The 71,449-nt window shown below is 41.7% G+C and overlaps 3 protein-coding genes and 1 long non-coding RNA gene across 6 annotated transcripts in view; 1 reads left to right on the top strand and 3 right to left on the bottom strand.

The window, feature by feature from the left end:
- Positions 1-21,448, bottom strand: part of FBXO31 (F-box protein 31) — a 27,954-nt gene extending 6,506 nt beyond the window's left edge. Inside the window, exons 1-6 of one of the 2 annotated variants that reach the window (XM_083754560.1) lie at positions 21,027-21,437; positions 9,934-10,005; positions 9,163-9,249; positions 780-856; positions 505-672; positions 278-352 (exon numbers count right to left, since the gene is read on the bottom strand). In XM_083754560.1, coding sequence (XP_083610686.1) covers positions 278-352; positions 505-672; positions 780-856; positions 9,163-9,249; positions 9,934-10,005; positions 21,027-21,402 — 855 coding nt within the window. In that variant the 5' untranslated portion in view covers positions 21,403-21,437. Of the gene's footprint in view, positions 1-277; positions 353-504; positions 673-779; positions 857-9,162; positions 9,250-9,933; positions 10,006-21,026 lie in introns of both variants that reach the window. The other variant, XM_083754561.1, reaches the window with a different exon arrangement.
- A 4,865-nt stretch (positions 21,449-26,313) lies between these two features.
- On the bottom strand, positions 26,314-27,520 carry LOC310851940. The gene is made up of 2 exons (XR_014567919.1): positions 27,374-27,520; positions 26,314-26,626 (listed from the first exon to the last, which is right to left on the bottom strand). It is a non-coding gene; the product is annotated as an uncharacterized lncRNA (long non-coding RNA).
- A 195-nt stretch (positions 27,521-27,715) lies between these two features.
- Positions 27,716-33,007, top strand: MAP1LC3B (microtubule associated protein 1 light chain 3 beta). The gene is made up of 4 exons (XM_083754615.1): positions 27,716-27,976; positions 30,695-30,750; positions 31,350-31,456; positions 32,548-33,007. Exons 1-4 carry the CDS (start codon positions 27,937-27,939, stop codon positions 32,717-32,719), a joined length of 375 nt encoding a protein of 124 aa, XP_083610741.1. The 5' UTR covers positions 27,716-27,936; the 3' UTR covers positions 32,720-33,007.
- Positions 33,008-33,675: 668 nt separating this feature from the next.
- Positions 33,676-71,206, bottom strand: ZCCHC14 (zinc finger CCHC-type containing 14). Of its 2 annotated transcripts, XM_083754515.1 has the most exons (13): positions 69,242-71,200; positions 64,952-65,075; positions 49,240-49,313; positions 47,073-47,144; positions 46,820-46,929; positions 43,464-43,558; positions 43,313-43,367; positions 42,282-42,555; positions 41,040-41,131; positions 40,529-40,653; positions 40,090-40,230; positions 38,569-40,008; positions 33,676-38,050 (listed from the first exon to the last, which is right to left on the bottom strand). In XM_083754515.1, exons 1-13 carry the CDS (start codon positions 69,803-69,805, stop codon positions 37,995-37,997), a joined length of 3,222 nt encoding a protein of 1,073 aa, XP_083610641.1. In that variant the 5' UTR covers positions 69,806-71,200; the 3' UTR covers positions 33,676-37,994. The 2 variants fall into 2 exon arrangements, with proteins under 2 accessions (XP_083610641.1, XP_083610640.1); XM_083754514.1 differs by having other exon boundaries at positions 38,569-40,230; positions 69,242-71,206.
- Positions 71,207-71,449: the final 243 nt, after the last annotated feature.

Raw genomic sequence — 71,449 nt, 5'->3', positions numbered from 1 at the left:
GGCTAGCAATGCAAAGCATAGACCACACTGAATGGCACTGAAGCACCTGGACAGCAGCTGACAGTTGAATCGACAAGTGACCTTTGGCTTTCAGGTGGTGGGGGAAGAAATCTAAGTCATGGGAAGTTTACTCAAGAAACCCTGAATCCTACCCCTGCTGGGGCTAATGGGCATTAGAGTATACTATATGGGGGGGGGTGCACAACAAGTTGACAACCCCTGCTTCATCCAACAGGCTGAAAAGCAGCTCAGGGTATCTTCATTACACAGGGCCTACCTCTTGCCTTCCTCCTGACATTCGGTGGTGATCCGTCTGGTTGCACTTTGTTGAAAACTCATCCTTTTTCACAATCTGTACATATTAAACAACAGTATTAAGCATTACAGGGCATAAATCCTCAATAAAAACAGACCCACAAACAGGCTAAAAATTACCCTGGCACAGAAGACCTTAAAAAACAAGTGTTTATTTTGCATGTGCAGCAGAGTGGATAGGTAGCTCACCTGAATATGCCCACTGTGGGGTCCCTTGTGGCCATACATGCACTCCACTGTGGCACTCTTTCTTTCCATTAAGTGGATCCTGAAGAGCGGCTTGACTCTCATTGGATCATCCACATGAGGGTCATGTGGGGGTAAGTACATCCAGCCAATAATGAACAAGCCATCTACCTGTCACAGACAAAGTAAGGAGAGTCAAAACCTGCTTTCTTTTCAGTCACTGTAGCACCTTAAACAAACTCCTGCTCTATGCAACATGGCAGAGCCTCTATACTCACCACTACGTTCAACAGCCCCCCATACGGACCGATGTCTGGCTGCCAGAGTCCCAAGATGTGCCGGTATCTGTGGAGCACTGGAGAATTGAAGAAAAAGCAAGAGATAATCAAAAGGCACACAGAAAGCTAAAGGGAGGGGAAATACTGAAGCAAAGGGAGAGTTTCGGTGGTGTCAAAGAGCTCCCTGTACAGCAGGGCTGTGTGTACTTGGCAATAAATCCAGACACCAAGATTCTATGCCCTGGGTGTATCATACAAATTAAAGAACCCTTTGCACCTATTCTACTCATTTTGTACAATTTACTCTACTGCAAAACACAGGGAAGAGGAAGGACTGCAGGACAGTCAAGACCTCACTTCAATATTAATGGGAATCTCAGAGATAACAAAGGTGTATCTCTCAATTTAAAATGAGAACTGAGAAGCAGCTTGGGGAACAAACTGGATCAGAGCAGCAGAGTGTAGTGGTGGAGAAGAAGATTTCTTAAAGCCCATCCCTCTATGTCATTTCCCTGGTTAACCCTTCCCTCTGCTAATAATTTTGCTGGGTGTGTAAGAGACAAATACACAAATTTCTCTTCAGTATGGCAAATAGCAGTTGGGTGTGTGTGTTTGATCAGAGAACATCCCCTCCCACTGTGCTCCTGCCTTTACCTAACTGAGCCCCTTCCCCTACCACTGCTTTTAAGCTTTGAGAAAAGCCATCCAAAGATATGGTCCTGGATTTCCCAACTTCACACTTTTCTTTTTTAGCCCCTGCTTTGGCTTCTTCAGCTCTGGCAATGGGAGAGAAACATTGCACCAGGGAACCTTCCTGCTTTTCCCTCTCTTTGCCCCAAATTCACAGCTTGTAGCACTGCCCTCTTCAGTAGTGCTGACTGCTGCTCTTTCGCCCTCAGCCATGTCTGAGGCAGGGAGAAGGGGGCTGGCACTTGATCCTTGTCCAAATCATCTCTCGCCTGCCTGTCCTGCAAGCTGGGGGAGGCTCCACAGAGAGCCAACACTGAGAAGAGGAAATGGGCTCCTCCCCAAGGAGTTTAAAGGGCCTTCAAACTATGCTTCCATCCCCAAGGAAGAAATCTCACTAAAGTAAAAGTAAAAAGGGTAGAGAATGTTCTTTCACCACCACTGCAGTCATCAGAAACATATTTTGCATTAAAGAGGTCAGGGTGTTATCATTACACTACTCAAGGGAGACGCCAGTTAAAGCAGTGCCTTGGTCACAATAAGGGACACTTAATGCCACCATGCCTCTAGCAAGGGAGGCCTCTGCAAAGGAAAAGGCTTTCACCAAAGGGATGTTTATGAGCTGCTTTCTAAGAAAACTGACAATCCTCACAGAGAGGTTTGCTCAAGACAATACGTTAAGTCATGCAAACATACCACTGTGAGTATCAAAGTCCCCCTGAGCTTTTGAGACACTTCACTGAAACTCTCCCTCTCACAGCAGAATGGAGTTAAGAAGGAAGGGGTTATCTGGAGCTATTCTGCCTAAAGTTAGGGAGGAATGAGAGGCAGCTGAACACAGGACAGAACTCAGTTGTAGCTGTGGAAATCAGAAGCACAATTTCAAAATAAAAATATTAAAGTGAATGAGACAATGCATTATTTTGATGAGCACTCTGTTTCAATAGGTCAGCAACCATCTGGGCAAGGGCAAGGCACTTCTTTCTGTTTTTATTTGGGATTCCCAAGCTGGAAGAAGCAGCTGTCAAATACTAAAAGCTTTGCTTCTAGCATCTGTAATGCTCATTGGTCAAACAGAGGCAACTGCTGTAAAGCATCGACTTTGCATGCAAAAGATCCTAGGTTCATCTCCAGGTAGAGCTGGGAAACCCTGAAGAACCACTGCCAATTGGTGTAGACAGTAATAAGTGAGACTAATGATCTGATTTGGTATAAGGCAGCTTCCTATATTTCTGAATGGTGACTAGCCTCACTTTCCTTTTTTTTTTTTTTTTATAAAGATATTTATTAGGGTTTTTTATAAAAAATACAAAAATAATAAACAACATTCCTTTTGTCTTAACAAATTTTCAAACCTTTTTGGACTTCCTCACGTTTCCCGTTCACACTTACATTGTAAATACATTTTTCCAAGCAAATTATCATGTAATTTATAGTCGCTCTTTTAAATGATAAATAACAATTCTTCAGCAATTTTTGTTTTCTAAAATCTCACTTATCTTCCAATTCAAATCCAAATTAGTGATGGCCAATTTTTTGTAATCAAGCACCCTTCTTAACATTCCACCAAATTACAATATTTTTGTAAATAAATCTTAAATTTCCTCCAGTCTTCTTCAATCTTTTCTTCTCCCAAGTCTCGGATTCTGCCGGTCATTTCCGCCAATTGCATATAGTCCATCAGCTGCATCTGCCATTCTTCCAGTGTGGGTAAATCTTGAGTTTTCCAGTTCTTAGCGATAAGTATCCTTGCTGCCGTTGTAGCATACATAAAGAATGTTCGGTCCTTCTTTAACACCTTCTGGCCGACTATACCCAGGAGGAAGGCCTCTGGTTTCTTAGTGAAAGTATACTTGAATACTTTTTTCAGCTCGTTATATATCATTTCCCAGAAGGCCTTCACTTTCGGGCAAGTCCACCAGAGGTGAAAGAATGTTCCTTCATTTTCCTTACATTTCCAACATTTATTTTCGGACAAGTGGTATATTTTAGCAAGTTTAACAGGGGTCATGTACCATCTATATATCATTTTCATTACATTTTCCTTCAGAGCATTACATGCAGTGAAGTTCAGCCCAGTGGTCCACAACCTTTCCCAATCTTCAAACATAATATTATACCCAATGTCCTGTGCCCATCTTATCATAGCAGATTTAACCATTTCATCTTGTGTGTTCCATTTCAACAGCAAGTTATACATTCTTGATAATATCTTACTCTTTGGTTCTAACAGTTCTGTCTCTAACTTCGATTTTTCCACCTGGAATCCTAACTTTTTATCATTTTTAAAAACTTCTTTAATCTGAGCATAATGTAACCAGTCTAGCACTTTACCCTTCATTTTCTCCAAACTCTGCAATTTCCAATTGTCACCATCTTTTTCTAATATTTCCCAATACTTTGGCCAATTGGCCTCCATATTGGGTCTCTTCCGGGCCTTAGCCTCCAGAGGTGAAAGCCACCTTGGGGTTTTGTTTTCCAACAAGTCTTTGTATTTTGTCCAGACATTAAATACAGCTTTCCTGACAATATGGTTCTTAAAGGCCTTATTGGTCTTGACTTTATCATACCATAGATATGCATGCCAACCAAATGCATTGTTAAAACCTTCCAGATCCAACACATCCGTGTCATCAAGAAGTAGCCAGTCCTTGAGCCAGCAGAAGGCTGCTGCTTCATAGTACAGCTTTAAGTCCGGCAGGGCAAAGCCACCACTTTCTTTCGCATCAGTTAGTATCTTAAACTTAATTCTAGGCTTTTTGCCCTGCCAGACAAATTTAGAAATATCTCTCTGCCACTTCCTGAAGCACTCCGTCTTATCCACAATTTGTAATGTTTGAAACAAAAACAACATCTTTGGCAATACATTCATCTTAATAGCGGCAATTCGGCCTAGCAAAGAAAGTTTCAATTTGGTCCAACAGTCCAAGTCTCTCTTAATTTCAGACCAGCATTTTTCATAATTATCCTTAAATAGACTCAGATTTTTTGCTGTTATATTTACCCCTAGGTACTTAACTTTTTTCACCAATGTTAGTTCTGTTTCTTTCTGAAACCGTTCTGACTCTATGTCTGTCAAGTTTTTCCCTAATACTTTAGTTTTCTGTTTATTTAATTTAAATCCCGCCACCCGACCAAAGTCTTGAATCAATTCCAAAACTCTTTTTGTACTAGATTCTGGCTCCTGCAGGGTCAAAACTAGGTCATCTGCAAAAGCTTTAAGTTTATATTGTTTCGCTCCGACCTGAATCCCTTGCACCAACCGGTCCCCTCTGATAAGATTCAGGAGCACCTCCAGGACTGTAATAAACAACAGCGGGGAAATTGGGCAGCCTTGTCGTGTTCCTTTTTCAATTTTAAACCCTTCCGTAACCACATTGTTGACTATCAGTTTTGCCTTTTGTTCTGAATATATCGCATCAATCCCGTTTTCAAAACCCCTCCCCACTCCCATTTCTTTTAAATTTCCCTTCATAAACTTCCAAGAGATATTGTCGAATGCCTTCTCCGCATCTATAAAAACTAACACTGCTTTGGTATTAATTTCTGTTTGCAACAGCTCCAAAATGTCAATAATATTCCTTGTATTGGCAAACATGTGTCTGCCTGGGAGAAAGCCTGCTTGGTCCTTGTGTATTACTTCACTTAAAACTCTTTTAAGTCTGTTTGCCAAAACTTCAGCAAATATTTTGTAATCCACATTTAGAAGGGAGATGGGACGGTAGTTCTTAAGCTGTGTCTTTTCAGTTTTTGATTTTGGTATCAATGTGATAAAGGCTTCTTTCCACGATTCCGGCGCCTTCTTCCCCTCCATAATCTCATTGCTGACCTCCATCAGTGGTTGTATCAGATAGTCATTTAATGTCTTGTAATACTTGGAGGTCAAACCATCTGGCCCTGGAGATTTGCCCAGTTTCATGTTCTGAATGGCAAGTTCGATCTCTTGTCGAGTTATTTTGCTATTCAAGAGTGTTCTATTTTCCTGTGACAGTCTTTTGAGCCCATTTTTTTCCAAGAATTGTTTAATTTCCATCTCATTTTGCGGCCCTTGAGTGTATAGTTTTTTGAAATATTTCTGGAAACACTTTCTAATTTCCACGGGGTTCTGGATATTTCTTCCATCAATTTCCAAATTTGTTACTGTATTCAACTTTTGCCTCTTTTTCAACTGCCAAGCCAGCAGTTTCCCACATTTGTTTGCCGATTCAAACGTTTTTTGTCTCATCAACTTAATCTTCCATTCAATTTCCTGATTTATCAATTTAGAATATTGTGCCTGGTGGAGTTTAATTTCTCTCAAGATCGGCTGCGATTTTGGATTTGCTCTTAACTTCTTCTCTAGTTCTTTAATTTCCTCCAAAATCCTGTCTTTCTTTTCATTCTGTGTCCTTTTCTTTATAGAATTCTGTTGTATCACTAGCCTCACTTTCCAATTCCTTACAGGAAGTGCGACTGAAGAGTCACTGGAATGTGAGTCTACTCAGAGAAGACCCACTGAAACTAATGAACCTAAGTTAGTCATGTTTATTAACTTCAACTGGCCTATTCTCGGCAGAGTTACTACTGGATGCCACCGACTGAGTCAGCATAGTTCATATCCCCATACGACTGGGATCAGGGGGAACTAAGCAAGACTGAGCCTTAGCACTTTTAAAATCAAAACTACCCATGTAAATCAGCCACTAAGCCAGAGGAACACCAAAGGGAGTCTCCTGTAGCGCACCCAAGCTCATCCATCCCATTGTTTCTCAAGGCCCTCACAGGACAAGGTTGCCACAGGTTCCCAGTAAAGCCTACCTGCTTTACAGCCCAGTTCAGAGGCTATCATCAAGCTAAAAGAAGGGTCACCTCAGAAAACAGCATTCCAAATATGTTCCTGTCATCCACACAACAGTTTAGCTTATGTCATAAGGAAAAAAGCCCACTGTGCCATTGGAATGGCTCCCATTCATAGAAACATAGGAAGTTGCCTTATACCAGGTCAAACTGTTTTTCCATCTAGTTCACTGTTGTCCACTCTGACTGGCAGCTGCCTCTGGCAGAGGTCTTGCCCTCATCTGCTTTCCTAATATTTTTTTTTTTTACTGGATATGGCAGGGTTTGAACCTGGGCTCTTTGGCATGCAAAGATGGTACCCTGACACAAAGCTTTAGCTCAGCCAATGTCAGGAATATGCTTCACACAGAACTAATGCACTGAGCAACCCAAGTTTCAGATATACTTTTGCAATTATACCTATAGAGCCTTAAACAGCTCAGGACCGCAGTACCTCAAGGATCGCCTATTTCCATATGAACCTACCTGGACTCTGAGATCATCTTCTGAGGCCCTTCTTTGTGTGCCTCCTCCACAAGAGGTCCAGAGGGTGGCAGCACGAGAATGGGCCTTTTCTGCAGTTGCTTCTCATTTATGGAATTCTTTACCCATGGCGTCTTCATTATACACTTTTAGGCACCAGCCAAAAATGTTCCTCATTAACCAGGCCTTTAGCTGACTGACATCCAATGCCAGTTTAAAATGTGTTGCGGAGTAGGAGTATTATTGGGTTGTTTTTGTTTTTATTATATATTTTGTGTTTTTATATTGTGATTTCATGTTGTAACTGCCCTGAGACCTACGAGTATAGGGCAGCATACAAATTTAATAAATAAGGCAAGGCAAAATAAAATAAAATAATGTGGTCAGGGGGATAAATGGCAGAATAAAGGGTCAGGAGCTTGTGCACTTCTAAATGGGACCTTTTACAAGAGCACATCTGTCCCTCTGCACAGCTCTGATGCATTTCAATCTTACTGGCAATGTTTCTTTCTTTAAGAGGCAACAATTCCAGAGATGCAGCCTTTTCCAACATTGCATTTCCAATTTGGGGGCAGCTGTGTATGTTAAAGGGTGCCCGGCTTGCAGCTCTTCGTTACCCAAAGCAAAACCACAGACTATTCATCCTGAGGGTTAATTGGCATTTTGGGGAACCCATGACCTAGAAGCATGTGAGCATCACATGGATGGAGCAGTGTGAATATAATGTGGATTTCTGAGCAGCTGCCTAGGACAGAAGGACTTGTTTTCATAAAATAAAGTTTCTATTTCACAGTGTTTAAAATCTTCAGACTGTTTAGACTGTGCTTCTTTCCTTTCACTATTATTTTACAGAGCTGAATATGTAATAGGCAGCCTCAAGATCCATTTTGGACCAAAATGAATGTACCAGCAGTGACTCTCAAAAATCCACTGATTTATTTTCCAATCAAACTCATACAAGAACCAGATGACTCAATGAAGAACTCACTGAATGAAAGCAGCTTACCAAGGGCTAGGAATACAGAGTTGCTGCTCAATATTTTTTTCCTTCTGTTTTTTGGTTTTAAAAAAAGCTACATTATTTCCAATTTCAGAATTCCAGTTTATGTTTTAGGGACTGCTACCCTTGCTGAAATGGAAAAACAGCACACACTTACATGGGAAGACCATAGGTTTCTGGCTTCCCAGCATGGATGTCACAATTTCCCAGAGCTTTCTTTGCTGCTCTAGAGGATCCTGAGTTACTGATCTACATCCCCTTGAATCTCTTTTTGGGATGGCAGAGATGCTTTGTCAGAAAGGAACTGCTTTGGGATCCAATTCAAAAGGGTATCACGCTACAGGCAATGGCTCTTTCCTGTGAACTACAGTGGTACCTTGGGTTAAGAACTTAATTCGTTCTGGAGGTCCGTTCTTAACCTGAGGTACCACTTTAGCTAATGGGGCCTTCCACTGCTGCCGCGCCGCTGCTGCACGATTTCTGTTCTCATCCTGAAGCAAAGTTCTTAACCTGAGGTACTATTTCTGAAGCGTCTGTAACCCGAGGTACCACTGTATTGGAGACCTGATCAGAAGCAAGAAGTTTTCTCACTTGGCTTAAAGACAGCAGTATTCTTGCTACAGCCAGGAAGCAACTGGGAGGGACTTCCCAGTCAGGGGTCCTCGGATACTGGCTTAGCTTACTTAGGTAGGCTTTTACTTCTGGTCCCATCCCCTGGCAAGGAAAGGGGGTTTGGGAGACAGGCCAGGTCTTCTCTCAATTGTGCAAGGTAGGGGGAAGGTCAAAATCAGCAGCAAGACTCCTTTATCACTGCTCAGAAAAGGCTCCTACTATATCTTACCTGCTTGAAAAATGCAATGGAGTTAGGTCTCTGAGGTAGGGATCTACAGGATGTTAGGTGTCCACCTTGCCAGAGGGGTGGGCAACCTTGCCCCTCGTGAGTAGATTTGTGGATGCCTTTCCCTGCAATAACCTGGCATATAATTCTATCAAACAGCTCCTGACTTGATGCTTCAACTTTTCAGCAGTTTCTTTTGAGATGCCAACATTTCATCTTCCTGGGTCTCATCCCCTTCCCCTAGTGTTGATACAAAACTCTGTGAGTGGGACTACAAGGCTCTACCCAAACTCTAGCCACCCTCAAGACGGTGCCATCTGCTCCAGAGACCCACAGCTATTCCTACCTTATTTGTTTCTAGCACTGCTTACTCCTATACCTTGACACAGCAGTGGTGGTTAGCATTCTTTCTTAGTCTGCTGGATTTGGCACCCGCTGCTCTCAAAACATATCCGTCCCGCAAATGGCCCTGGGAAGCTTAGCTTGTCAATTAAGTGGTGAAGCAGGCACACTCCATGCTAACACAACGCAAAAAACATTTGCCAACGGAAGGTACATACGGCAGGTGTAAACATCTCTGTATTCCATGTGCTCGTAGTCGGGAAGGATTTTCATAAAACGCCCTGATTTCACTCGTGGATTTATACCTGAGCAGACACAGCAGGGTGAGTATGAGAACTCTGGTCCTCTTTTTACCACCTCTTCTTACCACCACACCACCAGATGTTTTCAAACTTGGCATACTATTGTAGAAATGGAGGGTGGAAGAGGCTAGTCTGAAATAAGGGGCATCAGGGATGATCTCTTGCAGAGGTTTTTTTTAAAAATGAAATAACAGGAAATACTTTTAAGGGATTCTCTTTAAATCAGCAAAATATGGCTTACAGGATTGACTCCTTCAGCTCATGTTGCCAGTTGAAGGGTTGGGGATATTCAAGGATCTATCTCCAGACAGTAAATTCAGTGTGTGTCCCTACAATAGAAGCACCAGACTTATACATCACTGGGGAATGGGGAGCTGCTAAGCCTGCTAATCATAAACACTCATGTATAAAAGAGTCACACAGAGTGCTGATGCCTTTTAAAAATGTATTTAAGTTTAGAGAGATGGGAAATAAGAGGTAATGCTGTTCTAAATCTTGACATTTCTGGAGTGCATGTAAGTGCTAAATGACCTAATCTCAATATGGATTTACAGATAAGAGAAACATTGCTATTGACACACAGCTCTGCTGCGGTCTAGACTATTGAGTTGCTCAAGTTAAAAATTCACTTACAAATTCACTTTCAACAATGAAACTCAAAAAGGATCCCAAGCGCTTGACACTTACGTTTGGCATACACATCTCGACAGGACACTCCTGTGATCTCCAGCTTTCGCAGGTTCTCGCAGACACCATATTCTGCAATTAAATAGGTCAGGTCATACCATCTGCTGTCCAGAGGTAAGGATGTCCAGCAGCCTTTTCCATTAGAATCCTTGGAGCTTCCACTTAAGAAAGCCCTAGCAAGCTTCCACCTTGATTTTTAATCACACTGGCACTATCAGCTCTAGAATACAGTCAAAAAGCAACAAAAAGCCCATCATCTCCATGTGTTTTTCAATCTCTGTCCTAGCAGTCATATTTGTTGTTTTAAGTCCAGAATATAAATTCAACTTTTAAAAATGTTTCCTAATAATTGCTGAAAGTGTAAACAGGTAGATGGATTTTTTTTTATATGTGATGCACTTGCAAGAAAGCGAGGGTAATTTGGGAAGTAATACATGACAAAATAAAAAAGATGTTTAAAATGAGTATATAAAAAAAGCCCGAAACATTTCTGTTAGGAATCATAGGGGCAGAAATCCCAAAAAATGTTAAAGTTGTTTATCAGCAGCTAGGATTCTATATGTGCAGAAACAGAAGATGTTCCAACCAAAGAAGAATGGATAAGTAAGATAATGGACTATGCAGAACCAGCAAAATTAACAGCAAAATTAAGAGAATCTAATGATGAGTGTTCTGTGGAAGAATGGATGCCTTTTTTGGACTATGTAAATAAATATTATACTATGATGAACTTGCGAGTAGGATTTGAGCTATGAGCAACAGAAGTAATTAGATTATAATATTGTGATTTAATACATAAAAGATAGGGTGCAGCAGAACGGGAGAAACAACAACTCCATGGAAAATGGGGTGGTGCAAATGCTGTGGAGACAACATGAATTGCAAAACAATATGGACCTGGACAGGAAATGGACACTGGCTTGGAGGAGTGTAGACTGGAAAAGTGAAGATGAATAATGACTGAAAGGTGATGGATGGTGGAGAAGATAGACATAGATGGCAGCACACACCAGATGAAAAGAAAGGAAAACAGCTTATCTTTGTTGTTATGAGAAAGTAAGGGTTCACAGGGGTTTTTTGAATCACATGTTGAGGAAATCACTATATGGTGTATGGGATAAATATGGGATAACCCTGGTGGTTATCTCCACTTGAAGCCTTCACAGGAAAGGAGGAAAAAACATGAATAAGAATTGGGCAACATACAAAGATTTATTAGAAGAGGATAAAAATCAGCTAAAACTGAAAAAATCTTACAGGTTAGTTACAATACCACCAATTGAAAATCTTTAAGGCTGATAAAAAATAGGTTTTGTGATGGAAATTTTGGAATTAGATTTATTAAAAAATAAAGAAAAACAACTTTCCAAAATGTACAGATTATTATTAGATTGGGAAGTAAAGGAAGAAGAGGTAAAATCAGTCATGGTTAAGTGGACGAAAGATTTGGTTACAATATTCAAATGGAGGAATGGGAATTCATGGCCCGTTCACTATAAAAGAAAATTTTATGAAGATGCTATACAGGTGGTACATCACCCCCAACAAACTGTCCAAAATGTACAGAACCAACTCAAATTTATGCTGGAGGTGCAGAGAGTTAGAGTGCATGATGTACCCCATGTGGTGGGGTTGCAAAAAAAATAAAGAGCTTTTGGGAACTTATATACAATATTTTTTTAAAAAAAACTGTTCAAAATAACATTCAGTAAGAAACCTGAAACCTTCCTATTAGGCATAATGGCATCAGACATCCCAAGGGAGAAAAGAAGGAATTTTTTTTAATGCAACAACGGTGGCAAGGATGCTGATTGCCAAGGGATGGAAAGGAGATAAAACTCCACCAAAGGAGGAGTGGCAAGTAAAAATGCTTGATTATATTAAACTAGCATACTGTATATGACAAAAAAGATTGGAGATCGATCAACCCAAAAGTTCAAAAGAGAATGGGAGATCTATAGACAATATTCAGAAGAACAGTGTCCCCATATAAAAACTTTAGAATGCTTTGAAAAACACTCAGAATTTATTAAGGTATAAAGAAGTCAAACAAGATTTAATAAAGACAAAGTTTATTGAAAAATAGAGGCAAGTAATTAGGAAAACAAAGAACCCATATCAAGGAAGTCGGAAGTTGATGGTCAGAACAATTTTGTGAATTTGTGATGTATTGTTCTACTGTTTTTTGTTTGTAAGAGATGTATCGTGTTGCTTTCGTTCATCTTATTTCCTTTTCCTTTTTTCAAGCTTTTGTTGTGTGTATGTTTTGATTTTAAACCAATAAAGTTTAATTTAAAAAAGAAAAAAAAGAAAAATTAATATAAAAGTAATAAGTAATGCTTTAAAGTGGATAACCTCTTTTGTTCTTTAAGGGAATATGTTATTGTTATGTAAATATATGAGCAGGAACTGATCAAATAATAATTAATAATTGTAAATTGAATATAATGTAATTTCAAGCAGCAATGGGGGCGGGGAAGAAGGACACACCTAGGACGAAGAGTGGGAAGTTAAGTTTTGGGGGAAATTGTATTAAATTTGATGTAATTTGGCACTGATTTATTTAAAATTGGGAAATCTAATAAGAAAAGGAAACGAAAAAGAAAAAGGGAAAGGAAAATGGGGTGGGATGTTGATAAAAAGAAAGAGAAAAGATGAAATTGCATCTTGATTTTATAGATTAAAAATATTGAAACTTAATAAAACTCATTGGGTCAAAAAGCTTTTAAAACTGGGTTATTCAGCTTCCATTTCCACTTCTATAAAATGACATTAATGGCATACCAGTGCATTTTGGAACAGACTCTGCCCGCCCGCCCGCCTACCCCGTCATGCTACTGACTCCACGTGTATATGACTTAATATGTCTTGTTTTACTATGGCTGCCAAGATTTGCAAAAAAACAAAACAAAAGCATGGCATGGCAAGGGATGAGAATGTTAGGCCACAACACATGGCTAGTGAGCTGCAGTTGACTTCTAAGGGAACAAATTGTGGCAGCTGCTTTTTACTGTAAATTTAAACAGGACTTGTTGGGGGGTGCGTGATCACATATCTATCCCCCAGCATCAAATTCTAAGCATTCAGCAGGATTGGTCCCTACCAATCCCATGTAATGAAGGATCCCTGAGTGTTTTGGAACATGGGCACAGTGCAGCCTGCTCCCTTGCCAATCAATGCCATGGCAATGGCACCCTCTCAGTTCATTGCACTGCGTATTGCTGGATGTTTCTAACTATAAACACACACAAATGGCTTTTGCTACATTTTGAAAAAGAAAAACAATTCACAGGAGTTAGGTCAATTTACAAAACTGCTACAACCACCATGGGGGAGGAAATAAATGACAAAACGGAAGGCACCCACAGCCACTACAGACCACATGCCCGTCTACCAGTACCAAGAGTCTATTTGTTCCAGGCCTTAGATGTACTAGTTAAAATCAGGCCAGCTTTCTAAAGTAGAAGATTTAAACTGCAGCTTTACACTTCTAGCACCTGCTGGACATCAGACACCAAAGATCTTCTGACACAAAGCTCATCCATAACTACAGCGGCTGAGGGTTTACCCATTTCTAAATTAGTGATCACAGCCTCTAACTTGCAGAAGCCATTTCAGGGTACACCATATGATGTGTTTATTTGCACATATGTCTAAGAAAGACTGTCACACACTATTTTAAAGAGAACCTGAGTTAGAAACTGTGATATGAAAGCTAAGAGCTAAATGGCACCTTAAACCTCCATTATGGGAGCAACAACGGAATGTCTAGGCGCACTTTTTTTATAACAATACCTGTAATACAAAGCTCAAAATGAATGAATTGCAGCTAAAATATTATGTCCATTTTTCACATGGTCTAGTCCTTCCCCTGCTCACCCCCTAATATTCTTAAGGGGGGTCTCTTCTCCAGTCTTCAGAGAGAAGCTGGAAGTGGGGAGGCAGAAAAAGGTCCTCCTTTCCTTCCACTCTGCAGTTTTAATCTAAAATCTTAGGTGCAGTATTGTGCCCAGAGCTCAGAAACTGCTTGCACTAATGAAATTCCCTGTCGCAAAATGTGCCTAGAACAATGGGAGTTCCAAACACTGAGCAGAACTATAACACAACTACAGGTTTCCAAGATAAGGGGCAAAAGACTTTTAGATCTGGGTGCAGGTTAAGACAAGCACTCTGGGCATTAGTGAGTAGGTCCCTTAGCAATGGCTGGAAAGAGGAACAATATGAAGTGGAAAAGGTCAATTTTTAAAAAATTGTACCAAGAAGCTGATCCAATCAAATATCTCTCAATAGGCTCAAATGCACACAGATCACCCTTATATCTGAAAAGTTACTCCTTTAACTCACACCAAATTTAAAAAACAAACAAAAAACAAAGCCTGTATTTATACAAGAGTGAGCTATCCAGTACCAAGACAACAGTCCTCAGGCTTTGCCAGTCTTGCTTTCTCATGATTCAAGTTGCTCTGATAATTCAATAGCTACAAGGGCCACCAGTATTGTTAACCCAGCCCTATTTTATTTTTAGAGTAGTCCGAAGTTTAACTGAGCAATGTGACTTCCAGCTGTGTGTACAGGATTGCAGACTTAATCAATGTACGGCACATAGCAGTTTTAAACATGTTAAAGCAGCCTTTTCCAATCTGGTGAACCATTACTGTTTTTCTACTATGCAGGATTGTTGTAAGGTTTTAGTGAGATAATGTATGTTAAGCGCTCTGAATACTGTAAAGCCAAGTATAATAGTCATTTATTCTGGATACCGGGGGTGGTGACTGGATACTGGGCTAAAAATCTCAGAGTATTTGACATAGGTACAGACATCTAGAAAAATCAATATCCTTTTTGCTTCTTACAATAGGCTGTTGCTTTTTTCTGTGATAAATACTGCACGGTTACCCTTAAGGCTATTAAAACACACAAACAACCACTCTCGCTGCTGCAAATCACCAGAGAAAATTAAATATTAAAGCTGTTCTATGCAGATAGAAATGTATACTCCTAGCAACAAACAGAAACCACATACTATAATCTGGACATCTTCCGGGGAGATTAGGGTTCAAATCCCCATTTTGCAAAGAAGATCACTGGGTGACCTTGGAGAGGAGAGAAATACCCGCTTCCTGAGCTCCTTGGATGACAAAAATCTGATTAAATTAACAAAATTAGAGAAAATAGCCATGCTTTAAGTCTGTACTAGCAGGAAAGGCTGAAAACACCATATAGTTTAACTCCCTGTTCAAAGGCAAGGTTACTCCTGCCACAGTCCGGACCCTCCTCTGCCACAAGCAGGTGCCCCACAGAGATACTTGCTCAACAAGTAGCTCCAGATAAGTCAAAGTGAACACTGCATACTCGGATGGGATGGGCAGAACACATCCAAAGTCACTGCTAGTCTGATCTGGAGTAAATTCCTTCTTGGTGTGAGGAAACACCTTTGCTTATCTACTCTACATGAGCCAAGGTCTAACTCACTAGGGCATGGGTAGGCAAACTAAGTCCCGGAGGCCAGATCCGGCCCAATCCCTTCTAAATCTGGTCCACGGATCGTCCGGGATTCAGCATGTTTTTATATGAGTAGAATGTGTGCTTTTATTTAAAATGCATCTCTGGATTATTTGTGGGGCATAGGAATTCGTTCATTATTTTTTTCAAAATATAGTCCGGTCCCCCACAAGATCTGAGGGACAGTGGACCGGCCCCCTGCTGAAAAAGTTTGCTGACCCCTGCACTAGGACTTTCCTATTAGCTATCAGGTGTGGGCCAGGCTTATTCCCTCCATTTCAATGAACAGCAAAGTGCTTGCGGTCAGGGTGGAACAGCTGGTTCAACTGCAGTCTAATCCTAATAGCTTCAGTCACCCTGTCTTGCATTCTAAAGCTACAGGAATCTGCAAAGCAAGTTGTCTGTTAGCCATTCATGCCCTCTGTTGAACTCAATCCACTATTCACTTTGCCAGGAGGGCTCACTGCCACACCCTGGACACTTTCTTTTAAAGACAAAGGTCAAATCACTTAGCATTTAAAAACAAACAAATGGAGCATGGAAACTGTTGATTAATCAAGGTAAACTGAGCTACAGGGAGGAGAGAGAGGTGCCAATTTGCTTCCACACCCGGGGAACAGTCAGTACCACCTATTTATAGCTTTGCCCGAAAAGTGAATTGAAATCCACAGCTCCACAAAAATCGCAGAATCTACTTACTCGCAAACTCCAAAAAAGTAAAAGGGAACAAACATACAGACAACACAAAGTAGGCAGTTACCAGCATGACCCACAAGTGTACTCCAAGCCGTCTGGAATTGCTGCATTGAGTGCCAACTGCCATGGTCTAGTTCAGGGGTCTGCAACCTTTAAAAGAGCCACTTGGACCCGTTTCCAAAGAAAAAAAACATGGGAGCCGCAAAACTCGTCATTATAAAAACAACTTTTTTGTCACTTTTTTATTATTTCTTTGTTTGACCCCTCAGAATTACTCCTCCTCATAGAAATAAATGTTAAATTAACAAGTTACCTTTTGTGTGTGTGTGTTCTTCACTCCCCTTCAAAACAGTGACCAGCGTACATGCCCCTTACAATGTAGCGGGCGGGCGGGCGGGAAGGTGACGTCGGGACGGTGCGTTACTAACGCACACACCGCCCCCATGCGACGTCACAGCCATTACAGCGCCCGCCACAGTGGGGAGTGTCGGGGTGCACAATGCGCCTCCTCCCCTCGCTAGTATCCGCCCGGAGCCGCGGCAAAGGTGTAAAAGAGCCACATGCGGCTCCGGAGCCGCGGGTTGCTGACCCCTGGTCTAGTTGCCCACATGTGCTATGAATCATCTAGTCCAATTCCCTGCAATGCAGGAATAGGTAGCTGTTCCATATGGGAATCAAACCTGCAACTTTGGTGTTATCAGCACCATACTCTAACCAACTGAGCTATTCAGGCTAAGTTGGACATGCTTGGGGAAATCTCTCTCTTCTTGATGAACTACAAGAGAGAAACAAAATTAAAAAATTCCTTCCAGTAGCACCTTAGAGACCAACTAAGTTTGTCATTGGTATGAACTTTCGTGTGCATGCACACTTCTTCAGATACTGTAACTAAAAGAGAGAAAGGCCATTAAAACAACTTGTAATTTCTGGCACATGGCAGAGCTTGGGTTTTTAAGGAGGGAAACCCTCTGAGGACAAAATAAGGCCATAATAAGATGCTGGCACATTTAATAGTGGGCGGTGGTGAAAAAGAAATAAACATTTCTGTCTTGGTGATGATTGCAAACCTGACTGCAAGGCAATTAGGGGGCTTCAGAGACAATGTTACCTGCATGAATGGGATTCTGTCATAAGAAGCAGAATTAGGCAGCATCTGCAACATGTGGCTTCTATATAAGCACTTATATTAGTGTCATATTACAGCAATACAAAATGCTGTATTGGATGGCTCTGAAGATGGTAAAATCACATTCTTTGTGGCTAAAATATTGAGTTTGATCATCTCACACTCAAATATGTGTTTCTAAATGGAAAATAAACAAATAAATAAACATGAACCACACTGGATGGTAACCATGTCTTATCTGACTCCAGCAGCTTGCATGCCAGTAACCCAAAACCTATTATCCCACTGTCTGGCATCTTAGCTCTGACGTCAACCCAAACCAGAAGTTAAAAACACCAACTCCACCACTACCAACAACTGTGCAATATCAAAACTCTCTAGATGTACCTGTGGTTTGGGTCTGCCAAGCATGGTCTGTTTATGTTTATTTGCTGCTTTCTTCATTATTTTCTACATTAGGAAAAACATACAACGATCCAAGCCTTTCTCATAAAAGAAAATGGCTGATTAGTTCCAAAAAAAGGGTATAAAATTATATCCAAGAACAGACAATCCATATTTAACCATAAATTAGGTTATGGTTTTTGTTATCTATTTTTTCCCTAGCTCAATACAAGCAGGTCATTAGATAATAATCTGTCTTGGCAGGGCAGACATTAAGACCCTTGAAGATTTAGATATTCTGTTTTATGGATGGGGGCTATATTAGATTTAGACAACCAGGAATATCCCTTCCAGCTATAGAAAAGGCTTAAGGAAAACAGAGCTTTGTACCCAATTTAGAAAACTGATGAGGCCTCTGTGTACAACTGCCATGACATTCAGTGGCACAAAGAAAGATGCCACCCCTTTATTTTCCCCAATAACTCTGATGGAACTAAGATGGCACTTGCCCAAAATCATGCCAGGCAAGAAAGAATGCAGCAAGCTGAGGCAACATGATGCAAAATCCATTTAAAGTGTGTTCCAAGCCTATCCACAAGGATGAGTCAATGTTGGCAAATAGCCTCAAATGAGGCTATCAAACAAATTAGAAATAAATTCTTGCAGCTGCAGACAGCATTCTTAATGTACCCAAGTCTCCGGCTCACCCAAATGCAGTTGCTGGCTGCACTCAGATGTCCAACCCCAAAGTTCTTCTTGGCAAGGCCAAAAAGCATGACTTCATAGCTGGCAACAGATACAGCTGGTGTGGGTCCTCACTAATGGGCCAGAGGGCATGAATCCATTTGCAATATGAAGAAGAGGAACGAAATGTGCATGGTAGGATGTGATCTTGCTGGGAAATGTTCAATAGAGCACCAATTGAAGCAGGCAAGCAATCCCCTTAAATGTATTGTGGTTGGGGTTCCCAAATTTAGCAATGCGGGTACCAGATGCATGAATGACACCTGCCATCAGTGTATCCTTCATACCACAGACTTCACCCTAGTCTTTGAACTCTCAATATCATCTTGGCCTTCATATTTCCTAGGTGAGCAAGGAAGCACTCTTCATCCCAAGTGTTGATTTGAGAAAACTGAGGAGCTACTAAGGGATACCTCCATGCCTGGGTTCATCACTCTCAATCCAATAGCAAGCTGAGATTGCTGGCTAATCATCTTATAAATAAAAGCTGATGGGATGGACCCTTTAACATGTAAAGTTGCCTCATGTTTTGCCAACTTGCAACTCACCAAGCCAAATGACTCCCATCCAGGGACAGCCCAGGACACTTTGCCACTAGAGGCAAAACAGAAAATGCTGCCACTGCATGCCTGTTGTGACCCACCTGAGTACCCACTGCCACCCTGTGCCACTGGGTGGGTGTGCAGCAGCAGGCACACAGGGAAGGAGGCAGCAGCTGGAGTTTGCCACCCTAAGAAAACTGCCTCATGGGCAGGTTGGCCCTGAAGCTACTGAAGGGTAGCTTCCTTGTGTTATTTGCCACCTATAATAAAATAAAATATAATTGGGGAGATGGCCAAGTACCCAACAGTTCACAGTACATAGTTGCTGGGCTGTTCTTAGCTTGCTGCAACACAGTTGTACAGGCCTAGTTTATGTCATTGGTTTGTGATTTACATGTATTCGTACCTCATAAGACTGAAGTGGAGTTCTATAAATGCCAGCATTTTACATTACTAGAGTAGTCTATAAAAGAGTTGATGTCAAAACTAGTCTCTACCTATTTTCGGGATAACTCAGTATTCTATAAGTATTTTTTTATCAGCAATTTTTCTTGTACCTCAGTTTATAAGCTAGATACAGCAGAGCCTTCCGCTGGTCTACTTCACTTTGTACTGAAGCCTAAGTTTCTAGACTAGTTTCTTTCCCAGTGGCTCATAGGATTTGAGATCCATGTTTTTGAGAAGAGCTTCTCCTGAACTTCCTGAATTCTGTCTTAACTGTACTTCCACTAAATCTTCCCAAATCCACCTATGTTTCCATTCCTGCTTTCTTCGCTCTCGTCTAATTTATGCTGCCCATTTTTAGGTATGTGCCATGCTGCTGATATGCTCAATCTCGAAACATAGATGTGAATGGTATTACAAGAATTACAGAATCACAGGATAGGGAAAGACCAGGAGGTCATAAATCAATCTACTATGTCAAGGCAGAATCCTCCATGCCTCAGCTCCATTATCCTTTTAAGTTTGTGTGTTGCACAGTTGTTATGCTGTAAGCTGTCTTGCAACCTTCTGTTGAAGGGGTGGAGTAAATAATTTCTAAATATCCCTTCACAAGTTTCAAGTTAGGCTACAAACAAACAAACAAACAAACAAACAAAAAAAGCTCTGGTACTTTAAAAGATAAAAGGTCACAGTGCAAGGCACTCCTATGCCTCAAGTCTTTTAAGCAAATTTCAGCTGCCCTGCTTCTAATTCAATTACCCTGATGTTTTTAAAGCTTTGACTTTATGGGTTTCCCAAGATACAGATAGTCCCTTTCTTTTAGAATGCAATTTTGTCTGGACAGTAAGAACTTCAGAAAAAGTAGCTCTGCCTGTTGTTTGCACTGCAAGAGGCAGTACTTTAAAAACTAACATTTACTGTGGCAGAAGCATTTGTGAGTATCAGCTTTTGATCTGATGAATTCACCTGTAGCCCATGAAAGCTTTTGCCACAATAAAAATCTGTTTGCCTTTAAGGTGCCACCAGCCAACCCTTTGCTGTTTTTTCCATCTGAACTACCAGCATTCATTTCCCAAACAAAAACACCAGTGTCACATGGTATCCTCTTCTGCTGGCATCATCTGACCTAGCCAGGCTGTGAACATACCATATATTTAAATCACATTCAAAGTTCCTCCCTCTAAGAATCCTGGGGACTGTTAAGGCCAGGTATTGATAATTGAAGATTAACTACACTTCTCAGGATTCTCTGGAGTGGTGCAATTTCCTTTAAAGGCACAGTGTGTATGCAGCCCATGATCCCCACCATTGTTTGGTGAGATTAATGAACTCACCAGATTTAAGGCTTCCAACTCTCTGCAACTTGAGCCTTATTTTCCTCTATTTTGAGCCTTTGCCTCCTTCCTTTAACCTGCACCCCTTCTGCAGCTCCTCCACCCAAATCAGCTCTCTTCATTACTGCTTCCTCCTCCCACCTTAAACTTCTCCAAGCCTTGCAGAGATCCAGGTCTGCGCATCTGTCTGTGGGCATGGACAAAGCTCCCCTTGTACTCCTGTGCTATATTGGGGGGGGGGGGGAGATGGGGAGCGAGGATTCGGCCGGGTCTCCTCAGAAATGGGAGCGGGTTGCTACGTACACACGGAGGGAAGCTCACCTTCCTTGCACCTCCGGCGCCAGATGGTGTCGGTGCGGAGGATGCGCCTAAAGGCGCTGCAGACGAGGGCCAGGTTGGGCAGGTCGGTGCCGGGCAACGAGCCGAATATTTGCACCAGCAGCTCCGGTGGGAGGTCGAGGAGCGAGAGCGGAGCCCGGCCGCGAGGGCTGCTCTCGGCCAAGGCCGCCCCCTCGATACGCTCCTCGGCAGCGTCGTCGTCCTCCGCCGCAGCCGCCTCCCCGCAGCCGCCGCCGCCTCCCTCCTCAGGGTCCGTGTCTGGCTCGCTGCTGTCGCCCGCCGTCCCCTTTTGCTGAGCCCCCCGCCGCCGGCAGCCCCGCGCCGGGCCCACGCCGCAAAGCCGAGCGCAGACCGCCATGACGGACCGACGGGGCGAGCGCCTCAGCTGCGCTTTCTCCTCGCTCGCGCTGACAGTCGGGGGTCGCCGGCACGCGTCGGGCCCCGCCTCCCGGCCAATCGCAGGCGGGATCCGCCCCGTGGCCTGCAGTCCTCCGCCAATCCAGCGCGCTCTTCCCGCGCCCTCATTGGCTGGGGCCTTTCGCCAATCAGGGCCGCGGTCTTCCCTATCCTTCAGGCTCCAGTCCGGACAAGGCCGTCCCAGCCCTTTTCCCTTTCCCTCAGCCTCCCTACTCGGTTGTTGGCTGTCAAGGTGGCCACGCCTTCCAGAGCTGCTATTGGATGAAACGCAGGCCCGCCTGGCTACGCCCACCCGGCCGTAATAGATGCACTGCAGAATACGCCCGCAAGAAGGGAATCGAAAAGCCCCGCCTCTTTGGCCTTGTAGCTCCGCCTTCTTTGTTTACTCATACGGCTAGTCCTGTTCTTATTATCAATGGAGTTTTTAAAAAAATTTTGCCCGAGAGGCAGAAAGTGAAAAGGCCGAGAGGGAGAGAAGGCCCTGTAAATAATCGACTTTGGATCATTAAAACCTTTCATTTAGTGATCCAGTGCTAGCCTGTTTTTGAAGCGGAAAAGATGGCCAAATGGTTGAAGGGCGGGGGGAGGTGGAATTAAAAATAAACTCGGAGTTAATATTTCTGCAATTACCTAAATCCAGAGCATGGTTAAGTAAGTTGATGTCCGAGTAGCATCGCCGTGTGAACTCTTTCTACGCAAAATGGCACAGCCCCAGTGCAGCCTATTCTACACCTTTGCGCCACATCGTATACATAGAATCATAGGCGCGTCGAATTGTCGAGTTGGAAGGATGGGCGTAGCGGGGCAGAACCTCTGTTAAGTATTTTTATTGATTTACTTGATCGGGAGGAGCAGGAATCACAGTTAAGCATCCGTGCTAAGGTTATGTGTGCTTATTGTCTTCGTGGAACAGTAAATTCTCCTTTGCAGTTGCGCACTACAAGGGGTGGGGCAATATAGAGGCAACAGTTAAAATGTCGCATTCTTCTCCTTTTTACGACTCTCCTCCATAGTTATTTCTTACCATGAATGGACGGCAGCGTTTGCCACCCCCGAATCCACCAGCATTGTGACTAACGGTAAACTGAACGAGTAGCTGTTACGGGGCAGAAATAAAAGGAGAATAAAAAAGTAGGCTTGCCCCGTGTGAGGCTCGAACTCACGACCTTCAGATTATGAGACTGACGCGCTGCCTACTGCGCCAACGAGGCTCCTGCGAAAAAGGCTCGGAGGAACCTTCTTGTTAGCCACCAGCAAAAAAATAAAATATGGGTGAGTTTTAATCCTTGTGTAGCTCGTATGGGTTTCGTCAAACCTCTCCCCCGAAACTCCAAGGCATGTAAAAGCGGCATCCGGATTCACAGCGCTACACTACAAAACAATTGTCATTGCAAATAACTTTGTGGTTTGAAAACCGTTACGAAATCCCTGACCAGGCAAATAATCACCATTTTCTTCTTACATGGCGGCATGGCTCAATGGTAAATTATAAAAGTTTATATTTATAATACATATCTGCATATAAATAATTTTTTTTCTTTTTTCTTTTTAAAAACCTCCACTTTAGAAAGATTAGTTGTAAGACTTTTAAAAATTGACTAGCTTGGTGCGGTACAATTTTAACAGGTTTCCTCTGGGAAGAACCTGCACACCACGATAAATAATGCAAGGAGTGTGTGTGTGTGTCTGTATATGTATGTAAACACACACTAACAAAATAAACTATATAGATATATATCTAATCTCTGATATATAACTGTATCTATATCATCTGTCTGTCTGTCTGTTTATATCTGATACAAAATTAAACAAGTAATAGTCATTTATTAAGGTTCAAGGCGCAGGTGTCCTATCAGAGATATTGTTATGAGTTTGTGGGTGCTGGACCATTATAACCTCTTGAATAAACTAGTGTTAGAAATTAATCAATGCTTGGAGTGTTAAAACCAGGACTCATGCGTATTACGCCAGATCCATGTGTATTAAGCTGTGTGGTAGACAATACTTTGAATCAGCGAATGTTAAAAGCTAATTAAGCAAGGCTAACTTCCTCATGCCTGTTGTCTTCGTCCATGGAGTTTTCTTGACAGGGATACTGGAGTGGCTTGCCGGTTCCTGCTCTAGGTGGATCACGTTTGGTCAAAACTCTCCACTATGACCTATCCATCTTGGGTGGCCCTGCATGGCATAGCTCATAGCTTCTCAGAGTTATTCAAGCCCCTTCACCACGGCAAGGCAGTGATCCATGAAGGGGATCACTGCCAACAAAGGTCCGTATAGTTACAGCTATGGTTTCCCCAGTAGTGATGTATGGAAGTGAGAGCTGGACCATAAAGAAGGCTGATCGCCAAAGAACTGATGCTTTTGAATTATGGTGCTGGAGGAGACTCTTGAGAGTCCCATGGACTGCAAGAAGATCAAACCTATCCATTCTTAAGGAAATCAGCCCTGAGTGCTCTCTGGAAGGACAGATCCTGAAGCTGAGGCTCCAATACTTTGGCCACCTCATGAGAAGAGAAGACTCCCTGGAAAAGACCCTGATGTTGGGAAAGATTGAGGGCACAAGGAGAAGGGAACGACAGAGGACGGGATGGTTGGACAGTGTTCTCAAAGCTACCAGCATGAGTTTGACCAAACTGCGGGAGGCAGTGGAAGACAGAAGTGCCTGGCGTGCTCTGGTCCATGGGGTCACGAAGAGTCGGACACGACTAAACAACAACAACAACTTTCTCATGAGGCGATAGCCTGGGGAAGGACCACAGAACTCTGTCTAAAAAGGCAAATGAATGAGGCCTCTCCCTCCACCTACAGATAAAGCCACACAGCTAAGAGAGAGTTGGCAATTATGTGAGCAAGATGCTAAGCAACAGGCAGAGCCATGGCTATTGTCTGTTTGAATCCAGGGCTGCACATATGGGAAAAGCAAGACCCTCATGGAGTGTTAATGTTGTGAACCACTCCATTGTAGGCTCAGGTTATATGTGTAAATAAGCCATGTATCATAAAAACACCACAGTCTCCACTGTGTCACCTTTCCAAAAGGAAACACAGATCCTGGGTAAGTGTGCCTGGAAACCCTGGAACATCGCACCACTTGGCGATTGAGTGGCAGGCAACAATATTATACAGTGTGGTTCTATATGACTGTATACTCAGAAGTAGGTCCTACTGTAATCCAGGGTGCTTGTTCCTAGGTATCAGTGTAAAGGAGTACAACATTGGAAATATCTAACACTGCAATCCTATGCACATTTACCTGAAAGTATGTTGCACTGAATTCAGTAGGACTTACTTCTGAGTAAAATTGCACTGCAAGGTTGCTGATATTATCTAGTTGCACAAGCAGTCAGCAATCCACAAGCCAATGGCTCTGAGTCAAAGCATTTAAAAAATCAATATCCTTTAAAAATTTACCACATGGGAGACAGTCATAATCACACTCATTCTCTTGGATGGTAGCTTTACTCATCATTACTTGCTTACCCATCTGTAATATGGGACTTCATTCTGAGACAAAACTAAGCTCAGTGCAAACTAGAGAGGTTTCTATAAACTCACAGCCTCCTCGTTCTCAGGCTTGTCTGAAATTGGTGCTCAGTTTCTCAAATCATACAAAGGAATACATTTAACCAAGAGAGATTGAACATTGTACAGTAGTTTGCCTCAATGTATTACTGTTAATGTGCTGGAGGTTTTTCTGTTATTTTTATTTATTAAAAAGTTTATAAAGAGCCAATTCATTTTTAAAAAATCACAGTGGGATACAATAAAATCTAACAAAATTATAAAATACAGATTGAAAGACCAACAATGAATCAAATTAATTATCTAAAGGTAAAGGTAAAGGGACTCCTGACCGTTAGGTCCAGTTGCAGACGGCTTTGGAGTTGTGGCGCTCAACTCGCTTTACTGGCCAAGGGAGCTAGTGTATAGCCTCCGGGTCATGTGCCCAGCATGACTAAGCTGCTTCTGGCGAACCAGAGCAGTGCACGAAAACGCCATTTACCTTTCCGCCAGAGCGGTACCTATTTATCTACTTGCACTTTGATGTGCTTTCAAACTGCTAGGTTGGCAGGTGCTGGGACCACCGCCAACCTTCTGATTGGCAAGCCCTAGGCTCTGTGGTTTAACCCACAGCGCCACCCGTGTCCCTTAATTATCTAAAAACTCTTGGCAAAACATAATGTTTTCAGCAGGCAATGAAATATCAAAATTATAGGTGCTTGTCTGAATTACCTAGGAGCAGTGTTCCAAAGGGAAGTTTTTCATGTTTGACGTTTTATTGCATCATCATTATTTTTATTCTGTTGGGAGCCACCCAGAGTGGCTGGGAAACCCAGCCAAATGAGTGGGGTATAAATAATAGATTATTATTATTATTAACTTTTATTATGATAAAAATAAAATCCTATTAATAGAATGGGTGCTCAGTTCCTTGCCTACATAGCCCCATACAGTACTAGTTTAGCGACTCCTTTTACTGTATATGTAACCCAAACAAACTTAGGCATGGGGAGGACAGGCTGGTTCTGGGTCCAAGGAAGCCTCACTGGGAGTAGAGTTATGTAGCATTGGCAACCTGCATTCGGGGTCAGTCACCTGCTATGTGCCCCGTCACCTCTTCTTTCATACCACCTAACAGATGATTGATTTGGTGAGAGTGAAACTTCAAACATTAACAGAGCCAGCTGGCATCTGGGGACTGTGGGGAGTGATTGGTGGTGGTGGTGGTGGGAGGCTCAGTGGCACTCACTGCAGCAGGGAAGGCAGGGCAGGCATCAAGCCCCAGTGAACATTGCCAGGTGTATGGGCCCAACAGTTACCCAAATACACATCAGATCAAAGCCCAGCATCTCGTTTTCCAGTGGCCAACCAGATGGGTCTGAAATTCAATAAAGCTTTATGTCACTTATCTGTTGTTGGAGATATATTATTAATTTGTTTTTGTCTCTGGGATCAGAGTTTGGCAAGGAGAAGTCCCACAGCTGTCTGTCAAACTGCCTCTTTGTTCTGTTTCAGCTGCCTGCTGGAAGTTCCTCTGAAACTGACATCCGACTTCAGAGTATAAAGATTCTGTCAAGCAACTATGCCAGTTCCTTTTCCAGTGTTGTTTTGAGCAGCAGACCAGTCCTTCAAACTAGTCATAGCCAATGAGATCCACGTGGCTGGGAAAGGGGAAAAACAAAACAAGTTCTTCTTCTGATAAAATGTATGACATGTCTTATTAGAGTTCAAGGACATCACACTTGTAAGTGTCCTTATAATGTTAGGCTTATGCATTTACAGGAAATACTTGGCTTTGAGTAATCAGTAATTAAATGTCTGTTGATCTGCTATTGTAGAACAGTCAGAGCATCTTGCAATGGATTTGGCATTCCTTTCTTGGCCACAAATGCAATAACAGAGACAAGTTACAGAGAGAAACAGTGTTTTTCTGTGGTACTCAGAGGGTACACAATACTGTACCTGCACCTTTTTTCTAGAAGCAAGGACTAGAAAAATATTTAAGGTTGTGTCCCCTTAAATATGAAAAGAATTATTATGGAAGGTACTAGATACTAGAACCTGGAATCATCCAATAAAGCTGAATGGTGGGAGATTTAGAGCAAACAAAAGGAACTATTTCTTCACACAACACAACACATAAACAATGGCATTTGCGCCCATAAAATGTGGTAATGGCCTCAGATAGATGGTTCTGAAAAGAGATTAGGCAAATTAAGGGAAGGATATCCATGATAACCCAGGATTAGAGGCGGCATGCATCTGAATACCAGTTACAGAGAAATAACATAGGAGAGGGCAGTGCTATCAGGTCCTGTTTGTGAGCTTTCAATTGCACATTGGAGACGGGGAGGAAAGTGTTTTGCATATGTTCAGAATACACCCCCCCCCCCGCTCTCTAGTATTACTTGATGCGCTCCAGATCTTTATCTGTGAGATCTGATGCCGCCCCAGGTGCTTGATGAGGGGAACTTCTTTCTTTAATATGGAAATTGCGGCAAAACCAAACCAGAGGCCTTCTCTTCCTCCGGGGAGGGTGACATGGTAACCATGGCGATGGGCGGGGCTGCGTTTGTGCGCGATGAAGTCACTGTTTTGGCGCCGCCCTGCGGCAGGCTCAGCTTCTGAGTCCCCCGCCCGCGGCTCGCTTCGCCTGCGCAGGCGCGCTCGCGTCACCAACGTCGACTCCTCTCCTTCTCCTCTCCTCTTCCTTGCCTGAGGCGTCGGGCTTCCGTCGCTACGCACGCGCACTACCGCGCGGCGAAGCCTACGAATGCCCGGCCTCTCGCGTTCCCTTCCTTCGTCCGTCAGTCCCCCCCTCCCTGTGACGCAATCAGCTCGGGAGAGGCGGGACTTCGTTGGTCAGCTGATCGCGGACGAGGGTTTTGGTGTGGATGGTCCGCGCCGCTGAGAGGGGAGAGAGTCGAAGGAGGTGGAGGAGGAGCCAGTCGCCGCCGCCGCCGCCGCCGCGATGCCCTCGGAAAAGAGCTTCAAGCAGCGACGCACTTTCGGTGGGGGAAGGGCCTGTGCGTTAGCCCCTGGGGGTGGGGGAAGAGGGGGCTGTTACTGAGTCGGGGGGGGGGGCGTTGGGGAGAGACGCACCACATCAAGTGGGGCGGCCAAGGGAACACCTGCGACGTGGACTTGAGGGGGGGAGCTTGGTGACTGGAGGGGGGGTACTCAGAAGTAGGGAACAGTGAAGAGCTGGGGAGATGGTCCATGAACGTGGCAGCGGGCGCTATGTGTGCTATATGTGTGGCGGTGGGGAGAGGGTAAGTGGGTCTCGCTGGGGCAAGGGAAGAAGAGTTGAGGAAAAGGCAAAACACCCCCTCCCATTGTTGGGGGGGGGGAAATGAGGCTTCTCCCCCCTTCTTCCCTCACGGAGGTCCTTGAGAAGGTGCTTGGCCTGTTAACGCACTCTCCGTCGGCCATGGGGGGCGGGTTTATGGGTTGGTGGCACAGTCGTATCCCCCCCCCTTAATACAGTAATCACCTTTTCCCCCATCTCCTAGTTCTGGATCTTGGGCAGAGTGATTCACCACCCACAATGACTGCTATTCCCCACCGAACCCCCCAAATTGGGAGTGTAAGGAGGACCCCCTTACATTACTTTCCGCCCCCCCCCCCCTTGAAACCCCTTAAGGATTGAAGGCTAGCCCTGAGGATGACTGTTGGTGGTTGGAGGCCGGGGTTGGAGGGGCCTGGGGTGTTGTGTTTGAGGCGAATGTAGGGCCTGTTGACGGCTCTGCCGGCTTCCGTGGAGCTCAAGAGCCAGAGGAGTAAACAGCTCCCCCCCCCCCCGGTGCCAGCCTCTTTCCCTGCCTGGCATCGTGCCTGCTCTGCACTCTGCTGTAGCACCCCTTTCTCCTCACCCCCAGCACTTAGGGGGTGGTGGGCCTACCCTTTGTTGATCAGTTGTCGAAACACTGGAGATGGTGCTGTTTATCTTGAGTATATTGTATTTTGAATGTGAGGCCAGATTACCGTATATGCTTGATGCTGTAGTGTAGAACTTCTTGTCTGGATGCTGCATGTGTTTGTAGTTTCATTTCCAGGCTTTATCTGTGGTGTCTTCCCTTAGCGATGTGAAAGTATTCAGTACTTATGACGGATCCCCTTCCCTATTTCTTTCCTGGGTATTGCCTGCACAACTTTAAGCAGTTCAACTGTTTGGATTCCATGGATTTGTTTGTCTCGGATCTGCTGTGTCAGTTTGTTGTTATGTGAGGAAGCAGAGGGTAATGTTGAATCATTGGGCTGCAATTTTCCTAATACTGTTGATGACCAAAACAGAGGGTGACCTCCAGACTGAAGCAGGAAGTTTTGGGAACAACGTTGGGCAATTACCTCCACCTCTCAGGAGTTAGTGACAGATTAAATAACAAATATTGGCTGTAGCAAAGGCTTGTGAATTAGTTAGCCTTCCAGCCAAGTCCACCAAGTTTCAGCTTTGTAATATGATCCAAAAATCCTGATGTAACAAGCCCTAGTTAGGTTCTACTGTAAATGTCCCTTAGTTATTACTATCACTTAAAAAAGAAATACAGGAAGACTCAGGCTGTTGCCTTTGTTGTTACTGTTTTTGTTCTGCTTAAACTGGTTTTCCTGCTTGCATGTTGGATCGGAAAAAGAATTGAGGCTTTGTTTTGCTGCTGTGCCGCTGAAAACGAAAGTAAAGGTCGTTCTAGCTGTTTGTTTTCCTTTGCAAAGGAGTTTTGGGCGCCAACAGTCCTCTAGGCTGGGGGTGGGGAAACCTAGTGGAAGCTCTTTAGCTTTAAGAATGCAATAACTATAAGATATATTTAAAATGCTTTGATGAAATTAGTATTTTATACTTTTAATTTACATAGAGCACTTTCTCGAGGGGATAGCCATGTTTTCTCACTAACTTCTAGTCCTTTTAGCAGTAAAAACAAAAAGTCTTGTAGCACCTTAAAACTAACATTTCATTATGACATAAGCTGTGAAGTGGGCTCTAATCTAGTCTTATGCGCTAAGACTCTTTGTTGTGTTTGCTCCTTTCCCATGGCCCTCAGACTGGGTCCTTGGGCTTCCCAAATGCTCTCAGATTTAGAACTACTTCAGCCTTAGCAGATTTGTTGTACTACTCTGTGCCTTTAAACCAACTAAGCTCAACTTTTTTTTCCTTCAACTTAACTTGCCTGCTTTAACTTTTCACTATGAAGGGTTATGCTCCTTTATTTTTCAGATGGCATTTTCTCTCTCCCCCCCTGAGTTTCTCTTAAGTTGTCCCCACCCTTCCTGTTAATAAATTGTGCTGCAGAATTTCTACTAGCACACAGGTATGGTGGGGGGTGGCATCAGTGAGCAGCTTCATTTGTGGGGCTACAGTCAAAAGTGGGCAAGTACTCCTTTTTCTTTTGTGCCTCCCCCTTTCCACTGTAGCTTCTTCATTCCCTGCATGAATTTTCAGCAGCACTTGAGTTGCATTCCCACCCTGATCTAGAAAAGACTGCCAGTTAACCTTGCTTCTAATGCTATCAGCTTGGGTATACTAATGTGGGTGTGGTTTAAGCGCCTCTCATTCTGCTTATGATTTATTTATTTGATTTATATCCTACTCTTCCTACAAATTGCTGCCTCTGTGTGTGCTTCTCTTCCAGGGCAATGAAACACCAATGTAACAGGTTGTTCTGTGTAGATATTATATATCTGACAACACTGCCTCTTCAAGCATTTAAGTACAACTTTCTTTTTCTCCCCTGTAGAACAAAGAGTAGAAGATGTCAGACTTATTCGAGAGCAGCATCCTACAAAGATACCAGTGAGTAGACTTTCAACTCTATTGTCTGTCATTTGGTGAGACTTAAATCAGGGAAATAACCTGGTAGGTAGTGGCAACACGTGCACTTTGGGGACTAGCAGTGAAATCATCCATACTAGAGGCTGCAAAGATATTTGCCCTAGTTAAATTTTTATTTTCTCCATTTCATTTTACATAACAGAAGTCAATTGTTTGCTGCTTCCAGGTTTTCCTGATTGTAGTCCTCTTGCCTTGTTTATGCATAACTGAATGGAGAAGAGAAGGGGCTGAAATTGGGGTGACAGGTGGAGAGGAGGGCACGCTAGCCTTTCACTGCAAACCTGTGCCAGGAACGGAAGGCTGGGGTCTTCTTTATTGCAGCTCCTTTTCACAGCTCAATTCAGGTGACTGGGTTTGTTTTAGGAATTTCAATGCTGAGCCTCATTAAAAATGCAAGGTGGAATACAATAAAATGATAGAAATAATAAAATTATAAACCACTGTAGTACAAAGTAGAATTGCATTAAACAAACCCATAGGTATCTAGCAAGAACATGCCTGTGGCTCACCATACTGAAAAGTCCTAAATTATAAGTCCTAACTTTACCATTTTCCTCCAGGTAATCATTGAAAGGTATAAAGGAGAAAAGCAACTTCCCATTCTGGATAAAACAAAGTTTCTGGTCCCAGATCATGTCAACATGAGTGAGCTGATCAAGATTATCAGGTATCTAACCTACCTGCTTTACTGAAAGGTCTCTCATTCAGGACAGTAGCTTGTGCTATATATTAAGGGTTTCCCAAGTGAGTTTTTTAAAAAAGTCAACTAACAATCATAACAAAGGTCCAGAGTGTTTGACCTATTTGTTGGCAAAGCAAAAAAACCTGGTCTTGCTAAGCCTCCCTCCTTCCTACAGAAAAGCCTGGCAGGGATGTGCATGGTTGGGCTCCATTGCCTGAAGGTGCCACAACTTCTCTGAGGTTGAGTGGAGAATGTTTTGTTCAGTGCCACTGCCTGTAGTTGTTCTGTATGCCTCTAGGAAGTGGTAGGAGCAGGAAAGAGGCTAGGTGGTTTTTTTTGGTGGAGGGAAGGGATGCTGTGTTGGTTCTGTTAGAGCCAAGGCTCTTCAGGTCTGCCTTTGCCATGCAGATGCCAGTTTTCCACCCAACTTGGAAGGTGGCAGAGATCTTCAGCAGACAATCCCTGCCCACCTCTGCAACTTCAAAGTTAGGATGGTTGCTTGATATGGAGTGGTGCCACACTCTGCATGGCAAGCATATTTGCCGATGCTTGATCGTAACAGGAATTACGCTGACACAGCTTTCACAGCTTTCCGTCTTTATTCACAGAAAGGGAACTTGATTATATGGGCTCTTTATAATTCTGGAGTGTGATGCCTGTTACTGAGTAAACTCCTTGCTGTAGCTGGCACTGATGTGCTCTGTAGTCCATTGAAATGGTTAAAATGGGTGGTCAGCATCTAAAAGTAACAACCTAACATGCATATTATCTCTAGCAGTGTTGTCCTTCCTCTTAGGCAACACAGCAGGCCTTAGTGTCTCACTTGAGGCTTTATAAGATCAGTGTAGTTGCAAGCCCCTCCCCTCTGATGTTGCTTGGGTGAGGAGGCTGCCTTCAGAAGTGCTCTAATCACACATGCTTTCTGGTATTCATGTGATTCTTGGATGTGGCAAAGGAGGAGACTGTTGCTAAACCTGGAATTTCTAAAGGCAGTTCTTTTTTTGTATTTTGCTTCTGCATTTAAATTTGTTAGCCATGTTCCAAGGGAAGTGTCCATTCAGTTTCCTGTCTTCTAGGCGTCGGCTGCAGCTGAATTCCAATCAAGCTTTCTTCTTACTGGTGAATGGACACAGCATGGTGAGCGTTTCAACACCAATTTCGGAGGTGTATGAAAGTGAAAAGGACGAGGACGGATTCCTGTACATGGTGTATGCCTCTCAGGAAACATTTGGAATGAAATCTGTGTAAACCATCCCCAGTGGCTTGTAGCCTAGGATAGTTTTTACCCCTCCCTCCCACAGGAAAAAACAAAGGGATGTCACCAACCTGCTCACAGTAGTTGTGCTTAGCGGGTGTTCTTACCGTACTGTTTTATTTGTGAATATTGAACAGATGAGTGCCAGTATAGACAAGCAGTGCAGCTTTGTAGACCTGCTATAAAATTTGCACAGGCACATTTGCTTTAAGCCTCTGGAATTTTAAACTATACTGTATGTGTGTGTGTTAAGTTGCCAATAAAAGGGATGTTTGCATTAATCATAGAAAATGGGCTAGCATTTAGCAGCAAACTGAAATATTTGTGTGTGACATTTCATAATGTTAAGTCCTGTTTCAACTCCTGAAAACTGCTTTTTAAGAAAGGGAACAAATAGGAGTAATGGTCTGCTTCTTTTAACTTTTTTTGATAGATCAGTGCATGTGATGAAAGGGGTAGGCATTAATTCATTGGTACTGTTACTTTAGAAGGCAAAACATCAGATTGCTAATTATTGTTATATACCAAACATCACAGCTTTATGTTAGTTTTAGGAAATATATACATAACTGTTGTCAAAGAAAAGCTTCAGTCTACCCAGAGTTTGGTATTCTGTTCTACACCTTGTTAATTTTATTCTAATTAAATCAACCCAAACCCTCAGTAAAGAGGACTTCATTTTGTCAGTCAGAAAGCATTGGGAGGTAGCAGGGTTTTGAGGTTAGCCAATTGCCAAAGTAATACAGTAAACATTGGCAAGCCTCACAGCTGTTGATGTTTCTTTATATCTAGCATATTAACCTCACTACCCAAGTTCTTGATTTTCATTGGAATACATGAAGAACATTTTTGTATTTCCTCGTTGGCAGAAAGCCCTTGTTTCCTTTAGCTGCATTCAAACTATCAAAACTCAAAAAGAATTTCCCTTTGTTTTAGACTGGGCAATATCTAAAGTTGCAAAGGAGTTTGATCACTGCTTCCAGTCAGTTGCATAGGGACTTAAATTTTGCTGTAAACAGGGTATGTCCTGTGCAAAAGGAAAGTAATTCAGATAGTGTCCTGCTTCCCCATTTGTTATACAGTGAAATGTAGTAAGCTAAGACTTATCCTTGTATATTAATGCATGTGAATTTAATTATATGTTATAGCAAACAAATTTTTATTATGTGGAGAAAAGAGGCTAAATCTTGACATGCTGTAAAATATCAATATGACATGCAGTTTCTACCTTTGCATGCATCTGTTCAATGCTTGCTTCTAACAAGTTCACTGTGAGCTTTTACATCACTGTAAAATTTTAAACTCTTCTGTTCAGTTACTATTTCTTCATAAGACAGCCATCCTTACAATGGGCTAATGGCTGCTCTTGTATAAATGTTGATTTTTCTTTTGTTTTTTAAAGTGCTGAAATGGATGATTCCATCTCAACTTGATTAGAAGTTAAGCTTATATACAGGTCCATTTTAAAACGATCTTAATGCTGTATATGAAGAGCAGTAGGCAGAATTGAACAAAAGCCTTCAGCTTCCCACAACTTTGGCTCAGATTCCTTTACTGTTGCAGAATAGAACATTGTCACAATAGTAGGAGATTCTGTGGCCATACTAATGACACTTGTGAAGATGCTTGAGCTATGGAAAACAACACTGCCTGCTTTCTGAGTATGGGCAAGATACTGGATTCCAAATGAGACTGAGAATTAAGAACCTGTATGAGAACATGGAAAAGCTCCTGACGGAAGAAACTGATATCCCAGGCTGCAGTGTGGCTTTTCTATACCCTTCAGAGCACCTACCTAAAATGGACAACTTGCAGATAATGCTGTTGGATAGCTCTGCAGTACCTGTCTACAGCTGCCACATTTGAGACAATGCATGTTTATGTTAGCCTTTGGTTGAACCTGCTGCGCTTGCAGTAAGTTTTCTTTAGCCTCCCACTGAAAATGGAAAAAAAATATTAAAAGTGAGGATGTCTGAAAAGACACTACTATAGTCTTTAATTTTTGTTCAGTACATTAAATTTACTCAGATAAAAACATTCTAAAAATGTACAATTTTACCTTTAACAAAGTATAATAAAACATAAAAATTCAAATACCAGAATACTTGACATTTACAATTCAAAATCAAATTAGGTGGATATTAAATATTTACAAAACTTTTAATATTTATATAAAGTTACATGCACATTTGTAATATAATGTAAAAGAAATGGCTCGAAATGGGCAGAGGTGTTTCCTTCATTCCTAATGGAAAGTTATTTCTGGAAAGAAAGATGTTAACCTGTGCTGCAAGACATAGGCTCTTCCTATGTTTATGAGAAGTTAGTATGCAGAAATAGTTCCAAAGGTAGTTGGAAGAGTAAAAATTGTTTGAATATCTGTTGCTTTCTGAATTACTATTTTAATTCTGCCTTTGGCCATATCTAAGTAAAGCAGCTTAAGAGGCTTATAAGTGTCTGTTCAGAAGCAAAACAAAATACCCACCCTTCCCTCCCACCTTAAAATAATTAAGTTGGCCTCAGTTTAGGGCTTTTCCCATAAAATGGTATTGTACCCATTGAATAACTTGCCTTTTACTTGGGGTGGCTTACATTTGGGTGTCTCTAACAGAATTCTAGGCTGGCATGAAAAAAAGGGTTTGAGATATTTAAGAAAGACCCCTCTTTGTTCAGGCACGGACCAGCATACTGCTCGAGAAAGTTCCCATTAACTAAGTCATGCTGAGTTGAAACCTTAGTTATACGCAAATAGCAATTCTCCAGCAGTTTGCCATGCCAGTTTTTAGTACATAGTTTGTTTCATACAGACAAGGGCTTTTGATGGTTCTGTTTTATGCTCTCTTCATGACGCAAGTTACATTCTCTGGTGTAAAGTTTCAGCCAAACTGATCTATGCAGCTAGTGTCCATTCCTCTTGCACTTGAGTCTTGCTTCAAAGTCCTCTGCCTGTATGAAACATTGGCAGCCACTTTGTGGATGAAATAGTAGAGAACAGCTTTAATAAAATTAAGTTACTATGTAGGCTTGCCTTTGTATGTCTCAGTTTACCTTTAGAAACGAACAAGGCAATTGGCTCTCCAAAGCTTTCCCCTGGTAATTCCACTTGTCCACTAGTTAAGTTAAAAAGTTTTGTTTGACAGCCCAACAGCTAGCTGAGACAGCTTTCTTTTTATATGAATAGAAACTATATTTCTGAACATCATACCGCTCATGGGGCCATGTTTCTAGAAACTTTCCAATTTAAATGCCTGATAAAGGCTTTCTGTTGATCCTGGAAAGTTTGTATGGTGTTGGGTTATTTCTGTTTAAGAACTGATACATTTGGCTTTTGGCACATTTTGGGCCAATGGAAAGGCTCCCGACTTTTAAGAGTAAACAATAACTGACAGATTTAGTACAGAGTGGCATGTTTCTGCTGATGTCAATCAGGGTCATTAAGGCAAAGTAAATTGCTCTGTCAGTTCTCATTACCTCTGGTAGTTTTACAAGTTTCCTAATGGTATCCACCTCTATTAGCCATCTCAGAAGTTCAGTCATTACACGCATAATTAAATATTGTGGGCTGGATCTAACCCTATATGTAATACTGTTTTGGTAAAGCCAAACTTAGGATATGAAAGTCTAGCACTTCATTGCATAGAAATAACTGAAGTTGGATGTAGGGCTGCTACAAACCATGTGTTTTTACAACTTTGGACTTGGTCTCTATGAAGCTGAGAAATGGCAGGAAGCTCATGCTAAGCTTCTCCCAGAGTTGAATATGCAAAACCCATTGAATGCCTACACCCAAGAGAATACACCAGTTTGTTTTTAAAGGCAACAGGTAAGGATAATAGAGCTTATCTCTGATGATATAGAAAACAATAGTGGAGTACCTGGTTTTCTGTCAATCCTACCATTATTTCCACAAGATCCACTGTTTTACTACCTCATGGATATGCAGTGCAGTGATACAGCCAACCCCACCTCCCTGCACCTTCAACCATACAATACTTTCAAGCAGAAATACTCATTTGCCACCTCCATAGTAACATATTGTGCACAGCCACTAAAATGTCCTATGTGGGGCAGTTTAAACTTCAGCCCTATCAATGAAAGAAGATAGCTACAACCAATTCAGCATGAATACAAAAAGGTATGCCTCCTTTTGACCAGGTAGGTCTACAATGTTTCAGTTCTGAGCTTTGCTGGCTTTAGTGGAAAAAAATTCTAACTAGTTAACATCAAAGCCAATACTCTACATATTTCAAATAAAGGAGGCAGACTACAAACCCGAGTTGTGGTTAAGATGTACAGCTGTTTCTTACTTTGTGACTTCTATATCCTGTAAGCAAGAGCCCTTGTAGAAAGACTTTTGCTATGCAAAGTAAAGCAACAATTTGCAAACTCTGCTGCAGGAGTCTGTGTTTTAAAACTCGGTTTCAAAGGTAGAGTACTGTTTCCTGTGGCAGAAACTAATATATGGTAAGATTTGAAAGTTGTAGAGGAAAAGTATTTTTTTAAAGACCTGTTTGAGCTCAGTCTCTGGCACTAGACCCTTGGAAACGTAAGTTTAATCCATGACTGACAAATAAATGCCGACAAGCATAGCATAACCATTTCTAGAATGAACTGAAACGTCTACCTTTGTTCTTTTGGAAGAGAGGGAGGGTTAAGATTTCTTTATTAGAAGTTCACATAGCCTGCTGGTGCCTATTTCCAACCATTGGAACGTCTTTCGCACTGATCTCAGTCTGCTAAAAGTGCAGATAGAATTATACATTCTTCTGTAGTGCAATCCTTTAAAATCCCAGAGTGTAGTGCCTGATTAGTTTTTGAGAAAAAGTAGACATGTTTACCTAGCCTCAAATGTCAGAGTCCAGCAGGCAAATGGCTACTGTACCGTCAACCTCTAGCTCTCACTCCAGATTACAACATAGCTGCCCAGGAGTTCGAGTTTCCAGCACAGAAGATCAAAGTATGGCAACATTCTTCAGCAAAAGTGCAGGAGTTTGTTTACAACAAAAAAGGGTAGTTGGCCAGTTTTACCTCCCATCTGGAAGGTCCAACATTTAAGATCCATGTTATAATTTTGGCAAATCAGTAAAAATGGGTTTGATAAACCCCTAAGCTTCAGTTTCTTCCTAGTGTAGTGAAGTAGAGCACCTTTGGATTAAAAAAATAATGTTAATAAGCTCAACAAGTGGACTTCTCAGATTCCAATTTGAAATTCTGTAATTACTCCATGGGCTTTTGCCAACACAAAAAATGAAGTCCATGGAGTTACTGTCAATCTGTGGAATCTAAACTTTCAGCTGGTGGAGCATATTTTAACCGAAATGTACCTGCATGGAGAAGAGAAATACAAGTCAGCAAGTGTAAGACTTTTGTGAAGTCTACATTTCACAAGCAATGACACATCACACAGTTGAGCACCATGCTGTTCATAGATAAGGAATGAACATATTAGCAGTAGATGTGAAATAAGGCAAGACACCATGGATACCAGTTTTGAGCGTGAGCAATCTCAAAGCTTGCTACCACAAGAAACCAACCCCTTATTACCCCCCAAAACTATCTGGGCTCTGCATGCTCATGGCAGAGCAACATTTTACCACTCCTGTACTTTGGTTCTCTCAGGTTTGCTTCAGAGGGCTACTGCTCATCCAAAGAGTACAAACTATTGGCAAAGTGTGAGACCTACAGTGGATTCCACTTGTACATGCTCAGACTTGCCATCACTTTAAATTACTGACCATTTTCAGATTTTCCTTTATCTACCACCCCCTTTCCCCAAGCAGCCAAACCTGTATTCTGAGCAATCTACCAACTGCACTTCTGGCAAGCCAATAATGTTCCTAACCTTGTCGATTGAAATCCATTGGTGGCTGCTTGCAGTCTTGAGCTCGGTGACCACTGGCTCCACAATTGTAACAGGACAGATTCCCATTCTTTTTATGGCCTGTACCACTGTTGTTGCTCATCATCCCCTGTGCTTGGTACACCCCTGCTGTACTTGCCATAAAGCTTTGCATTGGTGGCACTGCAAACGTAGACTGCCCACTCATGACAGAGTCTGGTGTTATGCCACTGTTGTAAGGAGAGTGAACCATAGGGAAGGCCGAGCTGCTGTTGTACTGCTGTGTGTTGATGTAACCACTGCTGCACAGTGGATTGAAGGGCAGAAATGGGAAAGTAAACACTGACGGTCCGGAAAAGGGGTGCTGGAAGTAATTACCATAACTGACAGTCATGCCGCTTGAACCACAGTTCCCACTACAGCCACAGGAACTGCACACCATGCATCCAGGAGGCTGCTGCTGATGGTGGTGGTGATGGTGGTGATTCTGATTTGGTACTGGGATACTTCCTCCCGAGCCACTACTACTGCTGTTGTAGAAATTGTTCTCGGCAGCTGATGAAAGTGTGGGGCTGGAGCTGGGAGCAGGACAACTGGGTAGGTTTGCCATATTTGCAAAGGATGTGGAGGGGTGACTGCTGGAAGAAGCAGTGTTGCTATTTGCACAGAAGCTGCTGCTGGGCATTGGGGCTACTGGCATACTGCTCAGGGCAGAAAAGGCCACTTTGGTATTGGCTGTATAGAGAGCAGTCCGGGGGTTTATTATTGCTGGGGACACACTGAATTGCATATTACTGGAGCAGGAAGACTGCCCCACCATGGTTGAATCAGTAGGAACCGAAGAGGATACCAGGAGTTTTATGGGGGGTCGTGCCACATGGAAGACGGTGCTGGAAGTTACAGTGGCTGTGGTGCTTGTTTCCACTATTATTCCCGGCTGCTGGGCTGTTTTCACCACTCTGTCTAGAGTGGAAGCATGTACCATTTTGGTCCTTGGACCAAAGTTAATTGAAGGTGTAGAGGAGCCATTTTCAGAAACTCCAGAGAGCACTTGCATGGGCTGATGGGGAGAGGCTGGCATCCCATCTACAACAGTACTTCCAAAGCTCTTCTCCATCTTGATGCCACTTCGAGGTGTGCCAGGTGAGAATTTTGTCCTGTCTTCTAAAGACAAAAGCGAGTGCATAGATGACGAAAGGAGCTTCATGTCTGTATTCCCTCGCTCTGATTTGTGCATAGAGTTCAGTATTCTAATTGGAGTGATGTGAGGGGAGCCCGCAGCTATCATCTGTACTGGCAAGGTGTGGTGACCGGATGGACTGGACACGGCATCATTCTGCACTGGTAAAACCTGAGCAGTGGGCCTGGCTGAGCTGGAGTTGAAGTGATTCAATAACATTACTGGCTTCTCCTTTTCTGAGGCTTCCAAGTGGACCTCTAAACCTACAAGATAGACAGATGTCAGGTACGACCAGTCACCTAAATGTGTTAGATGCTGCAACACAACGAGACAGCTTTCCTTACGTCTCTCATTCTCCTCAGCACTGTCTGAGCTCTCCTCCCGGGTATGGATTCCCATGGGGCTAGAAGAGGAGCTGGAGTATTCTGAAGAGCTTCCTTCGCGGGGGGTTGAGAGGGTTGGCTGATCAACATCGACACGTAACTCTTGTGGGGGCGGGGAAGAGAAGAAGAAAAATCAAGTAATGTGAATGGTACTGTTAAGTCACCTTTAGACAAAATCTGTTGTGACTCCCAAGTACATTTGGCTGATAGCCATTGTTAGCCAGGCTCAAAAATAGATCCATGGAAAGTAATTAACTTGAGTCTATTAATTTAATGGGTCTACTCTTCTAAGTATGACTATCCTGAACTACATTGCTATCCAGTATGTTACAAGAATTAGACAAGCGCCAATCTTCCCTGTGTAGGAAATATACATATTCAAACCTCATAGCCTGTTTACCTGCTGTATGGTTACCACGAATGCTTTGGATAGGACCAATATGAGTGGTAGGAGGAACTCTGGCCACCCCAGTACTCAAGGAAGGAGATGTAGCTGGGTTGAGGGTCCGTTTCTCAGACTTTTCCCTGGAATGAAAAGGGAAGTGTGGGAAGCAATTTATTAAAATAAAGTTGGATTTAAATCTGAATTGGTTCTCTAATTTAAAGTATGTGTGGTATCCAACTAACTTAGAGTAAGCCTACTAAAGAGGTTCTATTCTATTAATTTCAATGGGTCTCCCTTGAGTAAAAATTAGCTGCATATAACCTACTGGTATTTTTAGATTTATTGTTCTAGACACATGCATGGGGTATAAATGCAACAAAGTTTTAATTCAACTAGTGCTGAATTAACCCAGTCCTACCTCTGGGTTTTCCTTAGGCAAAGTCCACAGCAAGCATTTTTACTGGAAAAATTAAGAGGAAAAGATCCTGAAATAACATGGAAGAAGCCAGCTTTCTTTAATACCTACTTTTCCAACTCCAGCTGGGTCTTGAGCTTCTTCTTTGCACCCATTGTAAGGGATTCAAATTTATTCAGATCTTCTTCAGTAAGGCTCAGGAACTTAGATAGGAAAAAAGGGAAAGTCAATTTTATAGTATGCATTTAAAAATGCTGTCTAATATGGCATACTTGACAGAAGCTTCATTATGAAACTAGTGAATATAGCTAATTTACATATTTTGCTTATAGATTAGATATATTCATTAGTTTCATGAGGTGTTATCACAGTAGCTAAGGCTCTACGGACAAACAAGTGTTTAACAGCATCCTAGTATAGAGATGAGCAACAGATTTGGGGACACTGTGGCTTCCATGCAAAATCAGCTTTTAAATTTGTTTTGTTGAGCTGCTGCTACTGATGCATGCCCTTGATCATTTCTGTTATTTTATCAAGCTACTCAAGAACTGAGGTTGTCTCAGCATCCAATTTTATGTAAAATTATTCAGTAGTTATTTGTCAACTTGCAGACTAAAGGTACTTGTCAGATTCAGAACATCCAACCCAGACTTTATTTTCAGGCTTATTAATATTGATAATTATTCTAATAAAAGCAGAGAGAGATACCACAACAATACCCCATTCTGTTATTAAATTCAATTTATATTTCATTATGTATCTTTTATAAAGTGTCTAAGATGTGCTAAGCACTGTACACAGATTAACGATATGATGTATTTGAAAACAAATTAGAGCTTTAGATTTAAGAGCAAAAAAATATAGCAAAGAATCCACTAGAGGGCACTCTGATATATATATATTTATATAAAAAAACACCCCAAGAGTAATGTGATTAGCTTACAACATATCTGAACAGAGTTGTGAATAAAACTGTTAAAAAGAGTGACATTCATTTGAGCAAGGCACAGCATCTCCACTCTTTCTCAGATCACATGAGGAATTTTGCTTTCTAGGAACAAATACTCATGCATCCAGAAAAAAAAGTCATCATAGAGGGATGTTTGATCTATGCGCAACAGCTTTTGTTAGAGGGTAAATACTTGTAGTGTGTCAACATTTCACAAAGAAACTTCCAAATAAGCCACTAGATGAAGACTTTTGCCAGAAAGCCAAATAGCTGAAGAAGCCATATCTGCATTTCTAATCAGTCTTAAGCCTTTCCCCAAATTTGCATTCTCTCTCTATAGCACAGATTAATACAGCAAAACAAACACAGCAAACTGTTTCCCCCTAGCCAAGCCGGGACTCTACCTTCTCCATTGAGAGCTGTTTGAAAACAGGGTAGTACTTGTGCAAGCGTAGTTTCCGCAGCCAGTCTAAAATCCCATTTTGTTCCTGGGGAGTTTGAGGACTGGGAGTCAATACCGATGAAGAGTTCTCCAACTGGGAGCGGCAAGTGAGTGAGGATGCAGCCCCACCTGTATGAGTGCAGTGGGGGAGTGCAACAGGTGTAGCAGCCGGATGCTGCACATGATGCTGGAGACTGTTCTGTGAAGACTGGATACCAGCTACGCCACAGATAGGTCTGCAAACATAGAAGGAGAAACTGTTCTATGCATCAAACCAAGAACAGGAATGCTGTACATTCTCATTTCATCCTAGAGCATGTCCCTTGATCCATGATGCAGTTTGCCATCTTTCTGAAGAGCCAGCATAACAATGAAAAGTTAGAGGGCTGGCAAATGTAAGACCACAGTTACTCCAGCTGCTTAGGTTAAGGAATTACTGTTCTGACAGTGCCAAGAGGCATAACCGAGAAAAGGGAGCAGAAGTGAGGATTATGTAGATGCAGTAAGTCACTAACCATCCGGCATATTTACTTCAACATGAGCCTCTTGTATAGAAACGTAGGGATGAGTTTTAGCTGCTTTTCATAGGCCAGTTCTAAGTTACCATTTATATCCTCATAAGTGTTTTGAGGAATTTGTTTCCATGGAAGAATATACATGGAGAATCTTACGTCAGAACTGTAAATGATGTGTTGACTTTCAAAGGCAACTAAACATTTTCTGTGTTAATTCTCTCCACTGAAATAAAGCACCTGTACAAAGTAAAATGCCACCTTTGAATGTCTTTTGAGTTTATCATTGGGTCATCTAAACATGCTCAGAACAGAAGGATGACATAATGCCAGCAATATCAAATTTATTCCACACAAAGAATGAAGGGGCAATCTGTGAAGTCACTTTCAAAGTGATAGTGAAAAATGTTTCACATTATACAGAAATCTGAAAAGCATGCTATAGCTTCCCTACATCACACATACACGAAATTCATCTCACCTTCCGGAAGCACCCAGCGTCGTACCTACTTTATAAAGGGAAGTGTTGCCTGGACCTAAAAACAAGGAGATCAGGTGTTTGGACAAGGCCTGAGTGGTAAAATGTCTATTCACATGTTTGTTAATAGGGAGAAATGAATCATAAAACTCACTTGAACTTTGAAATTGCTGGGAGTGAGATGAAGTGCTGAAAAATTTCTTGACGTGGTCATTTTTCCAGATGTGGGAAGGTAATGATGCCAAATACCTGAAAAATGATTTCAACTGAGTAATGGTGTCTTTGCATTTGCACCACAAAGATCAAAACTGCAGCTTTTAACAGAAGAGTGCCAAAATGAGCATTTTAGCACACAGGACACAAACAGCTACTTGACACACTATGGAAATACCAGGCACACATACTGAGGAGGTCCCTACAGACAAATGCTATTTGTTACAATGTGTAAATTGTCACAAGGAGCCCTGAACCTCGTCAATGAGAAGAATATGGTTCTCTCTTGATACGGAGTATACACAACAAACGCAGACACCTATTAATTTCTGAAATGCGAAGTGGGTCATATTAACACTGCAATGTGCTAAAAAAACTTGAATCTAATCTGAATTTGTACGTATTGCTGCTAACCAAGCACTATAAATCACAATTTATATATATGTATATGTGTAGGTGTGTACAAATGCATGCCACTTTTCTCAAAATTTGTTTACAATACACAGAAGAACCATGAAACTAGTAACAGTCAAATAATCAAAAAACATAATTTCAGCAACAAAGAAAAATTCAGTATCAGCAGTCAGGAAATATCTGGGTAAACAAAAAGGTACATTAGGGAGCTCATTTCACAAGGTGGGTGTTGTTGTTTAGTTGTGTCCGACTCTTCATGACCCCATGGACCAGAGCACGGCAGGCACCCCTGTCTTCTACTGCCTCCCGCAGTTTGGTCAAACTCATGCTGGTAGCTTCGAGAACACTGTCCAACCATTTCGTCGTCTGTCGTCCCCTTCTCCTTCTGCCCTCCAACTTTCCCAGCATCAGGGTCTGTTCCAGGGAGTCTTCTCTTCTCATGAGGTGGCCGAAGTATTGGAACCTCAACTTCACGATCTGTCCTTCCAGAGAGCACTCAGGGCTGATTTCCTTCGGAATGGATAGGTTTGATCTTCTTGCAGTCCATGGGACTCTCATGAGTCTTCTCCAGCACCATAATTCAGAAGGGAGCTCATTTCACAAGGTGGGTATCATAACATAAAAAGACTCTGCTCTGAACCGCAGGCAGCCAAACTTCAGCAGGACATGGTACCATCATAAGAACCCCATCCAAAGACTACAATGACCTGGGCAGACTATATGGAAAAAGGTGGTCTTGGAGAGAACCTAGTCCCAAGCTGTTAGGGCCTCACTGGCTAAAATCAACCACTTAAAACTTCCCAAGGTAAATATTTAAAATGGAGGGCAAATTTTGAAGTGTACATGTAGATAAGGATGGAATTCTGAAGAATGAAAATTTCAGCAGAGGAAATATTTTATAGTATTGCTCATAATAAATTTTCAAGAAATCAACAGAAGTGAAAGACAGCAGACAGGCTTTTAAATGTTCTCCTCTGTCGGTGCTTTGCTTTCTCTTGAAATTAAAAAGACTGAGCTCCCTAGAAACATATGCTAACTACATGCTATATATAAACATATTGTCATAATTTCTCCACAGGGTTGTTTGAAAGCAACTAAGTATTTGAAGGTCCCACAAGCTGCTTAGAAGCAGGAATGGAGAAGAGATCAAATTGGGAATATGTTTCTCTTGCATTTACATTTTTAATCACAGTTCTGATCATTTACTAGGGATCACAAGACCCAAACTGTTAAGGCAGTATCTGATTTGCAGACGAGTGGGGAGAAAAATAATCAAACCTCAACAATCCAGACCAAATCACAACATCTGGCAAGTCAACTGGTATGTGCTCTTCTGGAACCCTTGGCCCAATTACAATCTCTATGGTCCCATGACTGTGGCTTTATTTTACAGTGATCAGGGACATGTGAAAATCATTAATATGAAAAATGCAGGCACTACAGTTTTGGAGCCTCAAACTTGTAATGAATCCAGTTTTTTTAAAAAGAAAAAGAATATGGACTCCAACTCTTCTATGAAACAGCAGTCACTGTATAGATATGCCAGTTAGTACAGCAAAGGCGGACTAATTAAAACTGATCCCAAAAGCCCAGAAACCTCATCTCCTTACAACTTGCAAAGCCAATAGCTGCAGTGATCCAAGTTATTTCTACTATTATATTGCTCATGTCAGCAAAACATGAATTTCAATACTGGGAAGAAACTAACTAAATGTTGATGCACTATTTGGTTTGTTACCAGAGTCACATCCTTCCTGTCTCAGCCTGGGAAATTACTTGTGCTGTTCTGTCAATCCTAGCAAAAGTGAAGAAAGACATTCCTTGAGCCTAAATGATACACAGAAATTTTGTTTCCAACACACCACTGAGTACTATAAATTATGATTTTCTAAACTTGATTGGAGCCCTCAGAATACAGCCTATTTCCTACTAGAGTAACTATTTTTATCTACTGAGCCTGGCTTATCATTTCAGGGGCCAAATAATGTTCTGACCTAGTTAGGATCTAAAAAGCTGCAGCGGAGTCCTTAAGACTCATTTGAGCTGCATTACCACAAGCTATAACTTGGGCTTCTGCTGCTAGTATGATTACTTCTTTGTACTTTAAAACTTGCTTGTTAGGGAACTTGGCACCATTATCTTCCGCCAAAATGATTCACCTCTCTTGTCACTGAGGCCATGAAGTGGAATCTCTCCATATGCAGGCTTCCTGTCCTCTAACAGATCCATCATAAACTACTATTGCCACTCAAAGGTCCCTGGTCCCTGAAACAATTCTACCTCTTTCCTTATGCATGCAACTACCACCCAAAATGCCTCCTCAAACCACACCTTTGCTGGGAGCCTCTAGAATAGCTCCCTAGTCCCAATACCCTGCTGAAATTTAGTCAAGAATGGGTAAATGAAATAATGGAAGAATGTTTATTGCTGCCATCATTGTTTCACTGTGTCTGTTTTTATATTTGTAAGCCTGCTGGGAGTAAAGACCAGTCAAACCTGTTCTTTGTAAAGTGCTGGGTATATCGATGGTGCTATCAAAATAAACTTTCACAAATGGCTGATTATTATTGTATCTGATGGGCCCTTTTGGCTCCTAAAACTGCAAACAAGGGGCCAATAAAAACCCCTATAAGTAGAACTGCTTGAAAGACTTAAACATGTGTAATAGCAATTCAGGTGCAGCCACTGCCAGTGCTGGTACTGGGTCCAGAAGGTACTAGATACGCCACCCCACATTTGGAGCATAATTACTCAACACTAAGGAAATGCTACTAACAGACAATCAAAAGAGCGAGAGAATTATTAACAAGTATTTGACCCAAACAGGTTTCCATTTGGTGTAGTTTCCTTTTTGCACTGAAATAAAATACTTGCAAAGCATACCTAAGGTCCGATTCCAGGTCCATGTGGTTTCTTTCTAAGTAAAATGAATCTGGACCAGCTAGGCATGGAATGAATTTCTCCAATTTTTCTTCTGGGTACATTTGACCTAACTAAGAGACAAGACAATACGTTTGAATGCAACAATTGAAAATGAAAGAAACAAACCAACCCAAGCTTATTTACACAATTTATTTAAAAACAGTGCCTTACAGATAGCCATTTTATAAAACCCAAGACATCTTATTCGTTTTACCTTTGAAATGAATTCAGTCACTTCAGCAGAAGACTTTGTTACCAATGTCACTGAAGAATCAGACCATAAGACCTTTGGGAAGAAAGAAGAATTTGAGTTACCTGCATCAAACACATCTGGAATTGGCCTTGCTAGGATGCATGACCAGTGCCCTCAGATTGGTGACTGAAAAAGGGATTCTGGGAGGTATCTCTGCCTACTTTTACATGCCAAAGATGACTATCTTCCTTCCTTCTCCCTGGGACCTTTGAGTAATCTGCTACGCCACTCTCACTAAACTGTACTGGCATAGATTGTAACATTTTTTTCTCCCATTGTTACACAAAATCCTTTGCTGATTATAGTGTATTACTTTGTATCTGAATTTGTGTAGCAAATATATTTCAAGTTAATACTGTAAGTCCGAGCGCATTTCACACGTCATCCTTCGGACAGGTAGCATTACTCTATGTGGGAGGAACTATTCCATATTAAAAAAGGACACGAAAACCATCACATGAACAAATTCTACAGTCAACACCTACTGTAACTTGTACAAAAGCTATGGCTATACTCAGCTTCCTTAGGTCTGAAGCAGAAAAGCAGCACAAAATGTGCCTCTTTACATCAGCAAAGTATTACTAAGGGAGAACTCCATATTGATGGAACAGTCAACATATTGCAATAATCACACCCACTTGCAGTGCAAGTTGTTAATGATGGGGTCTAATGCGTGCGAGAATACGACCCATTGTAGAATCTGCAAATCAGTAGCCTATCAGGACACGAGATGGGCTTCTAACCTACGCCTATGGATTTGTACCTGAAGATTTACCAAGCCAACATGGTCAGCGTTCCCTTTTATGTATTTTCAATAAATTTATTGAAAATTTATTAACACTAGCCAGAGGATCATTAGGCTGTTGGCTGACGGATTTAATTCAGCTATATTTACATCTTAACACAATGCCGAAGAATTTATCCAGCACTTTAAATTTCGTACTTTTTCAGTCTGAGATAGAGGCATTTGTAAATTATGGGGAAAATACTGCCTTATGCTTAAAAAAGAGGGGAGGGGGAGAAAATTAGAGTGATATTTCTACATGACGCTAGTATCGATGACAACCAAACACACACAATTTTCCAGAACTGATGCTGCTGCCAGAAGTACTGGTGAGAGGAGAGAGTTTCAAAATACATTACGTAATTGAGGAATTTCCTCTTCCCAGCACTTGTTCCACCAAAACCAAGAAACGAAAAGCAGAGTTTCTAGCACCACCACAGGCTTTAAAAAAATCTCTTTTACACACAGATAAATGATACAACGTGAGGAACTAACTAAGCTCTTGAGGTTATACAGCCTTCAGAACTATGGCAGGATGGTTCTATTAGATTACATCTCACTTGCCTTTCCAGACACTTGAATGTGAGAGAGTACCAATGAGATCTGCCCAGAGAGGATGGGATACAAATCTAAATTAAAGAAATATATTTGAATTTTCAGTACTATTTTATACAAGTTGGCCCCAGAACAATTTTGCCGACGGCTACCTGTAATTCCCACTGAAATTCTAGCACAACATCCCTGTGTTATGCATGTGATATTCTGGGTAGAGCAGTTTATACATGCAACTCTCTTTCCTTCTGTAAATTGCTAATAATAAAACAGCAGCCAAGAATAAGTAGAAAGCTGGGGAAAGAAGTTATGAAAAATGGCAGATGCATTTGGACAGAAGAAGCAAAGAGGCTGCTTCTCCAGTGGATCATCTACAACCAGGGAATTAAGAGTGCAGCTAAAAGACACAGGGATTTTTGCTGTTGTGGCTTATACTGAGAGTAAAATATATTCAGCACATATTTTTTTTAAATGCTAAAATTAAATTTTAGCTATTCAACATCTTTACACCCATGCCCAATTTTCCCTATCGCTGTATGGCTCACCTCCAGTTAGAACATGGTTTCAATATACTGTTTGTTTTAGTATATTGTGATGTGATGTAATATGAGAAAATTTTTATCAAATGTTTCAGATATAGTTTTGGTGTCAAAGCTAATAGCATTTGAACACATAGTTTCGGTCAAAAGACATCTGCTAAAGCAATAGAATCCTCAAGGCTTTGAGTGCCCCAAAGGCTGGTCCCTTTCATACCTCTTTTAAATTTAAAAGTTCTCATTCCTTGGAACTTACCTCAAAGGAATATTCAAAGTTCCTATCATTCTTCCTATGCGATAATCCCTTTAGTTCCACTTTTTCAACGCTCACTGTTAGAAAACAAAATGAACAAGATCTGTTAGGAACATAGAAAACTAGCTTATACTGTCAGAACTTTGGTCCATCCAGTTCACTACTGTCTACATGGATGGGCAGCAGTTCTCGAGGTTTCAGCCACAGGTCTCTCCCAGGCCTACCTGAAGATGACAGGGATTGAACCTGGGACCTTTTGCATGCAAAGCAGATGCTCTGCCACTGAGCTATGGCCCTTCCCCTCAAAGGAATATTGTTGTGTCCCAAACAGGCAAAGGATGAATGCACAACATTATTTCCTTTCTCTCAGTTCCAGAGGTGCAGGTTCATAGATGCTTCTGGTAGTAAACAGCAAAAACTCTGCACGTCTACTCTGGTGTTCTTGGTTGGCATCAAACCAAACATGACAAAAAGACTTAGCAAATTGGTAGGAAAGTTTCAGAATGATAATGACTCCTAACTCCCACACTTCCAAATAGGCTAGGCTAAGCATGGTGACTAGCTCAAAGTCATCCAGTGAAAATCATGGCTGAATGCAGTGGCGGAGAGCAGGCGGGGGCAGGGCTGGCGTATGTCCCAGGGGCAGGCGCCCAGCGCAGGCGGGGGGGGGGGGAGCCGGGATGGAGCCCCACCAGGATCGCGTTGCTGGGGGCGGTGCACTCTCCCCGCCCCCCTCTTCCTCCGCCAGTGGCTGAATGGCCACTTCCAACTTCCAAACCTGTTTTCCCAAGGCAACCATCCAGCATTTGTTTCACTCTTGCTTTCAACTTTTACCTTTCCTAATGCACCCAAATTCTAGTTCCTTGATTCCTTCTAGCAGCTGATTTCTACCAAAAACTTGTAGAATGAAGGCCTCTCTTATGAACTTCAGACAACTTTCCCATCTTTAGCAGCCTAGATTTGTAGTAAGCTATACTTGTGGTGATTACAGGAGCAGTTGCGGTAACTGTAATTGTGATTCCATGTGGAAGACGTTTACAGGACACAGTAATGTTTTTGTTATGGTTGTGAAGGGGAAAGGTTTTGCTAATGAAGAGGGGTAGAAAAAGAGCACCCTCCCTGCCCAATCATTAATACTTTGTCACCCAACTAAACCTTTCATCGGCTCCAGGGGACTAGGCTCTGTATACATTTGAACCTCAAGTATTGAAACTCCAAGTTATTATGTTAAAATAAAAATAACAGTGAGGGAAATTTCTAGAGGTGTAGCCATACTTTTCTATTGAAGGAAAAATACCTCGTGACACCTTAAAGACTAACAAATTCATTATGGCATAAGCTTTTGAAGATTAATCTTCCACTTCATCAAATGAAGTTGTCTCAAGTCACTGAAAGTTGATGCTGTAATACATGTGTTAGTCTTTAAGGTGCAACAAAACACTTCATTAATTTTACTGGAGGAAAGTTAGCATCAAAGTCCCTTTGCCACTGGGATTCTTTGCCCTTTCATCTAGGAAATTTGGTTCTTGTTGTCACCAAGTAGAGATGTACTGATCAGTTGAGGAGCCATGCATATGCTGAATGGTTGCTCACAACAGTCTTGAGGATTTTCAAAAGCCAAGACTGCAGACCACCTTAGACAGAGCTTTAAATGGAGCATTTCTGTGTTGTTCTAAGCACTGGCAACCTCTTCCATTGCTGCTGTGCATGAGAAAACACAACATTTGCTCCTACTGTCAACTCAAAAGGTGCTCATCAATCAAGCTCATGAATGACTAAAAACAGGCCAAGGCCATTTTCAGAACTCATATCCTGTTATTTCTGAAATTAAAAGAGACTTTTTATTAAGACATGGTTAATGAAAGCATGGCTATACAGCAAGAAACAACATAGGCACTTACTTGCTCAATCTGCCAAACACTTATGGAATAAAGCCACAAATGGGAGCTACTAAAACTCACATTTTAACTGTCCAGATCTCAACTTACAAAAGATATCAGAAATGTCTTTGAGGAAATCTTCAGAAGTTGAGATCAGAAGGCCTCTCTTAATAGAGTTACTAAAGGACAAAGTCATGCTGAAATACTATTTGCCAATTTATACAGAGCTAAAGTTGTAAGCATCTTGAAGAACAACTGACAGAATTCTAAGTTTGCTTTGCAAGTTACCCAATACAGTACTGTACTGGCACTGAAAACAGAATGAAGAAGAGTTCCAAACAGACTTTCCAAAAAGGAAACATCACTCTCAATGAATTGTTTCTTTTTTACATTACAACATTCAAAGAACTACACAACCACTTCAAGCCTTGAGGTAAGCAGCTCTTATTCAAGACTAAGGCTTTACAACTGAGGCCCATTTGTACCATCGGTTTTTTTTAAGAAAGTCAGCTAGATGATAGGCTGTCACAACCCAAAATTAGTGCTTACTCAGAATGGTTTTAACATATGCAAAATACTCAATTTTGAAACAAAAGGAAGAGTCGGTTGATTGTACCTTTCTAAAAACACAACTGTTCTTAGCTTGCTGGTGAATATGCCAGCAGGCAAAGTCAACAAGAACATGTTTAAAAATAGCAATGTCTGTATAATAGCAGCATTCATATGTAACACTAAACCATAACATTTCATTTAACAAACTGTACTCTGCAGGTGTACATGCAGCCAGAGCCCCTCCCACTTGCACAAAGGGAGGAGCAAACAAACCACAACGGGAAAAGCTTAGCATGTTGTCCAAACCTAAGATCATGATTTGTTTCATCCTAACAAACCACAATCTCAGATTCAGATATACTGAAGTTTCCCTGTCATGGTTTGCTCACCCACTTACACAAAGGGGCATGATTTAATAAACCAAACCTTATGGCTTACCATGACCTGCAAATGCAGCCAGTGAATAAAGGTAATTTGGAAAAAGTCAACACAAATATTTAAGCATTTTTCCAAACCTCACATAGCTCCCTTCCCCTCTTACCCCCCTCTTGAATAACATTATTTCTCTCTACATGGTGAATTCCAGTTTTAAATGAAAAAGTTCTTGTTTCACTTTTGCTCAGTCTGGTCCATATTCAGAGAGCACCAACATATAGGAACCACTGAAAGAAACATAAATAAAATAAAATAAAATAAATACTCAACTAAGCTTCTAGAACTATTTAGTACTTGTAGAATTACTTTTCAGTACTTTGTACTCCAACCACATGTTCACCTTCCTCTAAAACCTAATCAGACTTAACTAATAGGGATTCAGGAACAGTCCTAAGTGCAGCTGGTCATTTATTTACAGAGTACTCATTCCACTGTGAAGCAGGTATCTGAACACTTTGCCATGGATGGAAAGAGGGACAATAGCATGCTATCACCATCAGCCCTACAGGGAGCAAGTGCCTTGTTTTGATTGCATGTGCTATGTTGCTTAGGCACCTGCTTCATCATAGGTGCACTAGTCAGGCTTGATGGCAAAAATTAAAGCTGCCATCCATATGTCCAAGGGTCATAGGACTTGGCCGCAAAATGAAGCAATAGAAGATGGATTCAGCAACTCATACGCTGGTGTCTGGTGCCTTTCAGTACAAATGATCCCTGAATTCATTCTGTTTATTAACTAAATCTGAAACACAGGCTATGATATTTAAAATGTGTGTAAACTACATTCAGAAAGAAATCACACCAATGCTCAAAAGAGTATGTGCCATTGCAAACTCAGGAATATAGCTGATACTATATTCTTGGGGCTTCAACAAAGGGTTCCTTACTAGAACACTACACTTGAACTCCTTTTTTCACCCCCACCCCACCCCATTTATAACAGCTCAGCTGAGCTTCCTATCTCATGACCTACTCTGTTCTAAATCATTAAATATTAAGATGACACAGAAACCTTTAGACTTAAACTTTACTCCATTTAATGCTCAGCACACGAGACACTGGATTCTCCTGATACACATTAACTTGTTCCAGAGACAGCATGAGCACAGTACAAGCAGAAACAATTCTGTCTCCTTGGGTATGTGGGAGAGCTGTGCTCGTGACAAAGACTTAATTTGCTTCTGCTTTCAAGTCTGCTTTACATGGGGAAAATGGCCCTCAAACTGCTGTTAAACCCCAACTCCCATCAAGGATTAATAGGAGTTAAGAGTCCAACACCAGAGGCTCCCCATTCTTGATTTACACAAATACACAGAGTGTATCACTCTTTTCTGCACCTGTAAAGTACCAAAAATGAAACAGCCAGTGAGCAGGTAAAGAGTTATGGGCTTTTCATAACTTATTAAGAAGCAATTAAACATGCATGGACATCGAATCACCACAAGCTTACTATCACCTTTTTACAAAACATTATTATATGCCTATCCTATTGGTTAGAAGAGTAAAAAAAGTGTTTTGTATCTAACTGAACACCAGCTTGGAGTCATTAGTAGCCAGTGCTTGTTCAATGATCCTGCTGAAATGAATTATCTAAATCCAATCAATGACCCCATTGAGCATATTTTCCCACTGTATGGTCACCCAAACCACATTCAAACACAGTTTTTGATACAACAGGAATCTGCTTTAATAAAAACTGATCAAGTAAAAAGGTACTACAGGGCATGTGCAAGTCTTTTAGACATGCTACAACAAGCTCTTTGGATCTGAGCCAAGACTTACATGTAACAAACTTCAAAAGCCAAAGTTAACACAATGAGCCAGGAACATGGAATCCTAGCTACTCCATATAGAGGCGATGTGGACATACATTTTTATATTTGAGAGATACTTTAGATGTCCATGCACAAGCACACACACCATGCATAGTGAAAGTAGCCCTTCAAAATCTGACTGACTTTTCCCTGAGGGAACCCCACTATTTGTGCACAATATATTATGGAAAGGGAAGCACTGATGTGTCCAATTCCTAAAGTGTCTGCATACAAAGATAAGCCCATAGTTGAAAACTGTACCAGAACTTGGTATACACAATTGGCAATGCAAAAGAGATGGGGTTATTTACTACTACTACTACTACTACTACTACTACTACTACTACTACGTAAGGTTGCCATCACCCATACTCGTCACAGAGGAAGACCTAGTACCTTTTATAAGTAACAGTTGCTTCAGTCAAATACTATAATGAAGATTTCCTCCCCACTCATGCAAGATGAGTGGCTCCAATCTGGTGGAATGCTCTGTCACAAGAGACTAGGGCCCTGTGGGACCTGACATCTTTCCGCAGGGCCTGCAAGACAGAGCTGTTCCACCAGGCCTTTGGTCAGGGTGCAGCCTGACCCCCTCCTCTGGCAATCTGCACAGAATTTTGCTTGAGGGTTGCCATTAATTTGATTTTAATTTGATTTTAATTAATTTTATAATGAATGTTTTTAGAATGTTGGACTATTTTGATTGTTGTTAGCTGCCCTGAGCCCAGCTTCGGCTGGGGAGGGCGGGATATAAATAAAATTATTTATTATTATTATTATTATTATTATTATTATTATTATTATGAGCTCTCTGTGGCTGCATTCACCCATTATCTTAAAACCATAGTTAAGATTTAAATATGATTAAACATGAAGCAGCAGCATGGTATATATTGTTCAAAACTTCCCCCTTTGCTCCCCTTGGAGGAACAAACCATAAACTTTGGCTTGCCATGTCATCAGAGCAAAAGTTTGTGGCATGTTTGCCTCAAGCAAACCATGAGCAGTAAGGCAAGAACAAACTGACGGTGCAGCTTGTGCTTTATTTGGGGAGGAATCAGCCACAAACTCAGGTTCAGACATTAACTATGGTTTAACATGATGTGCAAACAGGTTAACATTCCATTTTCACCTTCATTCAGTCTGTTCTAAGAAAGCAGATCTAAAAAAGGACACCACATACCACCTTACCTCTACAAGGAAGGTTGTTTAAATCTTTTAACACAGCTCACATACCATGCTGACATCTTTTTCCTATAAGCAAACTGATATCCAACTTAAAGACTACTAAATTCTATAGAAGCATGTAGTCCTTTACTCAGAAGGCTTTACAATCTTAAAAAAAAAACCCACTGCAAAATGGTTGCTTTACACTAGATTTCAAGGTCAAGCGAGGGACAGAGATCTGGTAATAAATCAGCAACAGAATGTCTACAGTAGCTAGTGACAGTTAATCACAGGAGAGCTGCCATTTAGTGATTACAGTATTTGTAGACTCTTCAAAGTGTTTTCCAATTTTTCAGGACAGGCTGGGAACTTTTTCAGTGCAAGAGCTTCTTCGGCAGGCCTCAAGGTGCCACATGCAAATAGCAGGCAGGACCAGAGGTGAAGTAGACAGAGCAGAGGATGCACTTCTTATCTTTGTACAGTTTAATGTATTTCAGCCATGCAAGAAGCAGAGGTTTCTATACACACCTCAATCCTTCATCCCAGCCAGAGGCATTATCACAGTTCAAGGACTGCAATACCTCAAGGACCACCTGTCTCCATATGCACCTACCCAGACCCTGAGATCACCTTCTGAGGCCCTTCTTTGTATGCGTCCTCCACAAGAGATCCAGAGGGTGGCAACACAAGAACAGGCTTTCTCTGCAGTAGTTCCCCATTTATGGAATACTTTCCTCAGGGAGCTCAGCTGGTGCCTTCATTATACACATTTAGGTGCTAGGCGAAAGTGTGTGTCTTTAACCAGGCCTTTGGCTGAGTGACATCTGATGCCCTTTTAAAATGTGATGTGGAAGGGGGATTATTGGGTGGTCTTTGGTTTTGTTTTTATTATGTATTTTCTGTTTTTTGTATTGTGATTTTATGTTGTGAACCACCCTGAGGTCTACAGGTATAAGATGTTATACAATTTGTATAAGATGTTATACAATTTAATAAATAAATTGGAGGATGTAATCCACTGGGAGCAGTCAAATACAACATTCCTTGTTTTGCTAGAGTGGACATGCAAGGGAATGTTTGGTCCAGCCAGTTGAAACTTCCTGTTCCTCCTGACCTGGAGCATCCTTCCTTGCATGTGACTGGTAGGTGGGTGTGACCTTTCCAGACCTGGTAAAAGGCCAAGTCACGCAGCCACCTCCCTCTCTTTGATGTTTTTTTGTCCTGTGAACCTCCTGATTCACCTGGACTGTACTGCTGGCTGCCAGCCAAGCAGTCCCCCAGGTTTTCTCCCATATGGGGTAAACCTGTTTGTACATGTTTGTAACTTTAAGCCTAAAGCCTGCCTTCAGGGATCACACTGTGCTCTGCCTGTTCATGAGAAAAACCATTTTTTGTTACTTATAAATAAGACTGTTGTGTCTTTATTCTTTTAGGAGGGATCAAAGGGGTCTTACCAGGAATAATAGAACATATCTCAATCTGGGCAAGCCAGATTGACTTGTTTATTGTCTTAAGAGACTCACAAAAGCTGCATAAGAAGGGGAATGTAACTCTGCTATATAAAGAAACTTGCTAGTGCGAGTTAGGAAGGATATTAATAATCAATATATCCTCTCCTGCCACCCTCAACATTCCCACATAAATAAATTCCAGCCAGGCAAAAGAACTTGAGAAGAGCACTGAAAAGGGCAGTGAAGCCCCCTGTTTGGGGAAGTGTCTTGAGGGTTGGAAAGACCTGGAGAGCCATATTTTACCTCTAGACCTGAGATTTCCTGCTCCTGTTTTATGGAATAGCAGTATTCATAGGGACAAACACATGGAATGCTTATTTATTGGTTGTGCCCCTTATTTTTAAATTGCAGTGCTAATCTTTTTTATGTTCCTGGCTGGTTCTGCAAATGGGTTTCTTTCAGTTTCAGACGGTGAATAACTCTCATGTGTCTCCAAAAACAGGATCTAAATTAAAAGAAAAACTTGTGCTCATATCCTTTCATTCTTAAAAAAATAACAATCAAAACAAAGTATGAATTCAATGGCCAGAGGAGTAGTGAAGTCAGCATTTTAGTTAACCACAAAGTCCATCTTAATAAGTATTCCAGAAGTTTATTAGTATATTAAGGGTTATGAAAAAAAAATAACTGCTATTTAAAAGGGGAATGACTCATCTCAGGAACAGGAAACAAAAAACCAGATGCATATTATTTCTGCACAAAACAGCTGAATACAACACAGTATGATCTGATGCTAGAAGCAAAAAGGTATTAAGTTTTTAAAAACTCCCTGGATAACAGTGCTATATCTTGTATTAAGAATAAAACTACTGAGTCTGCCCACTTTCTAGGAGTCTTAAAAAAAGAAAAGAAAATGAACAAACTTGTGAAAAACAGTGTTGTATGTCTGTTCCTGGAGCCGAGAATATATTGTTGATCATCACACTACTCTTTCAAATTCTTACCTCCTCTTCACTGCACACCAAATCTATGAAATGTGTGCAGAAAGACAAAGGTGGAATTAAAAAATGTCAAAGAATCTCCAGCACCACACTTCATATCAGTCTAAACAAATGTCCTGAATTTTTTTGGCAATCTCAGTTCTAGGTAAAAAAACAAAGATTCCGGACTTCAAGGTAATACAGTAAGTACATGCATCCCTTCTGAAAAGCACGATCATCCAAAGTTCAGAGGTCAGTTAACAACCTGAAGCTTAAATATAAACTTTCCAAATATAGAAAATCTATACTTGGTCGAAGGTAGCTTCATTTCGGGGAGAAAGGGGATGTGAATCAACATCTAGAACAATTGAGGTTGGCAATGCCAAAATGAACACCCACATTTTTACCATTTTGAATCTTGGAAACCTATCCTTGGAGCCAGCAAGCTGTAGACAGAAAAGATTTAAGCTAATTTTGCAAATGATTTTTTTTTGGGGGGGGGGGGGTTGCCACAAAAACAACATTTGGCTTCACTTTGAATAAAGCCTTTAAAGTACAACATGCAAGGTTCACTTTCCAACTGTAATAAGAGGAAACTCTCTGTATGGGAAACCTGGGCTGCTCCAAACACAGGATCTCTAGAGGCATAGCCCAATGGAACGTTCAGTACACAAAATTAAAACAAGCTATTAAACAGGCTGGATGCATGTCACAGTAGATTAATATAAACCTATGTTGCAACGACATGCACAGTTAGTTACCCAGTCTCAGAATGATTTCTTAAGAGCTAGAAAAGGGCAACTAAAAATTATCAACGGGTAGGAGCAGTGTGAGCCTTTTTATTTTTTAAAGAGATAGGGAATGCTAGGATGGAGGATATGACAGAGGGTTTATACAATGACAAATCAGGTGGATCAAATTGGGGATTTGAATCCAACATTCATTTTGATGCACTATTTTTCTATGTACAGGGTCTACCTACTCTAGGAACAGGAAATCATTCTGGTATGCAGTCTCTCTACAGGTAATTTTGTGATACAGCTCAACAACAATTTTACCATGTGATCAACTGCTTGAATGGACAAGGCCTGATTTGTAGTATTCATGACTAAACAATGCAGCCATAAGCTTTTAAAAAAGGATTGGACAAATTCAGGGTAGTAAGTCTATTAATGTTAAAATTGAATTTCTGCAGTATCCTGTGAAATAAACAGCCGCTTGACAGAATTAATCATATCAGGATCTGAAGCAGCTGCAGAACGTTCATGTTTTCAGGCATTAATTAATCCATGGAGGATTATACCTGGAACCTGTCAGTGGGACTACAATATAGTATCAGCAGCTGCTCTGACAGCATGCGCCTGAGAACTGTCTTGTGATAGGACACCCCAGCAAGATCAGATGGCAGTCTGAAAAGCTCTATGCAGAGTAACATTTCTGACTAAAAAACTGTAGCCTTAATATAATTCAGACATAAAATGGTAAAGAGACTATGAAATTAAGATTGTGAATAAGAGGAAGTGATTCTCTGCATTTTGATGATTGTGTCTATTGATTTACATAGGGATTTCAGTGGACAACATGGAATTCGTAACCAGAATATACATGTATACATACAACATAAAAATAGTGAATACTATTTTAAGATGTAAAATATTATAATACTACATCATAATACTGTATGCCAGGGTGGGGAAACATCAGGTCACAGGCTAATCTTGGCCTGCCAAATTACCCTGTGAGACCATTTCCCCCATACCACGTCTACCTGCTGACGTCAGTAGTTACATCAGCTTATATGGAGGATAGGATTTAATCCTGCCTTGGCTGTCTTGTCCTGTTCTCAGCAGAGCCCTCCCACTTCCTTCCCAAGGCCCAGCTCCTTGCTTACCCAGCTTTGGGAAGGCAGTGAGAGGGCTAAGGGCAGGTGTCAAATGTTGCTGAGGGCCACCAAAAAAGGTATTGAGGGCCGTATGCGGCCCTTGGGATGAGCATTGGACCACTCTGTCTTAGAAGCTTATAGATACTGATGTCACACACAATTGCAACAAAGTCAACATGTTACTGGCCAGTGTGCCCACACATGCCCACTTGTTGACAATCTACACTACAGCCTGAAAGAATCTATTGCCTCGTTCAGTTTAAAAAGTAGCCTCAAGCTAACTCTTTTCTCCTACCACTAAGTAGTTATTTACAAGCATGAACTATCAGAGGACAGTTGCCTTCCAGAAATCTAACAAATACCAGCCCAGTCCAGACCTGCCTATTCTTCCTTCCCTCCTCACCCAAGACCTTCCAAAGTATTTTAAACATGAGTCTATGACATGCTGTATTTCGGATGATAGTAGAAAAAACAAACAACTGTAATTCATCTTCAAACTCTTACAAAGGCTAGGTATTTCACAAAACACCTGCCCCAAGTCAAAATACAGAAAATCCAACTATTATCAATGCATAGCTTCTTGCTACTCAAGGAATAACAGCCCCATCCGATCACTCTTTGAAGTCACTCAACCTGTTCACATGAGTCACACAGGGATACTCTCTTAAATGATCTTGGTGATTTATACCACTTTCTCTCAGCCGTGTATGTAAATGATGTAATTTCATCAGTGCTGCCCCTTCAAGTTATTGTTAAAAATAGCACAGGCATGATACACTGATGAAATGGATACACTCAATGCAGTGAGGTAATGCAATAAATCAATGGTCCTTCCTAAGAAGCACAACACAAGACGTTAGAGAGGATAGCAGCTCTGCATTTTCTACTTCTGCTTTCTTTTTTGCTTGATCAGAGAAAACAAAATGATGACTATTCAAACTATAAAATAAATTTAAAATCAATTTGGGGGGATAGTCATCACCAAAAACAAGTCATTTTGCTGCATGACAGCTGACCTGTATTGCTACATCTTGATTCCCATTACTTCTAAAGTTGATCAAAAGGCTGCATCATTTACCCCTTTTAAGACTTAAAATTGCCTAGACCACATAGACTCAATGTAGGTTAACAACATTAGAAACAGAAGAACTTAAATATGCCATAAACAATTTCCATGCTTTAAAAGTATACTACTAAAATATCCCATGAAAATTTACAGTACTGTACTTAAATGTGGCCATGAATTTAAAAGAGTTCAGGTTCAACATTCCCTTTCATCTTAAGTTTAGAATACTGCTACATGGTAGAGCTGCATAATGGACAGAAAATCCATGTTTTACTAATTTTGCATCATTTGAAATCTTAAATGGTGAAGTATTTGGAGTTTCATCTGGTTTTCATTCTCCTTGGCTAGGGCCGGACATACTTCTTCACATCACTTTCCAAAGTTTTCCATTCATAGTAGGCCCTCACAATCAAATGGCACTGGTCCTGACCCAGCCACATGTTATGATCTCCTGTTCTATGGAGCTTTCTATTTTATCAGGTTATATTCCTCTCAGACTAAGGCCTGTATACTACAGGTGCTGTTTGACAGAAGTTTTCTCAGCAGTGTTAGCCCTGATATTTTTTCATATTTGGACCCTATACAAAAACTACTACAGTGACTATAGATTCCAAGCAGGCTGCAGGAAAATGTAGAAGTACTTTCTCAATTCTTGCAGAATATTATTCTCACTTGACTTAAGTTAGATGTAAGTGCACATATTTGCACTCAGTTGGGAGCCATCATCTCCAAATCAATTCAATACTGGCAATATAAAGATTAAGCTTTTCCCTTCCCTCCACATGCAAGTGGATATATTCTGGGTATCCTCTTATTATTACTGCTGACACTTTAACCTCACCTTCTTTAAACCACTGGATGTTCAGCTTCAAATGTTTTTTTAAATAAGTCTTCCAGAGAAACATGTGTGTATACAAGCAACATATATTAGGAAATATGTGAGCAAGAGACAGACTGAGTAATGAGTTAATAGCAATAGCAAAAAAATAATGAAACTAGCAATCAGCAGTATTCTTTCATCTCTTTAAAATTTAACCACTCTGTGCAGGAAAATAACCTGGGGGGAAAAAACCTTTAAGATGCAGATTGATTCTATGCTGAGGTACAACATCTATAACAGGGTAGAAATCTTCTTCAGTCTGACAGCTATACTCCCTTGTTGGAAATCTTCAGGGGCCACATGCAAGTGGTGGGTGGGGTCAGAGGCAAAAGGAGGAGGAGCAGCTAATTTAAAATTTACCTTTGTAGAGAAAGACTAGTTTCATACACTCACCCCTCTCCTCCATCCAGGCAAGGAAGAAGCATTATCAGAGTTCACAGACACATTCCACTCAGGCAAAAAGACTCAAGGAGGGCAAGAAGGTGGGCCAAATGTCAGACCAATTAGGGTGTGGCCTGGGAAGAGGGGGTGTAGCTGGGGATCCGACTCAAGGATCAGTAGTAAAAGCTGAAGGGTATCATTTGGACCCTGGTCTGAGGTTCTCTGCCCCTTTCATTATAAATGCAGAACTGTCTCACACTATTTGTTTTACACCCTACTAAAAATGTTCAAAGAAAGAGAGCCCTATACACCACCTCACATAAAAATCACATGTTTCTATATTGCAATGATTGCTTAAGCTTGGAAGATGCTACATTCTTAACATGACTGCATACCTGTTATATATGTTCTTATGTAAGTGCTCCAAAAAAGTCATATGAGCCCTGTGCAGTAAGGTTTTAATGTTTTCTCCATCATAAACCACTACTGTAAAAGCTTATCGAATGTAGAATTCTCTTCAACATCTGGTTTAATGTACTTTATCCCACACTATGCTTTTGGAAAATATGCTGTGGTCAGGACATCTGTTACAGTTCTAAACAGACATGCTGCATACATAAATACTACTTGTTGCTCTTATCATCTGCCCAAAAAGTAGAGAGAATAATCTTGTTTTGTTTTATGTTTACATTCAGGGACCTTAATTGCAGGTTCTCTAGCAACAATAAGATAAAAGGAATGTCCAATGTTTATCAGGTACTGGTCTACTGAATGCCTGTATTCATTGTTTTTAATATTGGACTAGAGCAATGTTCTCACAAACCAGTACCCTCCATATGTTACTGGACTCCAAGTTCCATCAACCCAGGCCAGTATGACTAATGGTAGAGGATGATGGGAGCTGTAGTCCCACACATCTGGGAGGCACCAGGTTGGGAAACTCTGGACTAGACTGATTAGACACAGATCATTCACTGGATTATTGTCAGGGAGGCTCTAGTTTTGTCTGTGCATGTGATCTCACAGAATGGAAAGACTGTTTTCAATTCTTTTGGAAATTAGCTCAATTTAATATGTAGACAAAAAGACAGAAGCTGAACTTCATAATGAATTAAACTTCTTGGACTTGCTTAGTATTTTGCATAGTCAAGTTTAACTCTTTTTGCTTCAAAGCATAATTTAGGACGTTGAGTGTCTATGTACAATACTTTGGCACAAGAGAAGTTGTGCCTATATTAATGACAGTACAAGATTTTCCATCATCACAGATCATTTGGTGAAGAGGGTAGTATCACAAATAATCCTAGATGATATTTGGGGATTGCAAATTGAAACAGAACACTGGGAGCATTGATACTTTTCCTAGCACCAGAGTGAGTTAAAGTTTGTTTAATTAAATCTCACATTCTAAAATCCCAATGGAAGTTTGGATAACTCACTCTGGCTCTAGGAAAGGTATCAAGACTTCCACTGAGATTTTAGAATGTGAGATTTTAATAAGCAACCTGTATCTCATTCTGGTGCTAGGAAAGGTAAGTTTTGCTCATTAAGATCTCACATGCTAAAATCCCAGTGAAAACAGAGAGGACCAGACCTATATAGATCCACTGATATTGGAAGTTTATGCCCTTGAGGTATGAAACATACAAATTATGAAAAACCGCAGAAGAACAACAACTGGACTTGAGGTAACAATGGAAAGCAACTTACAATTGTTTATAAAGTGGAACTTAATTGAAGCATTGGATCTTCAGTACAACAGTGCTTTGCCCTACATGCGCAAGACTGGCTGTCAATTCAGAATCTGCCATGTAAGTCTCTACTGAAGTGGGCTAATACAACCTGGCTATTAATTCCACTTGCATGAACTAGAAAAACTGAAAGCAGATTTGTACTTGATCGAGACATAAAGCAGCATGCATAATAGCATACTCCCTTGTTTTCATTCTCTAAATCATTTAATACTATTATAATCTTTTAAAGATACAAGGAGGAATGCAAGACAGAGCCATGGAAAACACACCTGCACATCAATACAATAAAGAATAGCAACTCCTGTGGCTAACCAGAAGCTCTGGGGGCAAGCGCTACTATAATTGTTGCAGTTACAGAACTGCCACAGAGAGGCGAGAGATCAAATTGTTGCACTGGAAAATAAATAGGGAATGAACAAGGCACTTTCCTTTCCTTCTGGATTACCGCTGGATTGTTCAAAAATATATACCCAAACCAGGAACAGCACGCCTAGAAAATTAAGCATTTCCTGTTTTCATCAAAACTGAACTAAACAAAGAATTTGGATTCACTGCACATTTTACTTTCAAGTAAGTATTAATAGAAATGTTATGTCTACTTATAACTAATGTCACTTCACTGGCAAGGTTCCAAAACACAGAAAGTCAAGGAACAAAGGACAAATAACTTGGCTTCTGCTTTCCAAGTCTTTGCTGTAGAATCATCATTCTCTCTAACCCTGGCACAAGAGGGAAGTTTCAGCACACTTGGAGAAAGCCGGAAGTTTGCAGACGTGCAAATCCCATCTTAAGAAAAATCCTAAATGGGGTTTGAGCATGCTACGTCACCATGGAATGCTGGTGAACTACTGGGGTGGGAAGGGGGAAGAGGAAAGGAAGAACAGAAAACCAAATGGGAGGGGAATTGGAGTATATCGGAGGGGAGACTACTAACTGGAACTCCACACTGCAACGTTTTGTTGCAAATCCAACTTTTCAACATCCCAGTGCATATTCTGAAATCACCAGTGGTTTCAAAAGAATTGTTTTTAATCATTATACAGGAGATGTGGAACGTAAGAGGCTTATTCAATACAGAAAAAGCATTACTGGTTATAACACGCAAAATATAGATCAGAATTCCTTCCAAAGGACAATTTGCTGATGTCTAGTTGGTGTTGGAGACCAAGTCCAGAAATGCAAAGAATGGAAATAATAGAAATAGTAGAATTGTAGAGTTGGAAGGGATCACAATAGTCATCTAGTCCAACTCCATACAACGCCCATGAGCATTAAATACTAATTTATTGTCAGGCATAATTTATCTGCATCAATTTATCTATAAACTGATATTAATTCAGCACTGAACGAGAAACACCAAACACACTTTATCATCCAAAGTCAATTCTTAAAATATTTTAAAGCAGAAATATATCTTTTTCTTCAAAAATAGGAGTATTACACAGAAATATCATGCAAAACCCATAGATGCACCTTTTGAGTGTTTCCCTGAAGGCCTCTTGGGTAATGACTCCTCAATGGAATGTGCTGATGTATGTAGTGCATTTTCTAAACTGTTACCGATGTTGTTTATGGGGGTCTCAGATCTTGGAGTGACCTGGGAAGGAAGAAAACCACAAGAAACAAACTAGTCAGTTTTATTTCTCCAAGTCAGAATCTTCTAATAGCCCCATGGCTATTTAATTGAAAGCAACTTTCCTATTTACAAGTTCCTTTGTATTTATGGTATGTTATCATACCCATGATGAGGATCCAAAGGCTATTACACTATGAGGTTTCCAAATTAGGATTCAGTTCAAGGTTTGGTTTTGCACATGAACCAAAACCATGTGAACAACCTGAAGACTCTCGTTTGTTGAAGCCTAGCTTGCATCAGTTTATTACTACTGTTTATCCTAGTTGCAAAAGGGTACCTAACTTCCTCAAGATTTCATTTTCTGGATATAAGCCTGACTCTCATTTCACAACCAACACAAGTTCACCTAATACAATGACTCACTTTCATAAAATACACATATGAACAAAAGGCCCCAATCATTTCCAAATGCAGCACTTATGGCTACCAATGTTATTGTAGCTGGGGCTTAATACAACTGTAACTTTTTCCTCTAATGCAACATATTGTTGATATTCCTCAGAAGGAAGAAATGCAGTAGAACAATTGTTTACAAAATCAGCTGTTTTCTTAGGCCCTTCCCTTTCTTAAAGTTACAGAATGCAACTGTTGGAACATAAACCACTATATACACTGCCTTAGTAATCATTGTCCTCCCACTTCTAGACACAACAGAACATTTGCACACAACTCACACTGGAGCCAGCTAGCCCATACTAGGACCCCTAGCTGTGCCTACTCGCCTATTTCTGAAATGTGGCCCCAGCAGGATCCCAATAAATTATTGCTCCTCATCCAGTTACACTTTCTTCCAGTGTTAATGGTCTCCTAATACCCTCCACCTGCTTTCTAAACAGCATCATACTCTGTCCATCTCTATGTCTTTCATCATCCCTGAGACACAGAACCATGTGCACCAAAGCAGCACTTGCCCACCCAGCATTACTGTCATAAAAAGGTGTTGAAGACCAGTATTTGTTATTTCTAAAGTACACCCCCACATTCTAATAGAGTTAGCCTAAATGTAATTGTTTTAAGTATTCCAGGCATCAACTCTGTATAAAAACTGTTATACACTACAACTGTAAACTGAAGGCAAGAAATAGCATTCATCGCAGAACTGACTATCCATTAGCATCCTGATAAACAACAGGAACTTTGGTTGTTTTTTACAAGAAAAGTGGGTAAAGATAAACTTTGCTCTCAAGGAAGCAAACAACTGGATGAATGCAGGCAACAAATAAAGTCAAGACTAATAGCACAATCCTAACTTTGTTTACTAAGAAATAAGCACTAACTGAATTCAATGGGGCTTACTACCAGGTAGGTGGGGTTACAACTGCAGCCTAAGAATATCTTATTGTTGTGTTAGGTTTCAAGGAGAATGTACAACAAGTATCATCAAGTAAAAGAAGCTAACAAGCAAAGAGAATGGTACCCCAAATATCTCTTTTACAGATGTTGCTTCTGTTAAACCTCCACTTGCTGGAGAGAAGGTATACATGAGGGTATATTTTCTATAGCAGCAGCCAGCCTGTAGAACATTCTTCCCCAGAAGACCTTTCTAGCTCTTCTTGTGTTAAGTTTTTGTCACCTGTTTTCTTGCCATATTTTCTTTTTAAAATGGATCAGTCCCAACTCTTACCTATGATTAGATCAGCATCAAGCTCCTTCCTTCCCTTCTTCTCCTGTGCAAATCCCACCTTTCATGGTTTGTTTTAAACATGATGTAACATTATGCCAGCCTCAGTATTAACTAAGATTAATACCAACCAGGATTTTAAAATGGTCTGCAAATCCTGGTTAAAGGGGGGTCAGGGATGACATTTAAAGGAAGTCATGGAAGGAAAAGTAAGTAAGTGCAAGAGAAGGAGGAACATGTCTATCCTTAGCATGCAGCATGCTCTTGACACCAGGAATGATTAGGTGGCTCCAAGGCAACATTCTAGAAAGAACTGTTTTATATCATTATACAGATAGTTCTCTTTTCCCCTTTTGACAATCTCAGGATTATTGATAGCTGTAGGGTTAATTATTGCTGTTGATATAATATTTTAATAAGTAAATTATTTGTAGAATCAAAGCATCTGAATAAGCACTGAAAATATGACATTCATACAAGCCTACTTTAGAGTAGCATACACTTTTCACCACTAGTTTTCCTGTTAGTGATCACTTTTTGCCTAAGGCCTGTATGGGAAATCTATGGCCATAGAGATGTTGTTGGACTAAAGCACCATTATATGGATATTTAATGATGAACTGTATTCAGAACAGGAAAACATTCCTTTTTAATACCTTTTTGTGATTTTAAGATGTGTCTGAGAAGGCATTCATTGAGCTGCAAATGAGTACCAGGAATCTAAGGCACTATACTTGCTTAACATTAATTAATTTTTATTGTCCTGTTGCATTTGTTACTATAGTATGCTATCATGTTTTTTATACAGTCATGAGTTAAATAAACACTGAGCAAAGATGCTATATTTTCTGATTTATACCACAAAGCCCACAGGATGCCAAAAGGAAGCTCTTTTTTGGATTCTCCACCCAAGAGATTCCAAGTTCAGGGATTGCCCTTTCAAAGCCCACAGCACACTTTCTGGCCACTTCCATGAGTCCCAACTATGATACAAAATACATCTTACATCCTACTGTGTAGTGTTTCAAGCTAGGCTTGTACTTTTTCTTCTCTGTGGTAAAGATTTTCATACAAATGTATTGCGGTGGTTTTCTGACACTTAAGAGTACTGGACTTTACAAGTGCGTAAAGAAGACTCACATCTAATAGTACTTGGGATTTGCATGGGTCATTTAACAGGGACTGCCAGAGAATGTTGTCTGTTGCTTGTCTAGCTACAGATTGAATCCAATAGCTGTGTGTGTGTGTGTGTGTGTGTGTGTGTGTGTGTAGAGAGAGAGAGAGAGAGAGCACGCGCACGCTACCTGTAGCTGCTCTAAAAATGTCAGTTTATTCCAATAAATGAAGCTTTATTCTTTGAAACAAAGAATAATTTTAAAAAGTTTGCAGTAACGATAGATTAGAGTTTACATTTCTTAAATATATGGAGACTTGGAACTATCAAAATTCACAAAACAACACATTTCACTGTTTTTATATACCAACCAAAAAGCATGTCTCTCTCTCTCTTAAACACACACGGAAAGACATGTTCTAGCAAAGTAAATATTAGCTATCAGATAGATGCTTCCATTCACAGACCTATCAGTCTCAGAATGGACCAGTTTGTGTCAGAACCCCTGAACCAGAACAGTTTTTTCACAGTGAAAGTTCTAAAGGATAGATCCTTTAAAAAGCTTCACTTTTAACATATATAGTGTATTGACCTGTCACGTTTATGTTACAAAGCCACAGTAACAAAAGCAAAGCTTGCCTTCCACCACTTCTGAAAAGTCTCAAAACTCTTTTATATTATACTACTCTATCAGGACCTTACCTAGAATGTAAAACCATTCATGCCTCATCTCTCATTACTGATGCTACACAAGAGACACATGTGAAAGTGTCAAAATAACAGTTACAAAACCAGCACACTAATAAAGGATGCCTGCAGGAAGTAACTTTAACCTGTAGCTCCAAATCACATAGAATTCACTCAGCTATCTTAAATCATTAAATACTGTAAACAATTTCAAGCACAATTGAAAAAGCAAATACTTAGGTCTCTACCTTTCCAGAGTAAAACAGCAGGAAGCTGTTCTCTTGGTCTATCTAAAGAATGGCCAGTGCAAAACAGCTATACACTTCACAGAATGGCCATTGTTTTACTTAGGACCCACATCTAAGCAGCTTCTGACCATTAGGCATGGGACTATCTTACTAGAGTTTAAAAAAGAACACCAACTATTGATGTGTAGAAAGAGCATCCTAAGAGAAGAGAGTGTGAATGCACATAAGAGAATGGAGTTTAACACTCTACTGATGAGAAGGGAAATGGGATAGGGAGAAAAGTGACCTTTCTGGCCCATTGGTGAAACTAGCCAACAGCCACCATAAACCATAGCTGCAAGACACTCTTTCTCAGCTATATCCTAATAGGCAGACACCCTCCTCCCCGAAAAGAAAGAATACTGTCCCTGCCATCTCTACAATCCCTGGAAGAGAAGTCCCTGGATGTAATACACACCTTGTGGCAACCAGGACAAGTTCCCATGTTGCTAGCTGTGGGAGTGCTGGGACTCTTGCTAGTACTGGCAATGATGTTTTGGATCTTGGTGAGCTCTTGCCTCAGCACCTGCTTTTGGTGGAAACTGAAGGCAGGGTGGTTGGAGGCCATGGTGAAGAGCAGCAAAAACTCATCCCCAGTCCGACCCTCATTGAGCTGCAGTCCATAGTTGTTGATGACAGAGTCAATATGGGTGAGGGTGCGGAAGAGGACGCCAGCTGCTTCCCGGTGGGATGAGCCCAGGAGTGCAAGTGAGACCAAGAGCTTGCTGCGCACCACCTCATCCGTCAGGTTGGTGAGGCTGCCCAGATCAGCTGGGTTATTGGCCTTGATTTCGGAATCCCGCAGTGAGTGATAATCTTTGCGGGCCAGGTCCTCTAGGCAGGCTCCCAGGAAACGTAACTCAAGTGGGATGCATAAGTCCAGCAGGCCACAAAGGAACTCCACCCGTTGAGGAGAAGGCAGCTCAGAAAACCAGCGGTACACACTCTCTCTCTGCAGTCGTGGACACCGCTTCTCTACCATGCTGCTAGCTACTGCCACCAGAGGCAGCAGAACCCCCCAGGGCAGAGGGTGGCCAAAGACGTGTTGCACAGGAGGGGAGATTTTTTTTAAGACCAGACCCAGATAGAGACTTGGCTAATAGGGCCTAGCCTGAAAGAGGGTTTGGTTGTTGGTTTGTAAAAGGAGGCAGCACAGATACCAACTCTGAAGAGAAAGGTAGACAGAGCACCCCTACCCACCACCCCCAAAAAGAAAAAGAAACTAGGACTGAGGATCTGGTTGCTAATAAGGGTAAAAGTGCAGAGACCAAATTAATGAAGGGTGCAGGACCTGAAAAGGGAGGGAGAGAGGGAGGCAGAGGCAGAGCAGCTTCTGCAAGGCTGCAAAAGCGGATAAAAGCAGAGGACCCTCAGAGATGGGGCCAAGCACGAAATCAGAGCACCCCAATGGGGGAGAGGGAGAGGAGAGAACAGTGAGGACCCCAGCAGAAGGCCTCGATCGGAGGGCCAAAGGGGGCCCTGATCAGGTGGGGGAGGGGCGAGGGTCTTCCTCAACGGGCTGATGATGGTCGAGGCTAGGGGAAGGGCAGAGGAGGGCGGCGGGCGAGGGGCTGAGGTACTCCCCCGGCATGAAAAGAAGGGGTAGGGAACCGGGTGGGCCTCACGTGTTAATCTCCCCCCTCCTCAGAAACCGAGGCTAAATGGGGGGGCAAGGGGGGGAGGGAGGGAGCTGAGGGAGGGCCTAGGCCCGTTATTTGGCGGATGAGGAGTGGAGGCCTCCTCCTGATTTCCCACCCTCCTTTCCCCCTCACGGGGCGGCTCCCTCCCTCCGCCTCAGCCCGGCTCTCTCCATCCCCCTCTCCGGCAGGGCGGAGGAGAAAAGCCCGCCGCCGTCGCTGCTCACCCGCCCTCCTCCTTTCTTCCCTTGTTTTCCCGTCAGCCGCCGCCTCCTCCTCCTCCCCCCGGCGGCCAATCCACCCGCTTCGCCCGGCCGCCGTGCCGTTTCCTCCCCCGGCTCCAACGGCCACTAGCACGACAAAAGAAACCCCCGCGGTAGGCAATAGGCGGAGGCACACACGGTGCTGCTGCTGCTGCCGCTAGTGCTGCTGCCGCCGCCTTCTCCTTCGCCGCCGTTATGTGCGGTGAGTGTGTGTGATTCCAAAGGCGGAAGGATCCCGCTTCGGCTGGAAGTGAATCGACCAGGCCGGCTGGGAAAGGAGGAGGAGGCCGGGACTCATTCGCGCTCGCTGCCCCGCCCACTCCTCCCACTGACGCGTCGCGATTGGTCTGAGCTCCTGCACCCTTTCCTTCATCCCCCTCCTCAGCTCCGCTGCCCTCCGCCGCTTTCTCTCAGCTCTCTTCACCGCCCACCTAACGGGAACTACTCGCGGTGCCGCCGAACATCAGCGGCTGTCAATCACGTCCCCCAAAGCCCCGCCCTTCAGCGTGTGGCGATTGGGCCAGGGTCTGATGGAGGGGCGTGGCCGTAGAGGGTCTGTTTCTGCGCGTGTTTGGGGCACGTGCTTGCCTTTGCCTTGATATGGCGGGTAGAAAGAAGCGCCTCGGCCAATAGGGGGCTAGGGCCCTGGTTGCTTAGCAACAGGGAGATGGGGCTAGGGAAAGCCTGAATCGATAGGGCGAGAGGAGGGGGAAGTTGCTCGTTGAT

The sequence above is a fragment of the Podarcis gaigeae genome, assembly GCF_964106915.1.
Source record: "Podarcis gaigeae genome assembly, chromosome: 8".
NCBI classification, from domain to species: domain Eukaryota; kingdom Metazoa; phylum Chordata; class Lepidosauria; order Squamata; family Lacertidae; genus Podarcis; species Podarcis gaigeae.
The sequence above is the reverse complement of the archived record's forward strand: the minus strand, read 5'-3'. Positions and strand labels throughout refer to the sequence as shown.

Bases quoted from the DNA above. Each gene is read 5' to 3' on its own strand.
- MAP1LC3B (XM_083754615.1), top strand. From the start codon at position 27,937: ATGCCCTCGGAAAAGAGCTTCAAGCAGCGACGCACTTTCG. The intron at 27,977-30,694 runs GTGGGGGAAGGG...TCTCCCCTGTAG, and splicing joins CAAGCAGCGACGCACTTTCG to AACAAAGAGTAGAAGATGTC. The intron at 30,751-31,349 runs GTGAGTAGACTT...ATTTTCCTCCAG, and splicing joins AGCATCCTACAAAGATACCA to GTAATCATTGAAAGGTATAA.
- ZCCHC14 (XM_083754514.1), bottom strand. From the start codon at position 69,805: ATGGTAGAGAAGCGGTGTCCACGACTGCAGAGAGAGAGTGTGTACCGC. The intron at 65,076-69,241 runs GTGTGTATTACA...CTTCCTTCCCAG, and splicing joins CTTGTCCTGGTTGCCACAAG to GTCACTCCAAGATCTGAGAC. The intron at 49,314-64,951 runs GTGCATCTATGG...GTTTTCTAACAG, and splicing joins TTCAGGGAAACACTCAAAAG to TGAGCGTTGAAAAAGTGGAA.